Here is a 72,089-nt window from a genome sequence, read left to right as displayed (position 1 = left end):
TCCTTTTTGGGGGGAAAAGTTCATCCTTTGACCACTCTTACACATCTCTTACACACCCACCATTCTTGCACACACGGCGTGCATTAGGCAAAATTTGGACTCACAAAGGGGCCCTTTAAGGAGTTTGACTTTACCTCTCTCTACCAAAACGGGCGCATGGATAAATTTTTGCAAACAAACTCCAAAGTTGGCGGAGGTTTGACAGTTAGAATGTCCTCTTCAAGCTCTATCTACTGATATATAGCACACCATGAGATTTCTCATATTTTAGAAGGTTCTTTTTTTTATTCACCTATGATGTGACAACTCTGTCGGAATCTAAGTGAATCAAAAAAAGAATTTTCTAAAATATGAGGAATCTCATGGCGTGCTATATATCAGCAGATAGAGCTTGAAGAGGGCATTCTAACTGTCAAACCTCCGCCAACTTTGGAGTTTGTTTGCAAAAATTTATCCATGCGCCCGTTTTGGTAGAGAGAGGTAAAGTCAAACTCCTTAAAGGGCCCCTTTGTGAGTCCAAATTTTGCCTAATGCACCTATTCGTCAAATTGTTAATCGCCTCCATAAGCTCATGGCAAATAAAGAGGCCCTCCTACACCCCATCCTCTTCCTAATGGTTTTGACAACCTAACCCATGAAAGCTACACACCCAAAATTGCATGTACTACCAAGACAAGGATCCTCTCTTCGCTTTAAAGTTATGGACAAGAGGAAAGAGAAAGGAATGAAACTGAAACTTAAAAAGATGCATCCCAAGGCATCACTAGTGCAAAAGGCACCTTGACATCTATGAAAACTCCACCAGCTACATCAAAGTTGTTATCCGAGATATAGGAAGAGTCTCATGAGGACCACATTCAAGAGGAATCATTCCAAGATCTTCCTACCACTCAAGCAGAAGTGCAAGGAAGTTCACAAATCATAGATCAAACTAACTTAGCAGTAAGAAAAGGACATCCAAGAGGATACAACAAATACTGCTCATGAGAAAAGTAAAGAAGAGATAAAGATAGAGAAGTAGAAGGATTAAAAAGAAGAGCCAAAGGAAGAGACTATAGAGGGAGAAATGGGAGAGAAAGCCAGAGCTAGCACGTCTTAAATAGCTGATATGGAAGATATAGAGGAGTATTCTCCGTTTTCCCATCACGTTATTGGTAAAATGAAAACTAAGGTAAATGCACATGAAAGCAAGATCAAGATAATTGAAAGTTTCGACATCTTCCATGAGACATAGATAGTGGATTTTCAAGTGGTTCTACTTGGCTGTTAATAATAACGGGCTAGCTCTCTTTTACATCCAAGTAGGCTACTAGTCTCATACGTCAATGTCCATTGGTGAATGTTGATTAGAATCTAAGCCCTATTATCCCAAAATTGAATAATAATCTTATGATAATTACGTGCCCTTGATTTATTATGTCATAAAATATAATATCTAACTTTAACAAATGATTTTCTCATATTAAACTGACCATTTAATATGGGAACATAAAAGCGGAACAAGAGTTAGGATATAGATATGTGCTTCTAGAAATATCTCAACAGGGGACCAAAAGGAGAAATGGTTGCATCTCAATAGGGGTCCAAAAGGAGATGATCTACCAAAGAGCAATGTGCAATAAGTGCTTCTAGACTTATCTCAGTAGGGGACCAAGACGAGAGATGGTTACATTTCAATAGGGGTCCAAAAGGAGGTAGTCTATCAAAGAGCACCATGTATCTAATGGAGCTTAAAAGACCTTAGGGTTAGCTTCATTAAATACCTCCAAAGGTTAGGGTTAAAAGTCCTTATACCTTAGGCAAGCTAGGGATGTGCTTGAGGTGGGAACGCGGCCCAAGCTTGAGGTGCTTGTCATGCTTGGTGACTAAGGTGCTTGAGGTGATTTTCATGCTTGATGACTAACGTGCTTGAGGTGCTTGTCATGCTTGATGAGTAAGGTGCTTGAGGTGCTTGTGATGCTTGTTGACTAAGGTGCTTGAGGTGCTTGTCATGCTTGATGAGAAAGGTTCTTGAGAAGCTTCCCATGCATGGGGGGTAAGGTGCTTGAGTAAAACAGAGACCCTACAAAGGAGAGGGAAAGCCCCAAAGTTAGGAGAATCTTTGACTTAACCTCCCACTCACCCAAATGGCACTCCCTTGCTCAAGGGACACATGGAAACATGTCAAGCTCTCCCTCTGCTTAGCCACATGGTGTGCTTGAATCCTATTGGCTTGGCTAAAGAGGGGTCCAATGAGTTTCTAGTTCAATTCAACAAATATCTATATATTTTTAAGCCCTCTCTCTCAAAGGGGTAAGGAGGAAACTTGTCCAAAGGCTACCCATGTGCTTCAAATGCATTGTGCATGTGATTGGCTAGGAGGAGAGGAGTCCAATGAGCTTCAAGCTTGAGCAAAAATGAGGGGTCGTCCAAAGCAAGCGATGGTATGCTTGGGGTATACACCTCTCACACACTCACTGTTCACACATTATCACTTGGTGAAAGTGGAGAAACTCCATCTCCTTCTCCAAGCTTATTGAGAAGTTGAGAGCCTACACCAACACTCTTAGCTATGGAATGCAAATCCAACCAAGAGCCATGCTTCAATGCTTAAGATTTCCATCTTCTCCATCTTCATTACTATGCTATTATCCTATGATAATCAAGAAGAGTAATGATAAGTGAGGAACTATTTTTTTCTCCTATGAATGCTTCTTCTTTCTCTACCCTACCCTCATTCCCCACTAGCTCTCTCTACCTTTGAAGGTGTTTGAGGCCGTGGATGGTTAGTGCTTTTACAAAGTTTATGTTATGCTCATGATGCATGAAGCTTTCCATATTCATAACATCACCAAGGTCACAAGGAACAACAATATTGTATTATACCAAGTCTCTCTTTATGTGAGAATCTATAACACAAAAGCCTATTGGAGGGGGGACAGGCTCCATGTAAATCCGGTCCTCAAATGTTGTCAAGTTCTCTAATTCTCTCTCTCTCTCTCTCTCTCTCTCTCTCTCTCTCTCTCTCTCTCTCTCTCTCTCTCTCTCTCACAAAAGTATTTTTCATGCCAAGTTAATTAAGTATAATGGTTATGTTGTTACCTCTAATTAAGTTCACCCTCTATGTTCTCAAAGTAGTCTCACAAAAATAATCTCTTTAATTCTCTTAGTTTCGCTATTCTCAAAGTTCATGGCCATTTCCATTACATTGGTATCAGAGCTATTGGTTTCTCTTTTCTAGCTTAAAGAAGAGAGGTCCTTAAGCTCTCCATGAAAGGTTGGGTCTGTTTATTGCAATAGGGTAAGTGGATCAGGGATCTATTATCTTTCTTGAGAAGGACTTAGTTCGAGGTACACCGTTGGGAACTATAGTCTTAATAATGGAGTCTCTCGGGGCTTGCCTTTGGCTTAGCCATTATTGAGCTACTAGCAAGCTCAACATGAATTACAATCAACCAAGCAATGTTAGACCCTCTCCACTAGTCTTTACAATCAACAGTGTCTAAACCACTGGTCTTCTTGGGTGAAAGCATGTTAACTTGTCATGCTTTTTCATGTCCCGGACAATGCTAACTAGCACAATTTTGACATATGCTAACTAGTACAATAACTTGAGCTACATCTCCAAGATCTATTACATATGATATATCAATAGAAAGCACTTGAAACAAGGAATCCAAATGTACAACCTTCGAAAAATTTTGATATTATTTGTAAAAAATTTACCGGACGGCCAACTTTTGAAGATGTGCTAACTTGAAACTGCTAACTAGCACAAAAAGCGCGACAGGTTAACATGATTTCACCTTCTTGAGAACTAATTTTCAAAGGTAAAGAAGAGTAGCGACTAAGGTTTTTGAGGGTACCAAATCACAAAGTATTTTTATACATAAGTTTAATGAGCATGGTTGACAATAATCAAGAGAGTAGAATGAATATTGAAAACTTTGATCTGCACATGAAGGTGCTAATGATGATGCCCCCATGTTTGTTAACTATCTTTCTACTAGGTTGCAACAATCTATGGGCAACCCTACTTTGAAAGCCGAAGTTACTCAATGACTTCGTGCATATGGGACTTCCCTTCCTCTCCAAGAGGAGAGAGAGCTTAGGAGGCCTCTTGATGAGACTCCCAAAAGAAGACTCTCTCCCATAAGAGAGGAGGAATCCAACAAACCAGAAAGAGTCGAATCCCTAAGATTCTCTAAAGATGTGGCTCCACAAAGACGGCAGTCTAGATGATCGCCAACTTCTCCTAAGAGGAAACGGTCAACCCACAGTCCTTCTCCTCGTCACTCCAAAAGGGAAGAGAGGAAACAAAGGAAGAAAAGGGTCAGAAAGAGATCACCCTCTTATCCTTCTTCTTCACCTTTCTCCTTTTTCGATGAAAGCAATAGCTATTCTCCTAGAGAATACATGAGGGGAGGACATCATGCAAATCTTACCCTGCATGGCGAAGGTCACAAAAGCTCAAGAAGTTCAAGGAGGGAAGAAAGATTATTTCTTTTCTCACCTATGATGAAACCTTTGGTGCTACCCAAAAAGTATTGGCCTTCATCCAATAATTTGATGCGGCCTTTGGAGACGAGTTCTTCACGGAGTCCTCCAAGATACGCCATGTAGCTATGGACTTCCATAAATATGCTCGTCAATGGTGGGCTAGCCTTCGTGGAAACGACAAAGCCCCAAAGACATGGAAAACTCTATGAGTTTCCATCATGAAGCGATTCCTTGCAAGCAATGCAAAGGACAAAGCGCTTATCGATGGTAGAGTTTGCAGCTTCTCTCCCATGAGTCGATCCACATATATGTGGAAAAGTTTTGGGATTTATATCTCAAGTCTACTATCTTTCAAAAAATAGACTTTGTCGAGCAAAAGCAACAATTATGTGCGAGATTCCTTGAAGAAATGGCTAAGTATGTCAACTCCCAACGGCTTGGTTCTATCATGGAAGTAATCCACCACTCTATGGTTGCTTCGTGCATTAATTTCCAACAAGGGGCTAAAAGGAATGCCAAGCACATGGAAAACAAAGATCAAAATGAAGCAAAGAGGAAGAACAATGCTCAAAATTCTTCCCAAGGCAACTCTATCAACAACAATAAAGCTAAGGAGAAAGGAGTGTACAAAGGCAAGAATCGACTTTCTCCCAAGGGTGGGCCTATCGTGCTTGGCCCCAAAGAAATGTGCGCAATGAGCTTCCAAGAGCCTCTATGTTTGAAGCTCCAAAAGATGATGCTCATTGCCAAGTATTTCTCCTTTCTTATGCTTAGGAAAAGATTCAAGATCATGATGACTTTGAGTCTTACCATGTGGCGAGCGAGATTTCTCGAGCGAAGGAAAATCCGAGCAAATGAATAAAGAAACCAAATGGGCTTCGTTACGAAAGATGCATGAAGATCCTACTTAAAGCCCCAAGTGATAGCAATAACACTATTCAAAATGAGAATCTTTTCTTGAATCCGTAAGTAATCATAGCAATAGCATTGTTCAAAATTAGACTTTAGATTCTTTTGTGTACGTAGTTGAGGCTTGATATGTAGAGCAATGAGAAACCCAAATAGGTAGCAAAGCTATTACAAACCATGCAATGATCCACAACTACATTCACACCATAATTTTAATTTTAACTTTAAATTTAGTCAACAATGCTCATACATCTACAAAGTTTCTAAACTATATTAAGAGACAATTGTCATATCTTATACCCAAAAAAGAGAGATTTCTTCAAGATTGTAAGATAACAAGTGGAATATTTAGTGGAATATAGAGAGCAGCATGTCATGCCTCTACACTCTAATAACAACAAGAAATGCTACGGTTCTATCTCGTGACTATGAAGAGTCACACTCATCATCAATAAAGACATTGTGCCTCTGACATTTCTTGTGGGTGTCAAAATCATATCGTATATCAGCAGCCATGGTTTTTGCAATCCCCTCGGCATAAACTGGCAACACACTTCCATACAAAAAGAAAAAGGTAAGTCTCACAATCCACATATAAGCAATACATAACCTACATCATTGAAACACAAGAATCTCAAATTGTTGTTTGAATCATTATCCATAATTTCCAAATATTGAATAATGATACCAAAAACTGACAAAATAGCATAAAAGTATGATGGAAACATAAAATAGGGGGGTGAAATGAAGTGTAAGGTGGACTCTCACTAGTCATCAAAGGGGTTGACACGCGAAGGCATGTCACCCACATCATCAACATCAAGAGAGGTGGAGGCCCCCTCTCTGCTTCGCTTTTTAGGGCGAAATAATGGTTGCACATAATCTGAAATCAAAGTGTCTTCACTATCGACTGTTGCACACACCCGCCCTGTGCCTAAACATGCTACCAATACGAGTGCTGTACCACATCCCAACTCCAAACAAAGACCTCCAGGCCTACAAAGAAGCTCCACAAAACATGCAATAAAAGAATGACTTTGTTGCAAGCCACCATGCCATGGCTCTCCGGATGATGATCTTGCTAGAGAAGACTCTGGGAGATGGTGCATCATGTAAGAGTCCAAAGGTTGCATGCCAAGTCGATTGAATAGCGGAGTGCTCTCAACCACAAAGCAAGGTGGTTGCATGCCAACCCTATGCACCATAAGTAAGAGAGAACAATGGCACTACACCACCACATAGACAATTAGAACAATAAAAATAACAATAATACACCAAAATGAGAAACAAACAAGTTAATTATGTAGAAGAGCATTAACTCAATCTGACCACCAAAGCTATTACCATAACCATAAGCTCCATGATGAAGGACTACAATGCGACGATGAATAGCCATCTCTGATGCACGACAAAATCTCTCAACCCAGCCAATGGTATCTCCTGAAAAAGTTTTCTAAAGTCATAATAAAAAACACACAACAAAAATATTGACAAGTATTGCATAAAATTATGATTGAAGCACAAACCTGTCATAGAGACCATGATCAACAACCACCCAGAGTCTGACAAAGTCAAATATGCAAGTTACATGCCTGCACGAACATGATCCTCACTACAAATATCCCAAAGGGGCACAACAGGGGAGGCTTAGTGGGAACCACCAAAGGGAAGATCCAAAAAAATAAAATCAGAAGCCCATGCGACTGTTCTCCCACCATGCACGCACAAGGTCTGATCAAAGCGTGCAGATCCCATGTGCTCATGAACACGAATCCATGCCGGATGTCGAACACCGGCCCTAAAATCAACAGCAATGGCTATGTAGTCCCCAGAAATAACCATGCATCGTGAGTCAGACAATGAGGACAGAGAAGACAAGGGAATATCAATGATGTAGACAAAAGAAATGGTTTTCTTTGCAACAATCTCCCCACGAGCTACTGCGATATAAGAGGCTAATCAAAGTGAATTAACTCCAATAAATGAACATACAAACGACTGCATCGTAAGCGATAGCTCACCATGCTATTGCTCCATGTTTTCATCCACCCTAGTCTCAACAATCACCTCCTTTCCCTTGTGAGAAGTATTTGTAGCTTAGAAAAAAGCAAAAAAACACAATATCACCAGTATGTAAAACAAATAAGTTAAGGAAAAAGAGAGTTTAAATCTCTTCAACAAATTATGTTTGAGACTATTTTGAGTAACCATTTACCTGAGATCACCTCATTCACTCTAGGAGGTAGAGTCACATCGATGGATGTGCCACCAACTCTCATAGTATCGTGAAGCTCTCTCTCTCGCCAATACATGCCCAAAAGCCATGTCTATCCACCATGGACATGTCTCCATCTCCCAAGTAGTGAGCTTATGTATGGAAGGGGATTACATGCATTCTTCCCCAGTAGATAGTTGTGCCCACTGCTTAGCTAAGAATGGAATCCCTGGAAGAAAGCCTTTTCCAACCAAGGATAATAGAAATCTAAAACAATCAAGCAAAATAACATCACTATAAACTATGTAATTATGCAAAGCTTGAAATAAAAGTATGATGAGCTTGACCTATAGGCTAGCCTTTGAGATGCCATGCGTACTGTGTCCACTTTCTTCATAGCTTGCTTATCAACATATTTTGTCTTAGCTTCAAGAGAGGTTTCCAAAGGAAAAAGATAGGGTCGTGCTTCAAACTTGAGCTCCTCAAAGTAAGAGGAAAGAGAGCAATCATGAGGCAACAAAATACCACCAACAATGTTGGTTAAGTCCTCCACAAACTTTGTGGCCCTATCAAAAATCCTTTGTAGAAGGCCCTCTCTACGAATCCAACTACATAACAAGGAAGACAAGAAAAATCTAAAACAATCACAAAAAACTAGCAATCCTACATCGAAGATTCTTAAATGTCAATAGAAAATTTACTTACATGCAATACACATGATCTCCTTTCTTTAAACCATAAGATGCTCTAGTAATCTTGTCTGCTTCAAGCAAGGAAACCCATAACACTTTGCTCAAGACAGGAGCATCATGCATAGCAATCAAGTTCAGTTTCTCAAGAGTAGCCCAACTATCAGGACCCCACTTGAGTGCAAGAACTCAAACCATCCAATCCGGTCCAAGATTCGGATCAACAATATTCAGCAACTACAGTATTTGAGCAACGAATAAAAAACCAAGTTTGAACAGCTATTACACTATGTGCAAAAAATCTAAGTTCAGAAATAATTCAACCACCTTTCCAACGCGCTCTCCATATTTTAGTGCTAAATCATTCAATATCTTCTCCTCCTCTTTTATAAGTTCTTCATTTGTCATTGTCTGCCTAGCTTGCTCTATTCTTTGGCTCAATTCCTTGGACATTTGAACCTTCAACACATACTTAAAAATAAATAATTTGCAAAAAAACTAACACATACTCTTTGGCTCAATTACTTGGATATTTTATCCTTCAACACACTATTGAAAACACATAATTTTCAAAAATACCAAACACGAGATCTTTCTTGAAAAGCAAGCCAGAGACACTTACATCGTATAAGAGCTTTCCCAAGTATCGACGAGTAAGTGGATACCAAGGCTCCACACCCTTCGAGTATTTCTTACGGACTGCAGCAATCAACTTTTGATCTTTTTCTGGAAGCCCCGTTACATAAGCTTCATGATCTGCTGCACAAATGTGGGAGCAGTTGACAAGCTCATCCCTAAGATGGGTGACCACAAGAGCATGTGTGTTCATGCTATTCCAAGTTCATATACAATACATACAAATTCAAAAACATAACATAGACATTTTGTGCTAAAATATATAGAAAGTCATAAAACTTACAAATTCGTTCTTTGCAAGCTACTAAGAAGAGCTATCTCTGGCACTCGTGTAGGATCAATAACTGTACAAAGCACACTACAATGCTTTTCTCGATCAGTGGAGAATCTCTCTTTAATAGAAGCCGTCCAAGCTACCGTTATATGATTACCCTCCCAAACATAGAACATTTTACTAGAGAGAACTTGAAGATTTGGTCTTTTAGAAAGCTCAATTTCAAACTCTTTATGTATATCAACCCGTATTGGGTCCCGTGAAGTAAGAAGGTCCTCTGCAAAATAGATAAGCATAGACAGAAAAGCATACTCAACTACTATTTATGAGAACGACAAAAAACACAGTAGAAAAAGACAGTAGGAAAGATCAAAGTAGAGAAATGAAATACCTGTAACATAAGCTTCCTCCTTATTGCAATTCCAAATTGAAACAATAAAAGCTCCTTTTTCTTGCATGTAGCCCTTCTTTGCAAAAGCAGATTTCAATCCACTAACATCATCTCTTAAGCCTCTCACCATTGCAAAGGGGATCAATCGACATAAAGGAATTGGTGGACAATCAAAACAGCTAAACATGCGAGTAAATTGAAGAATACCTTGTCCTCTATGTATGTAAAGCTTGTGTTCATCCCCTGTCTCTGTATCTACTGCTACTTCATCTCTTATGACATAAGGCACTATTTGTAAACATGCCTCTTGTGGGGCAAGAGATTCATCAACTTCATTTATGGAGCCAAGCCCCAAATCTTGACTTTGCATCTCCTCTTCCTGTGTCTCCAAACCTTCTGTCATATCTGTGACAGATACTGCACTTATTTGATCACTGCTCTCTAAGATACTGGAAGCTTGAGTTGAAGAGAGTCATCTGCCTCTACGACCTCGTCCACGTATTGAAGGACTTGCAAAACACAACAAAAACCACTTTATTTACTTCATTGAAACTGCCTCTAGGAGTCCATGCCGACGCGGATGCCTAGAGGCAATTAAAAACATCAAAAAATTTATTTATTGATCATCCATCAAAGCATCCAAGTCGGCGTTGATCACAAGTGGGAGCTAACATATTTAAAAAAGGCATGCCCAACTATAAAATTTCAGCTTGAGAAATTCCTTCTAGCCATCCATGTCAGCATGGATGGCTTGAGGGAGCTTTCTAAGAATGAATCCCTGCAAAAAAAAATTGTCCCAAGAAACTCCTTCTAGCCATCCACGTCGGCGTGGATGGCTACAGACAGTTCTAATAGAAGCTAGGTAACTGTGCAAATCTCCAGAGAGAGTTTATTTATATAAAAATTCACAAACTCAAAGATTCCTTCTAGCCATCCACGCTGGCGTGGATGGCTACAGACAATTCTAACAGAAGCTATGAAACTCTTAAAATTTCTATAGAAAGCTTATCTATAGATGAAAATTCTCATATTCAAAAATTCCTTGTAGCCATCCACGCCGACGTGGATGGCTACAGACAGTTCTAATAGAGGCTACGAGACACCATAAATCACAAAAATTGTCCCAAGAAACTCCTTCTTGCCATCCACGTCGGCGTGGATGGCTACAGACAGTTCTTGGAGAAGCTATTCAACTCTGCAAATGTCCAGAGAGAGCTTATCGATAGGTAAATCCAAGAGTTTAGGCTAAGAATCTTTCTCTGCTGTAGTTTATTTTACTCTTCTGTAATCCACAGAAAGCTATACAAAAGCTTTCTGTATTCTTTAAAAGGGTCAAAATTGTAAAATTTAAACTAGTAGCCTTACAAAACTTAATCTTAAACATTGAAAAAAAAAACTACTTGTAGCCATCCACGCCGGCGTGGATGGCTACAGGTAGTTTACAAAGGTACCTGGCAGGAGGCTTTCGAGCCGAGGAAGACTCTCTTCTCCCCATGGCGATTTGTATTGGAACTCCGAGCTTGGCGTTTAGGGTTTCCTTAGCGATTACGGCATGCTGCAGAGATTGAGTCTTGAAGGCAAGATTTGAAGGAGAATGAATGCTGCACAGAAGGATTGCAGAGCAAGATTTGAAGGAGATTTACTCTTGCTGCAGAGAAGGATTTCCTCAGAGGGAAGTAGCGTAAGAGACGCAAGAGACAAGGTCTCTGAGGCTGAAGCGCAAGATGTCCATGAGATTAGCGCAAGCTGTCAATGCTAGTGGCATGGAAAATTGCAAGCGTGGATGCAACAGGTAACCGAAGACAGGCTCTAAAGTCTTTATGAATAGGTTTTTACATGTACAGCCTTTATGAATAGGCTACTGAAAAAACGCAGGCTGTACAGCCTTTCTGAATAGCCTTTAAGGTTAAAAAAAGCTTCAAGAGAGCACAATGTTATGAAAAGCCTTTGTGCGTTATAAACAGCTTCAAGGTTAAGAAAAGCTTTAAGATAGCCTTTAAGGTTAAGAAAAGCTTCAAGGTAGCTTCACAAACTAACGCATAAGCTTTTTTTATTTTATTAACTTGGTAGCTTTTCATAACTTAGCTCAATTGCCCTCTTTTCATAACGATAGCTTCACAAGCTTTTTTTATTTTATTAACTTGGTAGCTTTTCATTTTTACTTAGAGCTTTTCAATGACTGATTTAATATACACGGAAAATAGTGTTCGGGAAAAGTGTCCGCTTAATATACACGGAAAATAGTGTAATTTTATAAAAATACTAACTAGTATTGAAAAATTCATTCAGATTTGTTTGTGAAAATCATTTTTTTCGAACACTGTTTCAATGTAAGTATGTTTACACACAGGCAGTGCTAAAAAAAAACCTAGGTTTAGTGTAATCCCACCTACAAATTTTGAAATTTACTTCTTTATTTTATATTTAAAGATGAAAAACCTTACACAATTTTCAATAATTTATTGTAATTCGGTGTGAAAGCCTTCAAATTTTGTCAATTTACCTATGTTGTTTCACATATGTAGGTTTGCCAAGTTTTGGAAAAAAGTTTTTTTCGAGCACTACACACAGGGTGCTCCAGATTGGGCACCTCACGCGTGTGCTGAGGTGGGCGATGCCCGTAACAAGTCATTAGTGGTGGCGTAGTTTTCGGCATGGACATGACAATGGGCGGTCAATCTTCCCTGACCAACAACGTGCGGGTTTTAGCAGTAGATGCAACAACCAATCTGCCACCCCAAAAGGGAATGGCCATTAGGCTATGGTCACACAAGGCTTAGTTTTCGGTTATTTGTGCCAACCATATTTGAGCTCTTGTCAGAGACTGCCAGGCCTTGGTTTTGACTAAGCCTCGCATGACCATGCCCGTAGCTCAACATTGTGCAAACATTCTAAAATTTGGTTGGAGAGGGTATTTGGGGTTTGTGCATGGGATACTGACGAGGGTAGGTGAAATTCGCTTGTCATTACTATGCACGATTCACTGAAAATCTAAAACTCAAAGTGAATTATTTTTATTATAATATATTTTATAAAGCTATGATTGTTGTTCCTGGGAACACGAACATGCAATCCTCTTGGCGGCTTGCGGTTATGAATAGGATTTTAAGCACACCACTCTATTTTAAGAGGGATCCATTGTATCAATTAAAACCATGCCACTGCTTTCTAATATTGGCAACCTTCTGCTCAGCACACTATTAACACATGGGGAGATGCATTACAGTTTTTGGTCCAGGGCGTGGACAGAAGTTAGTGCTTATGTTTGATACCAGAATTTATTCTTTGACAGTTGCTTCTTTGCAAGAACATTTTGAGCTTCATGATGATAATTTTTGTCTTCGTCCATTAAAATTATCTAGACCGCAAGTCAAGGTAGAAGCTACTATATCATCAGATGGTGAACAAAATTTTATGCTTGATCATGAGCAGCACCAGTTCTACAAGGTGGATATGAGAAGTGAGTATCAGATTGATGCAGGCATTGGCAGAGTTTCTCAAGACAAGAAAGACAAGAAAGTACCTCTCTCAGAGATCAACGCAAGTGTGATGGACATGATTAAGTGCATGCCATTGCAAAGCAATTTATATATTGCCCTCCATCAAGCCAAGAAAGTGGTCTATATTGATGAGCTCCCAACTCATTATGATGGGTATATTGCTTTTGAATTACCTCCAGCTTGTAATTGTTCAGGTATGAGTGGTATGGAGCAAAGACATGATAGTCACATGTGGACGGAGTATGTCACTTGTAGCAGTGATAGTTTTAATGGCGTTGTCAGATTTAGTAGATGTTCTGGGCATTTGCGCTGCATCAACATTGATAGTCCATTTTATTTGTGCTCAAATATGTTCAATGAGTCTCAATGGAGAGGCCGGCTTGTTAAATCTAGTCCTAAAGGATTGATCTCTTCTCAGTATGGCACACTAGTATGCACTCATTGTGGACAAATTCCAGAATGTGTTTCTACATGTCCTGCAGTTATTTACTATTGTTTGCCTAGAGATAAGCATAATTGTACTAGGTGTGCTTTGTATCTTGGAGAACATAATCATCCATGTGCAGAAGGGAGGAGTCCGATGGTTGAAAGTCACATAGATTAAATGTTGCTTGATCGTGCAAGTCGGGACCCTTTGGTGACTGCGAAACAATTGGAGCGGGCCACCACTCATGACCTTATCATGGAAAAGCTTACTGGAGCAGGTTCAACTGCAAGTGCTATGATTGAAGATCTGGAATTTGCTGAATTCCTTGACAGTATGACTCCCCTGTCAAATAAAAGGAGAGTGGAACGAAGTTTGGAGTCTGCAAAAAGATCAAAGAATATCACTTCAAAGGGTCTTGAGGCAGTGCTTGACTTGAAAAGCAAGTGCAGGTATCCTTTCATCCATAGTATCCTTTTCCCAGGCCAATTGGGTGATAAGGTAAAACCTCATGTATTTAAAATGTCAATTAAGGGACCGGGCAGTGGAGTTGATTTGGTGAATCGGATGCGCCCTGGAGGTAATTTAGAGCAAATGTGGGTGCACTTTGATCATGTTCACCGTGTACAAGGATGGCCGACTATGTCAGCACATGTCTATGACACTTACGTACGAAGCTGCTCACCATTGCAACTGTTGAGTTTAGCGTGGAAAATAAACATGCTCAAATTGAATTTTGGAAGATGTTGAACAATGTGGTTAAGGAACAGGGTTTTGATAAGCCAGAGTTTAGGGGATTTATGGCAGATGAAGCAAGTGCCAATTGGATTGCTGTGCGTACTGTTTATTTTGGAGGAGCAAAGAGGTCTATTCCAAACAAAGAGAGATCATGTTTGTTTCATTGGGATCAAAGTATGGTTCGACATACTAGCAAGTGCATCCGTTCCGCATTTCAAGAGGAGCACAAGATTTTGTGCCGCAAGTGGAGAACTGCACCTACAAAGAATGATGTTGAGCATTGTAAGGGAGAGCTTAGAAGATTTTGGAAAACAGGAATGGCCATTGAAGTGGAGATTGCTTCATTGGAGACATGGCTGGCTTGGTGGGATGTACGAGTGCCTCATTGGGGAGAAAGATTTGTATCATAAGATGCTGCAGGAATATTTTCCCCTAATGCAAACTTGTCTGAGTCAAAACATGCTAGTATGCGTGCCTCTGTTGGTTATAAGGATCACATAAGTTTGTATGAGGCAGCATGTGCAGATATGGCTTTAGCGGTGCTTCAAAGTGTGAAATATAATGCCTATTTGAAAGGTGTTGGTAGCTCCACCGGTCCCGGCATTAAAGATTTGGTAGATCGCTTCATGAACCAACCTTCATCTACTTCAGTGGCAGCAGGAAAGAAACTAGTTGACCTCACACATTCTTCAATGCATGAAATGGGTGTCAATAGTCCTGAAATGAATAGAAATATACTCCAAGAAAAGAGTATTAGAAAAAAGAGGATAATTTTTGCTGATGCAAATATTGTCTTGGAGGAGGATAGCCACAGGCCAGAGTATGTTACAATGACAACTTCAATTGGTGGGCTTCAGCACAAAAAACAAACTCCAATGGATGTCCCATATCCCGAAGTAAACGTAGCAAAGTCAGTTTGGGCAATACGCAGAACAAAACCTGGGCGAAAGATGACTTGTTTTGGTGTGGTGTCAAAAGATGGAGACCGATGTGGGAGGTTCATTAATGATTGTTCAATGGATGCCAAAATAGGGGTGCCAGCTCCTTGTTTTTGGGGTCGCAGAAAATATCCTCCATCGGGTGTCACAACAATGAGGCCTTGTGGAAGGGCTCATTTGGTTTTGTAACTCCAATAACATGCACACCTGGAAGGTTCACAGCATAGTTGAAGGGCCGCCACGTCCAGCTCCCGGTGTTTGGGTGGTTACAGAGGGCACAAATTTGCAACCTCAAGAGGTAACGCAATTGCAAGCCAATGGTTTTGTTTTGCAAGCAGTAGTGACATCAGCAACAAGAATGCATGAAACAGTTCCATTGAACCAAAGAGTTGCTAGTAGCAGCCGTCCCAAATTTAGAGATGGAAAGATTGTGAAATGGAGGTCACGATTAACAAAGGAGTTTCATGGCAAGATTGAAGTGGGTAGAACCATGGCAGCAGAGTTGGTGCGAGAGGTCATTGTGGTTTGCAATGAAACACATGTTTTCTATGTTAAGACTGTGGGGTCAATTGCAAAGGGAGTGACATACTCTGTGACAATGTCAGATTTTCCTAGATGTACTTGCGAGGACTTTCAAAACCGAGAAAGAAAGCACCTTGTGTATATGCCATGTAAGCACATTTACTTCATATTTCTGCAAGTACTTGGCCTTGACCCTCATGCTCATGAGTTCATGCATCAGGCTGCTCTAACAAAATTGGAGTTAGTCCAAGCACTTGGAGGTTCACGGGTGTTGATGCAGCCTTGAAGGCTTGTGGACCTTGCAATGGTTTTGAGAAGTAGCTTTTTGGTTGATATGTGCTTATGGGTATTAACTTTAGCCTCAAATATTCTCGTGCGGCAGTATTTTAGTTATTGCGCTCTCCATTTTGATTTGTAGATGCGATACACCTTCTTGGTTATTTTCAATGTTGATGGAAGGTTTTTGGCACAAGGATATAAAAATCCATTGTAAGTTTTGCAAAGTTTATGGTTTGCTCAATTTTGTGTTTAAAAAAATATAAGTTTTGCTCGGTTTATGGTTTGCTCGATTTTATTTGCTCGGATTTTGGGATTCCCCGATGACTTTATTTTGTTTGACCCTAGTTCAACTCACAATTTCATATCCATGAAGTTCACCACCAAGCTAGGCATACAAGCCCACGAGATGGGAGATGCATTGAAAGCCTATGCAGCTATCAAGGGACAAGACGTCTCAATTACTCCCTTAATTGGAAAATTGAGGCCTCATGTCCAAAGCTATGTGGACAAAGAGGATTTCTTCATCTCCCCTCTCAACCATGAGGATGTTATTGTTGGGGCACCATGGTTCAACCGCATGACTGCTAACATGAAGTTCCCTGAAAGGAAAATCTACCTCACCTACATCGAAAAGAGCATATACATAGATGCTAATGAGTCGCGGAACACCATATACCTAGTAATTATGCTTGATTTTGATAATTCCATGAAAAGCTCTACTTCTACGTATATGATTTTTGTTGGAGAATCTGTAAATGATTCCAATGTTTTCACAAGTAGCAAAAAAGGGAATCAAAAGGAATTAGAGTTTTCTAATTTCCTAAAGGGATTCCAAGATGTTTTCATTGATAACATCCCTAGTGAGCTACCTCCAAAACGAGGGATGATGACCATGCAATAGAGCTCCTACCAGGAAGCTGACCCCCTAATAAACCTCCTTATTGAGTTTCACAAGCTCGACAAGAGGAGATCATGAGGCGAGTGCATGAATTGGTGAAAAAAGGGATGGTGAGGTCTAGCTCCTCTCCATTCTGTTCACCAGTAATTTTACTGCAAAAGAAAGATGTCACCTATCACATGTGTGTTGACTATAGAGTACTAAATAGGATCACTATTAAAAAAAGAGATTTTTCATACCGCGGGTAGAAGATCTATTTGATAAGTTAAAAGTATTGGCCTGACAAATGCTCTAGATGCATTCAAACTCATGATGGACAAAAATATTCAGGCCACTCAAATCTCTTGAGGAGTACAGGCGACACCTCCAGGTAATCTTGCAAGTTGTGAGAGAGAATAAGCTTTTCATTAATCAGAAGAAAAGTTAGTTTTTTCTACAAGAGATTCAATCTTTAGGTCACATTATCTCTAAAGATGGCACCCATATGGATCCAACAAAGTTAGAGGAAATAAAAGGATGGCCGAATGTTAAGTATTCATGGACTGTAAAAGTGCAAGAATCTTTTGAGAATGTTGTCTCTCAGCTTGTGCTCACACTACTAAATCTCTCAAAGCCATTTGAGGTCCAATGTGATGCTTGTGGTTATTGGCTTGGAGCTGTTTTGCTTCAAGAAGGGCATGCCATATCATATGAGAGGCAAAGAATCAACTCTAATAAGCGAGTATTGGGCAAATACAAAAAAGAGATACTAGTTGTTCTATATGCCCTAGACACGTGGAAACACTATCTCTTGGGGACTCCGTTCATCCTACGAATGGATCACAAAACCTCAAGAACTTCATGATGCAAACCAACCTCTTTGCCAAACAAATGAGGTGGGAAAAGTTTCTTTCACAATTTAAATTTCATATTGCTCACATTGCTAGCAAGTACAATCAAGTGGTTGATGCACTTTCACAATGGCCAAGGGTAGATATGGTGTCTATAAGACTCACGATGATCTATCTTTTATGATAGATGAGTATGCTACTGACCGAGACTTTAAGTACGTAAGTACAATCTTTGCATTACGGAAGAAAAAGGAACCATTCATGTTGAAGGATGGTTATCTTCCAAACGGAAATTATAGGCCATGTGTTACTCACCCATACAATAAGAAAGTCATGTATGAATCCCATGCTTCTCCTTATGCAAGGCAAAGAGGTATTCTATAATCTACTCTTCAAGGAGTAGAAATTTATATATGTTGGTCTACCATGAAAAGTAAACATAACATGAAGAGTATGTTGCAAAATGTGTGGTATGCCAAAAGACAAAATTTGATTGAGGGAAGCAACTTGGATTGTTTCAGACAGGCTTAGCAAGAAAACACACTCTATGTCTATCAAAAAGACCATTAAGGCACATCAAATGGCAACCCTGTTCAGATCTCATATTTTCAAGTATCAAGGCTTGTCAACATCCATAGTGTCAAAAAAATGTCCTAGAATGACCATAAATTTTTGGAAGGGTCTCTTTGAGAATTTAGGAATTAGATTAAATTTCTCTTCTGGCCTATCATCCACAAACAGATGACCATAGGGAAATAACTAATCTAAAAATTCTTGAATCTATTAAAAGCCTATGTTATGGAAGTAGATCAACATTATCAATGAGAGAAATACCTACCTCTTATAGAGTATGCGTACAATGACATTGTACATACTTTTATAGGGAAAGCACGTTTTATGCTAAACTAACAAAAGATACTATGGTACTTTTTAAATTCTTAAGCCAATCAATGAGATGGCTTATCAATTAAAGTTGCCCAACCATTGGTTCATGCAAAATGTTTTCCATGAGAGCTTACTTAAGGCTTACAAAGGAGTGCCACCGAAAGAAGCAATAGTTGCAAAACCTCCAAGAAGAAGTACTTTAATCTGAGTTCATCCTATGACATGAAGACAAGGTATTAAGAAACGGTAAGATTATCCGACGATATCTTTCTAAGTTTAAGAATTATCCTTTTAAAGATGCTAGATGGATGCATGGAACCTAGCTTAAGGATAATATGAACCTAGTAAATTCTTACAATGATGCCTTAGAGTAAGAATTTTAAATGAACAATGTTTTTGTCTTTTAAGACTCATTATCTTTCTTTTATCGTGCACAAAATTTAAGAAGTATGCATGCTTAGGATCATGTTTGTGGTGACGACGTCTCCCAAACACTAAGTAGAACTTGTCACTCTACTTTGGAAGTATGATATGGACTAAAGAGCAAACATGCTTGTGGTAGCTAAGTCTCCCAAGCACCAAATGGATTAGTCATACATTTTGTAATGATGTCGTACGATAAAAAGGGATCCTCTACCCGCTAAGAAACATGGACTAATGACTAGGATTTATCTTCTCTACCTCATAGTTAAGGATGTATGATCATTTCAAGAGAGAGGTAATGTCATAGAATATAATATCTAACTTTACCAAATTCTCATATTAAACTTATCATTTAATATGGAAAGATAAAAGGGGAACAAGAGTTCGGATATAGGTATGTGCTTCTAGACCACAGGAGACCAAAAGGATAAATGGCTGCATCTCAATAGGGGTCCAAAAGGAGACGATCTACCAAAGAGCGATGTGCAATAAGTGCTTTTAGACTTACCTCAGTAAGAGAGATGGTTACATCTCAATAGGGGTCCAAAAGGAGGTAGTCTATGAAAGAACAATGTGTATCTTATGGAGCTTAAAAGACCTTAGGGTTATATTCATTAACACTAGGTTGGTAACCTAACAAGACATAAAAGCGTCCTTTCAGGGTTTTGAAAAAAACCTCCAAAATCATAGTAGATCCACTCATTTTGTAAAATCCGTTCATGAGGTTATAGTTCAAGGCCTACTACACATGGAAAAAATAAGAAACTTGTAAAATTTCTCATCTTTTGGTCACACCAAGCCTCCAAAGTTGATGGACCAGTGCATTTTCATTAAAACAGTCATTTCTTACGTTTTGTTGCATAAAAATAAGATTAGGGAATTTTGTAGGACTTGATATAAATTCCCTAGTTAACTTCAATGGGTTGGTGATCAGAACATATGATTGCTTCTCACTCACTATTTTTTGTTTTGCCAAAATAAATAGGTACAAAAAAGTTGAATTTTTACCATTCTGCAAACCTATCATCAAAGTTTCTATAGCCACACTCAATACAAATAATATATGCACGTTTTTTTAGTTCTCTATTGTCCTTTATGTTCATAAGGAGCCATGGAGCATGTCAAAAGAATACTACATCTCTTACCAAGGGGAATCTTGGGGACAAAGATGAAGTGCTAAATACAGCAAACATGAAAAAACTGGGTTCAACATTATGAGTTGTAGAATCCCATATAAACTATTCAATATCTAGCCAAATTTGATCCTTATGACTAGATATGGTTACTACCTACAAAATGCATGTAGTTGTCACAAAGAAACTAACAATATTGAAAAAGCTATACTTGATATACTAGAATGTTTCATTTTCTTCTATAATTGAAAAAACCAACCATCCGTGTGTACTATGCAAAATAGAGTATTAGGTGCCCCAAAACTCAAGGAATATTCGCTTTATGTTACAATATGTGACATAGAAAATCAAAAATGCATTTGGATATGATGAAATCCACCAAAAAAATCATAGAAGAGCTAAAATTGGCTAAAAAACAGGATTTGACAATTTTTGTAATTTGGTCATAACTTACAATTTTAATATTTATTTCTCCCTAGAAGCATCAGGACATGTTGAGGGCTACTAAAGATAGTTCTCTAGCATTATAGACCTCACAACCATGAATTCTAGAGTGGTATAATTGCAAAAAGTTGAAAAAAGCCAAAAACAGGACCCCGTTTTTTCACACAGTTTAGGTTATGAAATGTTGTGCAAGGACAAGGTTAAAGATGGAATTGATATTCCAAAAAAATGTCGAGTTTTTTTCAGCTCATGAGACAACTTTCTAGATAGATAGCACCTCAAAATCCATTTTGAAACTCTTGACATAATTCAAGGAAAATGGTCACTTACTAGCACATAAAAGTGTCCCATTACCAACCTAGTGTTAAAGACCTCCAATGGTTAGTATTAAAAGTCCGTATACTTTAGGCAAGCTAGGGCTATGATTGAGGTGGGAACCCGGCCCAAGCTTGAGGTGCTTGTCATGCTGGGTAACTAAGGTGCTTGCGGTGCTTGTCATGCTTGTTGATTAAGGTGCTTGAGGTGCTTGTCATGCTTGATGAGGAAGGTGTTTGAGAATCTTCCCATGCATGGGGGGTAAGGATCTTGAGTCAAAGAGAGCCTAAAAAGGAGAGGGAAAGCCCCAAAGTTAGGGAAATCTTTGACTTAACCTCCCATTCACCCAAAGGGCACCCCCTTTCTCAAGGGGCAAATGGACATATGTCAAGATCTCCCTATGCTGAGCCACATGGTGTGCTTGAATCCTATTGGCTTGGCAAAAGAGGGTTCCAATGAGCTTCTAGTTCAATTCAACAAATATCTAGATATTTTCAAGTTCTCTCTCTCAAAGGGGTAAGGATGACACTTGTCCAAAGGCTACCCATGTGCTTGAAATGCATTGTGCATGTGATTGGCTAGGAGGAGAGGGATCCAATGAGCTTCAAGATTGAGCAAAAAGAATGGGTCGCCCAAAGCAAGTGAGGGGTGTGCTTCGGAGTATACAGCTCTCACAGACTCATTATTCACACATTCTCACTTGGTGAAATTGGAGAAACTCCATCTCCTTCTCCAAGCTTATTGAGAAGTTGAGAGCCTACACCAACACTCTTGGCTATGGAATGCAAATCCAACCAAGAGCCATGCTTCAATGCTTAAGATTTTCATCTTGTCCATCTTCATTACTATGCTATTATACTATGCTAAGCAAGAAGAGTAATGATAAGTGAGGAACTATTTCTTTCTCCTATGAATGTTTCTTCTTCCTCTACCCTAACCTCATTCCCTGCTAGATGGGTGTTTGAGGCTGGGGATGGTTAATGCTTTTAGAAATTTTATGTTATGCTCGCGATGCATGAATATTTTCATATTCATAGCATCACCAAGGTCACAAGGAACACAAATATTGTATTATACCAAGTCTCTCTTTATGGGAGAATATATAATACAAAAGTCTATTGGAGGGGGTATCAGCTCCACGTAAATCCCATCCTCAACTATTGTCAAGTTCTCTAATTCTCTCTCTCTCTCTCTCTCTCTCTCTCTCTCTCTCTCTCTCTCTCTCTCTCTCTCTCTCTCTCGCGCAAAAGTATTGTTCATGCCATAGGTTCACCCTCTATGTTCTCAAAGTAGTTTCACAAAAATGCTTTCTTTAATTCTATTAATTATGCTATTCTCAAAGTTCATGGGCCATTTCCATTATAGAGTACAACACTTGCATGAAAAGAAAAACTAATTGTAAGGTCCATACACATTGTAAGAAGCTTCAACAAAGCTCAAAGAAATAGTAAAGCTCCAAGAATATGGTGCGAGACAAGGAGTGGGGATATGTGCAAGAGGTTCAACGTGGCAAAACTATATCGAGGCTTAAATGATCCACTTATAGCCATGCCTTCATTGCCAATGCAACTCGCATCAAGGAGCACTTGTTTGGTGTTGGCACAAACTTGACAGATTGCACTTCACCACTTACGGATATTTGGATGCACATTGTAGCCCACATAAAGCAGTGCAAATAGAAAGGACATCTTCCTAAAAAATGTAAGGCTGGGTCAAATTCAACCAGACCCTCTAATAGAGATTTGATAGAAGTATGTGAGGACGTTGAAGGTATGCAAAGTGAATAGTGTTTGGAGTTCTCTGCGACAAGTTTCATAGGATCAACACAATTGAGTTCAAGTATAGGGACTAGGCCCACCACCCTATAAAATATGCAAGCATCTTTCTAAAACAAGGACATGTACACATTCCACCTAAAGTCGATGTAGGCTTTCATGGAAAATGGAATTCATTATACACCATTAGCAATCCACTTTTTCGAGATTCCTTGATCTCTATTGCAAAAAAGGGGTTGTGTCTTACTTGATTATAACAAAATGCGTACAGAATATGTTGGCAAAGTTAAGGGTAAGAACAAATACAAGATTTCAAAAAATAGTGATGTATCACTATATACTACGTTCAAATAATGTGGCTAAACACATTATACAACCATTGCTCACGTTCAAAATATTTTGCAAATAACGTATCAAGCAACCTAGAGAACTAACCATAAAGTAACTTCAAGTTTTGTCATATCTACAATTCACATGTGGTTCACAACATTCTCTCACATAGTTCACGTGTTTTGCACCCACCTTGTGTGGCTCACATCAAGTTTACAACATTACCACAACATCACTTTGTGATCACAACATTGCACAATCACGATTGTGATCACAATATTGCACAATCATGATCTGATGACATAATTAAATAACTTTGTGCGCTCCTTGCCGCACTGTCGAAGCAAGGGACTTGTCAATACACCGTGTGCGAGCCACAAACGGCTCCAAGCACACAACAAGCCTAAACTAGCAAGTTCAAGAGAGCAAAGGGTGTGTCACTCATCGCTCTACGCTCGCCTTCATGGTGGATTCCTCGCCGCGATGAAGAAGAAGCTGCAGTCGTGCCGCGCTCAACCGCTTCGCCGCCGTCGTGCCTTCGTAATGCTCGATCGCACACACACTCTCCCTCTCTCTCTCTCTCTCTCACACACACACACACAAGGAGGTGAAGAAGAAGAAGATGGAGATGGAGATGGAGCAAGAGCACTCTTCTATTGCACAAATGAGAGAATGAGTAAAAATTAGGTTTAGTTGGCTTTTATAGGAGCTCACCCCATTCACACTTGGGCGCCCATGCTTAACCAACTAATCCCTTGAATGTCCAAGTTAAAGTGCGTCTCTCATCGGCGATCACTCTACCTTTCCCTATTGGTCCGACAAGCCCGGTACCTGACTCTAAATAATACAATGTTTATAGATCATAGGGTGTCCGTGTGCCGTGAGGGTTAACATGCCCCCCTTCCTGATGTAGATTCCGTCCTTGGAAGCTATTGAGTTGAAGCTGGTTCGTCGAGGTGGAAGAGCGTTTGAGATGAATGTCCTTAGCCGTCTTCAGTCACTGCAAAATCCAACAACATTGGCACAGTAATTGCATTTTCTTAAAAAGCATATGCAGTTTAGGTAGACAAATTGATTGGTCAAAGAATTTCAAACAATTTGTTAGCAATGAACATTAAATTGCAATGTAATCAAATGCATAAACAGATGTAAAGGTAAAAAATTAGACAAGTTTGGGGTCGCTAATTTGACGGTCGAAAGGCACTAGAGATCGAATATTAATACCATGGGTAAGCTTCTTAATTATCTGTGGTCAATTAAGTTGTTTAATCGCGAGAGCCAAGTATTGATGTTCGAGGGCTGACTAGAGGCTATATCTAGAAAACCTTGTAGTTAAGCTACCATAAAAGGAATTCCTCATGAAATCATCGCCTGACTGATTACTTTTTCGTGACCCCCCAAGGTCTTTTCACATTGATTCAATTATGATGTGTGTGCTTATTTTGTATGCCTTGGGTTTTTTGCTTTTCAAGGAAAAGCGCCCACACTGGGAACCTCTAGGGCTCTAGTACCATAGGCGATACATGTGAGTGAAGTACCAAATCAAGCTGAGATTTCTCTTCCAGCTTAAAATTTTACATTGTGGCACTTTGATTTTTTGCTTGCTCATTTTCAGCATTTAAATTTTGTAACTTTGGGGGGTCATATAACACTGTTACCCTCCCCAGGCTCATCACATTAGTAAACTCCCTTTATAATACTTAAGCTAAAGGTCACTACGGTTAAGCCCACTAGAAAGCCCTAGTACATTTCATACAATGCTCCCTAAATCGGATTAAGAACCTAAGTAACCATTGCTTATTAGGAAGGCATTCCCCATGGTATTAAGAGAAGATTTCTAATATCTAGCTTGGTCAAACTAGCTTAGTCGGACTGCTTGATTTTTAAATCTAGACAAGTGATTATGACAAAACATTACATTGAATTAAATGTTTGATACTAAGCCAATGCGCTGAATATTATGCTACCAATCACAATCAAAGCAGACAAACATGGATGCAAAAAGATAAGGGCAATGCTAATGGACAAGAAACACCTGTTTGTGTCGATGGTCGCGCTTGATTTGAAGTGTGAACGAGAGAAAGGTTCCATGAAGGTCCAAATCCTATCAATAGCAACACGCTCCTGTACACACTATGAAACAAAAGGACTACCTCCAGGAGGCACATTAGTGGGAAAAGAGAACTCCGCTAATCTCTCAACTCTAAAACAGAAACACTCTATCGTACTAATCTTACCTACCCTCCATCACTCAAGTGATGAGGATCAAAGGTGTTTCATGGCATAGGTTTCTGTTTCACTGTACCAGGTGTGACATGTGTAGGTCTGAGTCAATGTTTTGACTTTTAATGTGCATACTCGTTTTTTAATTGCTCTTGCTCCTTTTTTTTTTGTTTTTTGTGAGTATAAAGCTTTATATGTACATTCCCTAAGATTGGTGATTAAGAGGTCAGGGAAAAAGGTTGAGAGGGAAGCAAGTGAATGATGGATGTCCACAAACACTCCCCCCTTCCTTGGGTAGATCATACCGTTTGAAATGAGCTTGTCACCCTTTGAAACCAATTGTTCCAGTTGGTAATAGGTGAGGATTTTTGCCAGTAGTTTTTTATTACCCTAGGTGCCTCGTCAAGCCGCAAGGGTGGTAAGGTACTCTCCCAGGATCGAACTTGAAGTGGTTCATCATGTGATTCTTGAACACTGGGAGGTGTGGATTCTTTTGTAGCTTCATGGAGGTCCACTACTATAGATGGAGGCGGTGTAGAAGCTTTTACCTCTATGGATGTATTACATGAGGAGCTAGAAGCTTCATGGGACTCCCCCCTTCCTGAGCTAGGTGGAACAAATCGTTCTTTCTTTGGTACCCAAACTAGCTCGGGAGCAGGTGTGTAGCATTCTGTGATTTTTTTCTTTTCACGATCATTGATTCGTTTTGGAGCTACGGGATTGGGCTCACTTGGGTCAGGTGATAGGTAAGAGCACAATCTACGTTTTGGCACCCAGATTTGATTATTTCCTTGATAGTAGCCTTGGGCTTCCAATAGTCGTTTAGGGATCCATCGCAACATTTTCTTACTTTTCTTGGAGCGAGTGGTACGTTTCTTACAAGCCTTCTGTTTTTTAGCACTAGCTATGGTCACTAAAGAAGCTTTAGGGACCCACTTGTATGTTTTCTTCGTTACATTAGGATGAGTCTTGTCGGAAGCAAAATGCATTGCTTGTAGCATATTTAAGGGTATAGGGATTTCATCCCCCTCAGGTGTTACCCAGGTCGTCCCCCTATTTCCCCAAGTGTCTATGGTTGATGCTAGGTGGACCCAATCCACATTGTCCGACTCAGTCATCCCAGGTAGGATATCCATATAAGGAGAATCTTGGCCAATGTCTGTATCCTTCTTACAAGTGTAACAATATTGTAGTGGGGCCGAGTGAACTGTGGTGTCAGAGCGATGATCAATAATGGTTTTACTCCCTAAGGGGTGTACCTTACCAGTCACCAAATCCACTCTAAGGACAGAGTCTTGGAATTGCAAATAGACATGATTTTTAGACCAATCATGAACCATTTGTGCTTCCCTCATGAATGGTCGTCCTAAAATCATCTCATATGACATAAGGTGTTTAGAGAAATCCATTACAATGAACGTATGTCGTACCTTGTGTCCTAGAACTTTGATCTTAAGATCCTTGAGCATCCCCATAGGTACCATTTGCCATTTTTACCACAATGTTAGTAACCCTGAGGCGGGGTTTTCCCATGGATTCCCAACAATCTTTTGTAACGATGCTAACTCCCGCACCACCATTAAGAATTCCCTTTATAGTTAATCCCTTGGTAGTGATGGGTAGGGTCGCATTAGACTCGTCGCCTTCAAAATACTGCCCTAATTCGTTAATGGGTACCTCGATCACAGACTCGTGTCCATCTAAGTCAAGTGATTGCACATGATTTTCCTCATCAATCCTAATCGAGTCAGGCCTATTTGGTTGCGCAAACTGCGGTAATCCCGTTCTTAGCTCTCCGTTAAGGAATGCTCGAAGTGCAAGGAATAACTCAGGATCTCCATACAGCTTTTCTATGATCGTGGTTCGGACCTCAGAAGACATGAAGTCCACTAGTTTGGCAACATTCATTGGCGTTTTGCAGGGTGTAGGTCCTTGACTAGGAACTGGTGAGGATGAAATCTCATATTCCTCAATGGGATCAGGTATTCCTTCGTTAAACATCCTTTCCAACAAGAAGGGTGTATGCTCACTTTCTGATGTCCCGTCCTCACTCCCTTCTTGGATGATACTAGATATGGCTAACGGTCTATGGTACATGTGGGGTGGATGAACTTGCGTGGGAAACACTGTGTCATGAATTTTGACATGCATGGGTTCTGGTTCTAGTTTCCTTTGAGTCTCCTCCACTAAACCTCTTAGATGTTTCACCTGCTCAATCTCGTCTACTGGGTTTGGGTACGTCCCAATCTTCTTTTTACGATTCTTCCCTTTTTGCCCCTGCGGTTTATCTTGGGGGTCTTGGATTGGATTTGGAAACACTTGTGGTGTTTTCAGAGGCTCTTTATGGTTTTCTCTTATTCGGTTTTCATTTGGTTCCATGTTACGGTTTTCTTTGTCGGTCTTTCCCTTTGTGGTATTGGTTCTAGTCTCCATTGTCTCGACTGAATCTGAATCATCCTCGAGGTCATTCATATACACGGGGTCATCTCCTGTTCCTATGTTTGTTTTGGAACTTGGCTTTGAATTTTCCGTATTCTGCGACTTCTTCCTTCGTGTCTTCTTTTTCTTTGCTTGGATAACTGGCGCGGTATCTCTCTCTTCGAGGATATGGCCTGGCCCTTGAAGCATGGACCGTGTAATCGCATAAGCGGGTGCGACGGGTGGTATTGGCGATGTCACACTAACAATTTCGACCAGATTCAGGGGTGTGATTTTAGGCACATTTGGGTTATAGGGACATTGGGCAATCAAGTGATCTATGCCACAACGATTACATGTGAGTATTGGCATTGCAGACGTGCTCCCTTGATTCATTTGCATCTGTGTAGCATTATTTTGCAGCCTAATAGGGCACTCCGCTGCCCGATGTGGTCCACCACACTCGTAGCATTGAAGAGGTGGCCTCCTAGCCTGGGTGTTGATATTTTGACCTCTGGATGCGAGAGCAGCAGCTTGATAAACCGGCTTGACTTGCCCCCAACAATCTTCCATGTAGTATATAGGACACTCTTCCAATGTATCAAGTCCGTAGGCAATACTAGTGTCTATTTCCTCCTCACAGCCATCTGCATAAGCATTAGATGGCTCGCAACCCACTTGGTTCATAGGGGCGACTCTTGGATGCGGGGGCTGTGGTCCTAGCACAGGAGGTGGTAGCGGTGTAGCTTGTACAACATTTTGAGATCTAGGGACCATGTGTTGCGGTAGTTGCTCAACAGGTGGAGTAGGCATCAATACAGGAGCTCGAGGCGCATCTGTCCAGGCTACAGGTGGTTTATTTGCCATCATACGTTTGATCATTAAAAAATCCTTAGCTTGGTGACCATACCTACCACATGCGTTGCAAGTTCCATTAAATTTTACTCTAAACGTAGGGCACTCACTAGTGCTATGTGGACCTAAGCAAATGGAACACCATTGTTGCTCCCTTCTTGGATACATGTGACTATTTTGAGGGGGTCGATTATCCTTAAGAGACTCTTGGATTTCCTTGGTGAGGTCTGTCAAGAATTTCTCAAATACCTTTGGCTCATTGGCAATGGGCTTTGCAGTCATGGGTTCATACTCAATGACTTGTGAGCTAGTGGATCTCGTGTCAGTAGACACCCTCATGCCTGCTATCATCAAGTTGTCCTCTAATTGGATTGCATTGGCAGTGACATCTTCCCAGGTTGTGATACCTCTAATCACTAGTCCATTATAGATTCCTTCATTCCTCAACCCTCGAATGAATCGATCAAGCAGTTGGTTATTGTTGAAGCGCTCATTTACAGGGCAGCGAGAGTTTAAGTGCTTTAGACGACTAATGAAGTCCCTTACTGACTCTCCTTCCTTATGTTCGGCCTTCTGTAGCTGAGATGCTACACCCCAAAGCACACCTTCTCGTATGTACTCCTTTAGAAACAACCTTCGAAGGGTAGGGTAGATTGTTTTCTCGTCCACCCTTAGGGTCCTATACCAATCTCCAGCCTTCCCACTTAATGTCAAGCTTAAGGCATTGCACTTATGTAGTTCGTTGCGTTCCCCTAAGGAATCACATACTTGTTCAAACACTTCAATGTGTTTCCTAGCATCTTCGTCCCCATTGAATTTTTGCGTGAGTTTGGCAATTTGTACTGCCTTACTTCTAGGCTCTCTATCAGATGCATGACGCATATTTTCCGCGATAGATTGACCTATGGTTTGAGCAAATGCTGCCAAGTCACCTATGTGAGGAGGCAGGGCCGGTGGAGGTACTCTTGGAATCATGTGTGGGAGAGGGACGGGTGCCGGTCTTGGCATATGTGTGGATGATGCAGGATATGGAACATAACCGGGCATAGGTCCACTCGGATAAGAGCTAGGGAGCGGCACTCGAGGAGCATAAACAAGTGGTACTATTGGAGGTGTGGGGGCCATGTGTGCATAAGGCGCTAGAGGCACATATGGTCGAGGCCCCATATTAGGTACTACGACACTAGGTAGTGGCACTGCGCTAACCGTAGATGTCATCGATACATTCTCTGTCAGGCTTATCCCTGGAGTGAGCACTGTGTTTTCCTTGATAGAGGGTTGAGCCAAGTTAGGGAAGCTAAAGTTTTCGCTCGGAGGCTCAGATTGCATAGAGACCCCAGGTGAAATGACGTAAGATGGGTCCATGGGGCTCATTAGAGGAGTCTCCATTTGTGATAGAGTAGGCTGTTGAGCCTTGCTCGTATCCAGAAATCTCATGGGGCCAGTTGAGAGTATATTTACCCCTTGGTTTTGCCTTTCTGATTGAATAATGCCATGGATAACATTACAGATCATTTTCTGTTGATCTTCGATGCTCGTGGCACTAGAGGTGGATCGTACAATCTCTATCCATCCTACATGGTAGGCGTGGCCAGAGTGTAGATCCGTCAACACCTCAGTGTGGAGGTCGTATGTCCAATGATCATTAATGAACAATCCTTCTAGAGTCGACGTGTTAATGGTTTCTTGTGAGGTAGAAGCAATGTTGCTCCCCGTGGTTTTACTTGTCACCAACGGTACTCTAGAGGGAACTTCTGAAGGAGGCACCTCAACAGGGCCTTCTTGGTAAGAAGTTGGCAGGATATCCACATGGACACTCTTTGGGGGTGTGGGGTCCACGTGCGATGTGAAAGGAGAGTCCACTTCCCCACCCCCTTCGTGTGCTTCATTTGCATCACGTTCCGAGCGAGTAGCTCTACCTAATGTTTCCATGAAACGGCTAAACATACTAGTACTAGGCTGTGGAGCTTCGGGAGGTGCATGGCCTTCTCTCTCAGTGTTTTGGGTAGGGTATGCTTCCATGATTTCTGAGTCGGAGAAGGAATCACTAGCGGCTATTTTAGGGTCTTGGGTGGTGCTACCTTGTGTCCCCGCTGAGGGTCTAGAGCCTATCGTGGATAGGTAATGGGTGTCCGTATGAACAGAGGCACTACCAATGTGATCGTGCTCTAACACTCGTCCAGAGCGTAAGTGCATGTGCTTTTGATACCCTAAGGTGTCAAAAAGCTGCTCTAGGAGGCCTTGTGACTAGTTTTTAGCGTGTTTTTTGTTTGTTTTTTTGCTAGATTTTTTAGAGCGTGTCGTGGAATGGGCCGTGTGATAGCTCAAAACGAGCGTATCGGTCAGAGGGTCGCGCCGTGCTTTACAGCCCTCCGTTTGGTCACTCTATGCCCTCGAAATCCCTAAAACTGTCAATTTCCAGTAGGGAACTAGGCCCACACTAGAAAGTATAAGGGTGCAAGTGGGAAGAGAAAGGAGGAGAGTGGAGGACTTGTCCCACATGCTCTCATTCTCTCTTGAGGGAGTAGGGCTTGGGCTTGGGCTTGGGCTTGGGCCTGGGCTTGGGCTTAGGCTTGGGGAAACGATCCCGATCTATCTTTTATACAAACCAACCCGTCCGTTTTAAGAGTCACGTTTTTTATTTTCGAAAAAAATTTCACCGCCCGCTCACTCGCGTTTTTAATTTCCGTTTTTTATTTTCGGAAAAAATTTCGCCGCCCGCTCACTCGCGTTTTTTTCCAAAACAATTTTTTTTTTTTTTTTAATAATGCAGAAAACGCAGAAATTGCAGAAAATTGAAAACGCACAGAAATTACAGAAATTGAAACGCAGAAATTGCAGAAATTGAAATGCAAGAAATGCAGAAAATTGAAAACGCACAGAAATACAGAAAATTGCAGAAATTGAAAACGCAGAAATTGAAAATGCAGAAATTGAAAAAACGCAAGAAATGCAAAAAATTGAAAAAGCACAGACAATAGCAGAAATTGAAACTTGACAGAAAATGTAAAAACGCAAAAAACAGAAATCTCCACACAACTACACACACTCATTCCCTGCCTTTCCTATGATAGAAATTACACCACAAGAAAGCGTAAAGTGCTAACCGAGCTTAGTGTAGGGCATATCCCCGGCAGCGGCGCCAAAAATGTGCGCTCCTTGTCGCACTGTCGAAGCAAGGGACTTGCCAATACACCGTGTGCGAGCCACAAACGGCTCCAAGCACACAACAAGCCTAAACTAGCAAGCTCAAGAGAGCAAAGGGTGTGTCACTCACCGCTCTACGATCGCCTTCGTGGTGGATTCCTCGCCGCGATGAAGAAGAAGCTGCAGTCGTGCCGCGCTCAACCGCTTCGCCGCCGTCGTGCCTTCGTAATGCTCGATTGCACACACACTCTCCCTCTCTCTCTCTCTCTCTCTCTCTCTCTCACACACACACACACACACACAAGGAGGTGAAGAAGAAGAAGATGGAGATGGAGATGGAGCAAGAGCACTCTTCTATTGCACAAATGAGAGAATGAGTAAAAATTAGGTTTAGTTGGCTTTTTATAGGAGCTCACCCCATTCACACTTGGGCGCCCATGCTTAACCAACTAATCCCTTGAATGTCCAAGTTAAAGTGCGCCTCTCATCGGCGATCACTCTACCTTTCCCTATTGGTCCGACAAGCCCGGTACCTGACTCTAAATAATACAACGTTTATAGATCATAGGGTGTCCGTGTGCTGTGAGGGTTAACAAACTTTCATGCCTTTTGACATGGACCATTAATCCCTTTTAGGGAGGCCCACGTCAATTACTCATCAAGATTTTAAACCCTAAACTAGTCTGGTTCAAATTCTTATCAACCCTAAACTAGGTCTACATTAGATTACCCTATAAAATTTAAAGTAACCTAAAACATCAAACTAACCTTATTTTAATAAATATTAAGCTAACCCTATATATAACTTAAACTAACCTTCAATCCTAAATCCCTCAAATGCTAAAACTTAAAAATTTACAATCAACCCTAAATAGTAAAGCTCTGATGTACTAAAACTTAAAAACTAAAAGAATATAACTTTAGCCTTGAACCTAAATTTAAATTAACCTTGAAGAGTAAAGCCCTAGTGTGCTAAACCCTAAAAACTAAAATGATTATAAATTTAGCCCTAAACCTGGATTTAAAACTAACATAAAATGCTAAACATAATTAAATTTAACTAAGCAAAAATTCTCAACCTAGATATGAAACTAATATAAAACACTAAGCTAATTCTACTTTCATTAAACTCGAGAATTTAAACCCCATAATTTAACATAACCATAAATACTAAATCCCTAGAGTGCTAAATCCTAAACCTAAACTCATGTAAAACTTAAACTATTCCTACTCTAAAGTGATCCTAAAACCTAAACAACCACTTATTGAAGCTCAATTAGCAAAATCCTAAACTTAGTTAGAAACCTAGTAAACCCAAGCTAGTTGAACTAAATGAAGATTTAAAAATATATTTAATTACAATCATAAATATCATACACATCTACAAATAATTTTACAATTCCCTTCAAAAAAAAAACATTTTTTCATATTTATGTGTTTCTTTTTTGTGCTTATGATAGTATATGTGCATGTGATTATGTGTGAAACTCCATGTGTAGATGTGTGTTTTCATTGCACTTGTTTGTGTGTTGTTTATGTGCTTGGGAAAAGGAGAGAAATAACAATAGAGTGTAGACAAGAGATGGGAAGGGGAGTCTGTAGCTCCATGGAGGAATACTCTAGACCTCTCTCTATTTCTTGCCACCACGAGCTCAAAATGAGCTTTGCCAAATTTTTCCAGTAAAAGAGTTTCCAAAATTGTGTTGGTAGCATATTTAGTACAAGCCTTGATAGAATAGTTGGTATATATATATTAGCTCTTATACCCACACTAAGCATCGGATAGCCAACATCATACCTTTTAGAGTCCTTAGTAGTTTGATGCCAATTTGATTTAACTAAATGGTAGGTAGTTGAGGAGAATAAACATTTAATCCTCCTCTGCAATTTGAGCTTGTGTATAACTAAGGCAAGGACAAACATCCTTTAGATTATGTATTGGACCAAAGATGCATTTGTTGTCGCAGAGAATTTATTTTAAAGAACTATTTCTTCAAAATAAATTTTCTATGTTCGTTTTGTTCCAAATTAAAACTCTTATAAAGTGCATAATGGGAAGGGAACAATGCAAGTTTAAAATCCGATGTAGCTATCATCAAAAGCACAACAATAGTTACTCTCAATTCTAGCCCTTTATCTTTGGCTTGTAGATTCTTTAGGTACTGCATTTTGTTTTTGTTAACACTAGTTTGGTACCAAAACAGGACACTTTAAGTGTCCTTTTTTACAAATTTAAATTAAATTCTACTTGCATTAGACAATTTATTTAACAAAAACCTCTTGATATGCTTAAATATGTTAGCTAGAGGTTCTTTTAAAAATATAACCTTGTATTTTAGAATCTATCATGATCAAGAACTATACTCATCAAGTTGACCCTCGTAAGACTCCGATTGACACTTTGAAGAAATCGTCTTTATAAGCTCAACAAAAAAAGAAGCGACCTCATAGAAAATTTTAGATGACTCTTCCACAATTTCTATAGATAATTGAAAGTTTCATGTGCAAAAAATTTGACTTTGGAGTATATAAAATAATGGAAAGTTCCACGTGTTTGATATGGTCATTTCAAGCATATCACTGTATACAAAGAAAAATATGTTTCTGATGTATTTGTGAGTTATAAAAAGTGATACATTGCTTGCCCTTTCCATTGAGCACTCAAGGTGGCAAGTAGAAGGGCTTTGGTATGCAACAATTATTGGATCATTTTAAATATTCAAAACTCCATAAGAGAAAGCTTTCATATTTTCATTCTTGAGACATAAGCATTCAAAACCTCAAATAATATCAAACTTGCCATGTAGATCAACTAAAGGTATCAAAGTACGTGGTACATACACAATTGGGGTGCCTAAAACCTTGGTTTTAATGTTATTATAGAGAACTCAATATTTTCAAGAGTTTTTGCATGATAAAGAATTCAAGATAAAGTTCAAGTAGCGAGATTTAATTGAGTTATGAAGCCCAAAAAATACACAGTTTCTTGGTTTAAACATATAAAGTCATTTGTAGTAGTCAAATTGCACTAGAATAGTACCAATTTCATGAGGGGACCTTTGGAAGACCAAATTTATGCTCTTATTCAGCACGTGCTCAAGTATGAAATTATGTCTATAGCTCTTGGCTTGTATAAACATAAAAAAGGCCATCTCTACAAAAATATATAATAATTTTATGATTTTTTTGGCAAAACAGCTTGAAATTTTACTAAAATTATGTCTTAGAACTTACTAGAATTCTCTCCATACAAATTGTATTTTGATATGGAGAAAAATCCAGTGTTTTCTTTTCCTCATAACCAATCTATGGTAGAAGCAAGGTGTAAAAAACTTATTTCTAGTTTGACAAATAAATTGCCAAAACTTGGTAGGAAAACAAAACACTTTAGTGTCTCAGGACACTTAAGTGTCCAATTACAGAACTAACATTAAAATTTCTAAATCTTCTAAACTTTGCAAGAGATTATGTGTAAATGCTTGGGAGGATTTCTTTGTTGGTGTGAAACAAGTCTTTGGTAAACATTGTGGGACTTATTTGTGTTGGAAAAATAGAAAATAAGGTGAAAATATATGTTGATATTCAAAAACACTTTAACACCAGTCTTGTAATTAGACATTCATGTGTCCTATTTTTTCACCAACTATTTAGGTTCGTTTTACATGGATCAAATTAAAGATTCATTTTTTATTCATTATATAGTTAGGTAATGACATGAAGAATATTCAAGATTTTTTCTCTATTAAGATAAATTCTATACTAAGAGAACCATGAAAAGTTTTAAATTTCACCAAATTTTTAAAGCTAGTTTGTCAAAACTTTAGTAAAAGTTCTATAACTTCTTGATAAAATTTCTTTCTTATGTTAACAGGTCATTTTCAATTTCTAATAGGTAATAACACTTGAAATGATAAATTATCCTCAAAGCTATGCCTACTACAAATACAAGTAAAAAGTTACAATTTTCAAAATACTCACTAAGAGATATTTTATGGTCTTTCAAAGTCATATCAAAGAATCAATGTGGTTTCAATACAAATCTATAACCTAAAGTGATTTGCATTGAGATGCACCTCAAAAGCAAGACACACAGCTTAAGTGTCCTATTTTGGTACAACTCTAGTGTTAATGAAATGGACCCATATGAGTGTTTTAAATAAAAGGACTCTTTTAAAAACTAAAATATAAAAGAAAACTCGATGCCTAAGTCCCTTCTTCACTAAGCCATATCTTAGAAAGTCAAAAACCCTTTCTTCTATATTACAAAGGTTGGAGATTATGATTATTCTCTTAAATTCCATCTAAGGGCCATGGTACTACAAGAAAGTTACATTAAAGATTCTCTTTCTGCCCCCAATCGTACCTAGCTAGGTATGCAGTGCCTCCCTCACAGAAGCTCATGATGTTGAGGTAAGTCACAATGTGTGAATTATTGTGAGAATTTGTCCAAAACTTCTTGTGGAAAATCTTCCCACCATTTTGACAAGCACCTTGTTGTGTAATATTTGCAACAATTTAGACTCAAGTGGTCAAGATTATGAAGTACAAAAACTCAATTTTATGTGGTTATTTTCTTTTGCTTCGACGATAGAAGCAAAGTAGCTTGTCTGAAAATAGAAGACATCCAAGAAAGAAATCTTGTGAAAGGATATGTACATGAGATTTAGCAAGATTCCCCTTAATTATGGACAATTTCAAATTGAAACTCCCTACTAAAAAGTACGTAGCATTCTCTAGTAATTTTCACAACCAAAACATTCACTAAAATAGTCTTAAACCTTACACAATGGCTCCCTTATCTTGGATGAACTAGATTCCATAAAAGGCTTGAGATTCTCTTTAGAATTGTGAGATTTGAGGATCTTGCTCATCCTTGCTAGTGCCATGGTCAATCACCCACATTGCAATATGAAGCTCACTGTCGGAAAATAACTTTGATTGTGGACAATCTATTATGGTCATTGTCAAAAAACTTTACTACAGAATAAAGATCATGTTCAAAAATACTCACCCATCTTCTTGTTTTCTGGCTCCTTTCCATGGCTTTGAATAGTTTCCCACACTACTTCCGTCCATACCTTTTCTTCCAATAGTGAAAAGCTTCTAGACCTTGTTTCATCGTGCACCAAAATGTCTTGTATATCTCTCACATTTTCAAAAGTATGGTGAGGCAATTTGCAATCTTATTTGTCAAAAAACAGACTAGGGAATGGTCATTCAATGACCATTGTTTATAAAATATGGGCGAGCACATAATGGTGACTAGTAGAGGCCAGGAGCCATGGTGGGAGCGTGTTTTACAGGAATGGTCATTGGACGACCATTCCCTACTATCATGATTGAGGGGGAGGGGGCCCATGTCCTTGCCTATTAGACATGCTGACATTCTAGTTGCACGTCGTATGAGAGTTGTTTTATTTATCATGTTGACTTGTTGGAAAGAGAAATGAACTTTTGGAAGCTCATATCGTAGCCTGCTAGTGGCCAGCTATTGTTGGGTGCCATGTATTTTCACGACAACTAAGTTGTCCTCCATATGTCGCCTGCAACTCCTTTTTCCACCCAGAATTGAATTAGACCTCAAATCTCTGTCCAATGAGTGTTAAACTCAAGACCTGCTAACTCAAGAGGAAAATGGGATACAAGTCTACCACATTTGGGTTGGATGAAGTGGTTTTGTTTCTTACTCACATCCGAGACTCTAGCCCTTGTTGGATAAGAACACTCCGTCGTAGGCCCATCAATGTGGAGGGTCGTTGTAGGGGGTATCAACACCAAGCAACCATGATTTTGAAGCCCTGGTAGTAGCTGCGGGAAGTGCGATAGGTCATCCCTAGGTTTCAACTAGTGACACCCCATCAAAAGGCGCTTCTTTTGTCTGGGGGTGGTTGAGGCATCCCCCAATGAAATTGTCGCAATAGATTATGGATGATGCATTTGGAACTTACGCAGGTATATGGGGTTGCTTTTGCTTTCTTCGAGGGCCCTCCAATGGCTCCTCTAGAGGGCATATGGGGGATCCCTCTAAGTGCAAGAGGAGCACCTCCCCTAACTTTCCAAGGGGGCATGTGGGGCGTCCCTAGGGAACTTGTCGTGAGTGTAAACAAGAGGACTTTTATGCGTTGGGTCAACTTTTAAAAGTTTTGTATTCACGCTCAATGTCAAAGCCAAGCTCGTGAGCAAATACACAAGTGACACGTGTGGGTGTCTGTTTGGCCAGACAAAACTGATGGGAGATGGGATGAAGAGCTTTCATGCATATAAAACCCAAGGGGAGAGGCGCAGGTCCCTACTCGCAACTTAACCCAGGAAGGGTTGGGATTGACTCCAATTTGTAGAGCTATCAGCTGGTATTGGTGAAGGCAAGGAGCCTGTGATTAAGCGCTAATTAGTTCCAGAGCAGCTAAGGAAGCGCGATAACCGCCCACTGAGCACCCATAATCGCCCACTAAGCGCACTATCACGAGCTCTTAAGCTTGTTTAAGCAGCTATTGCAGAGCACAGAAAGCGCATTAAGATAGTTAATTGGGCTAAGCAAAGAAGGAAGCGCTCAAACGCTGATTAGAAGACCCTCTTTTGGCTACGAATCATGCAGCTGCTTCCTCACTACCCACTTGAAGGCCTCATCCTAGTCTCTTGTAGCTTGCTTGCTGCGAATGGACCTGCTCATGGTAATTAGTGTTTTGCTACTCCTAATTACACAAGAAGTTTTGAACTAATTCTCGCATTGCGACTTATCTCAACATCATGAGCTTCTGTGAGGGAGGCACCGCATACCTAGCTAGGTACGATTGGGGGGGCCAGTGGGGGGGCCCGAGGGTCCCCTGCCCCCAATCGTACCTAGCTAGGTATGCGGTGCCTCTCGAGTAGAAGCTCGTGATGTTATGCACTGTATGAAAACCACTGAAAAAGACTCTGTTTTCCTACATGAGAAAATTTACAAATCTTCTTGTGTAATTATTACAAACTCAAACTCTTTATATATATGTTTCTTCTCAAACTCAAACTTAAACTTTTGCACATATAAATCTCACAGATACTCGTACCATGCACGCAGAGGCTGTCTCAATTCCTCACATCAAACTGATCAAGGTACTTCACAATCAACATTGTAGTGTTTTCTTCCTGTAGTAGGAATGCTAGTGTTTAAGCTCATCAGTGATGTAGGCCTCAATACAAAAAAAATGGTCACATTTTGCTATATTAGAAATTTTCTCATGTAGGAAAAGGGAGCCTTTTTCAATCTTTTTCATACAATGCATAACATCATGAGCTTCTCCCCGGGAGGCAGCGCATACCTAGCTAGGTACGATTGGGGGTAGGGAACCGCCGGCCCTGTGGGGACCTAGCTAGGTACAATTGGGGGTAGGGGACCACGGGCCCATCCACCGGGCTGGCGGTCCCCTATCCCCAATCGTACCTAGCTAGGTATATCGTGCCTCCCTCACAGAAGCTCATGATGTTAAGGTAAGTCAGAATTTGTCCAAAACTTCTTATGAGGGCACCAATTAGGAACACTTCTAGTTGCATCACCTACTCTTTAAACATTAGGAGCTCCTATAGAGCTCATTTCCCCCCAAGATCTGAGTTCTTTATGCGTGCTTTGGGTGCACATAAGCTAAAATTCTCTCAATCAACAGAATGCAACTAAATTAAAATGAATCAGTAGGCTCAATACAATGAGGGCTACGTACCTACTCCGAGTGTTCTCCCTAACTTTTTGGATGATAATGAAATTTAATCACACTCTCATCAGTGAGCTATTTATTATAGCTTTATTTTAGAGTTTCCATAATTTTAGAGTTTTCATAATTTCACAAGCTTATGATGTCTCCCCCCTTAAACAACCTCTCTCCCTTACATTCAAGTGATATCATGCTTAAATTATAAAATTCCCCTAACACTAACTTAGTTATGATGAGCACACAACACTTCCTTTGGACATTATCATAATAGATATACATATTCTAATTATATGACTGTGTATGGTTTGTATGAAAGAATCAAACAAGGGTTTTCTTCATACTTTGAGAAGACTATTGCTAGCTGAGTACTAGTTTGTTCTCCAGCAAACAAAAGCTTTCCTAGAATATCATCCAATTCACATGCATTGATGGATACCTTTAATAAGCTCAACGTAGAAGAAAAAGTAAGGGTGAATTTTTATAATCCAAAAAATCTTTGGAAAAGATATAATTTCTAGGTAGGTTTTTCCCTTTTCAACTAGTTATGTGCCTTTCTTTTTGGTTGTAGGACTCCATTCCCATTCATGCAACTCAATGCAAGGATATATTGGACGATTTTGGTAGAAAAGATAGTGTTTTTTTGCAACACCCTTGCATCATATATCGTATATCGCTCCTCTAGGACTATAGCCCTTTGCCAAACCAAAGGTCACCCAAAGGAGGTCAGAGAAGAAGGCTCCTTCAAGATTACAGCCCTATTGCCAACCAAAGGACAAGTTCTTCAAAAGTTGTTCATAAAAGGGGACTTCTTCAAGGCCAATAGACTAGTTGTTGGTGATTGAACCTCCTCTTCCCTTAGCTCCACATATTATTACCATCTCAAGCTGAAATAGAAAAATTTAAGCATTCCTTATTTTAATTACTTGTATTTAGGTTGTTCCAAATAGCATGACAAATCTCTTGTAGCAATGCTCATGCTCTTCATGGTTGAGTGTATGCACATTCGTGTGCCCCTATGTCCATGTATCATATGTAGGCTTATAGATCAATATTACTTATCTCTAATTGACAATGCTAACTTTAAATTGCAAGATAAGGAGGTATCATGTGACAAAATTAAGCTAGTTTCTTTGACCGTAGTGGAATTATATTAACAAAAGAGAGTGTTTCATTGAGGAAATTTCCCATGAGAAAAAAAAAGTGCTTGGTTGGAGTCTATAATAGAAACAACATAACTAGTTAGCTTGACATGCAAAATAGCTTGAAATACAGAGAGATCAAGACCGACAACAATTGAGGGCCGGATTTAGTCCCTCCTCCCAAGGAACTTTGTATTATAACTTCTCCTATTGAGAGAGACTTGTTTACGATACATTTTTTGTGATATTCAATACCCAATTGATGCCATGAGTACGGAAAGCTTTAAGCACCAAATTACACTTGGTAGGGCCTCAATCCCAAGACCTCAAACACCTTCAAAGGTGGAGATATCTAAAGAGGAGTGAGGAAAGATAAGAAACAGAAGAAGTATTCTTACAAGGAAGAAGCATTCTTCTTACATTAGTTCACTCAAAAATCATAGCATAGCATAGTAATGGAGATGCAGAAGAAGGTGAGCATGATTGTAAGCTTGACACGTACTTGCTTGGATTTGCATTTCATGGTCAAGTATTGTTGGTGTAGGCTTCTCCACTTCTCTTAGTCTTGAGAAGGATTCTTCACATTGTGTGAATGAACTTCATTGAGATGCAATAGAGAAAGAAACCCATCAAGCCCCCCTTCTTGAGCATGCTTGAAGCCTATTGGTCCTTGATGTGTGCTAGCCAATGAATTGACCACTTCATATCAAGCAAGAGGGTTAGCATTGTGACAAGTGTCCGTCATTCCTTCTTTGAGAGAGATTAATTCTTTGATTAAATAAAGCTAAATTCTTATTGTCTCTCAAGGTGGACTACCCAATGAGAATTAAGCATTCTTACGGGATTCTCAACTCTCATTGGTTCCCCTAGTAGGCTACGCAATAGGACCAAAGCTTGCTCATGGGGATCTCTATTCTTATTCTCCTCTTTCTAGAAAAAGGGATCGCCCCATGCAAGTGGGAGCACCACTTGGCCCATTTGGGACTCAGAGTAACCTTAGTACCCAATATCAAATGCTTTTAAATACCAAGAGTTGGTGTTATTCTTTCCCATTGATTTCAGGCCCAATGGACTCTAGCACCATCCTTTGGAGGATTAATGAAGCTTACCCGAAGGCTATTTAAATCTTCATTGGACTTTACCACCATACTTTGGAGGCTTAATGAAGCTTACCCTAAGGACATTTAAAGCTTCATTGGATTCACATTTCTCTTTGATAGACTATCTCTCCTCTTGGTCCCCTATTGAGATAAGTTGGGTAGCACATACTAATATTCTAACTCTTGCTCCCTTTATCTTCCCATTTTAAATACCCAATTTAATATGAGAAGATCATTTGCAAAAGTTAGGTATGATAGTTTTTATGACACTACCTTGCCCTTGAAATCATAGTCATCCTCAAGTATAAGTTAGGAAAGATAAAGAATAGTCATTAGTCCATGATTTCGTAGTGGGTAGATGATCCGTTTCTACCCCAGCAACATATTTCCAAAATGGATGACTAGTCTATTTGGTGATTGGGAGACTTAGCTGTCGCAAGCATGCCTACTCTATAGTCCATACCGAAGTAGATTTACAAGTTCTATAAGGTGCTTGGGAGACGTATTAACCACAAACATGATCATAAGCATGCATAATTTACAATTATTTTCCAAAAAAATTAGTGGAGTCATATTAGACGAAAACTTTGTACATTATATACATTTACATGTGCTTACTCAAGTGAGTCATTGTAATCCTTGACAAGCTTCATATTATCCTTAAATTGGATTCCTTGCATCCATATACCATCTTCAAAAGAATAATTCTTGAATTTAATAAGATTTTGTCGAATAATGTAACCATCTTGCAAGACCTTATCTTCATGCCGTAGGATGGACTCTGCTTGGAGTACCTCTTCCTGACCTCAAAATCTAGAGAATCTTCAGTGACGGCTTCTTGATGTGACTCTCCTTCGTAAGTCTTAAATTTAAGCTCACATGGAAGGTGTTGTGTATGAGCCAATGATTGGGCCAATTCAATTGATAAGACATCTCATTGATTGGCTTAAGAGTTTGAAAGAGGCCATAGTATCATTTTGTTATTTTAGCGTAATACTTTTGGTGTCACGTAGGATTCTTGCATGAGGTGTGCATTAAACGATATTGGGAAATTTTAGCAAGCTCCAATCATCTTGCTTGAAGGTCAAGTCTCTTCTATGCTTATTAGCAACAGCCTTCTATTTTTTCTACACTACAAGAGGTTGTGTGCTCTTGTGACGCTATTAGCGACGGAAATACACTGGGTTTTTATAACCCCCGGCGTCGCTAAAACCGTCGCTACGAGCGTCGCTACGAGCGTCGCTATATAGAGACGCTCATAGCGACGGTTATAGCGACGTTTACACTGAAGACTATAGCGACGCTCATAGGGACGCTACAGAGCCATAAATAGCGACGCCCGAGAGAATTTTTTTTTGGTGGCAGGGCATTGAATGCCCTACCACCCATCAACCATATTGTACTTGATTCACTTTTAAAAAAAAGTGCAAGGGTAGATAATAGACCCAAAATAGTCACCCACAAGACGCATTGTTTGCAAAATTGACAATTGTACACATCATAGGCAAAATGAATTGATTGGCAAATGTAATAATGACAATTGTACAACATCATAGGCATAAAGAATTGATTGGCAAAAGGAACTGCGGTGACAAATGTAATAATATACATGGTTCAAAAAGACGTATAAAATCCGTCTCATGATACATAAGCTATGAGAAACCCTAAACTAATGCTATCTAGCTACGGCTAAACTGACGTCGTCTAGTCAGACGTCTCATCGCGTCCAAGCGGCGTATCTGTCGGATTCTGCAAAAAAAGACAATAAAACAGCTTTCAGTAAGTATAAACATATAATGACATTTATAAAACAATACAAAAAATAAAAAAGAGTAAACCCTAATACTAACCATGCCGCCGCGAGAACTGAGAATGTCCATCAGGGCGTTTAAGCCCTTCCTGCCTGCGTACTCGCGCTCGTACGGTGTGGGATCACGTCCTGTCATCGACCACTGTCAAAACATACAAAGATTTCATTATGTTAGAATTAAAAAACTCATAAATCCTAAACTATCGAACATAAAGAGCAATGTGAAAACACTTACAAAATCGGCCTCAAATGATGCCCATCCACCGCTCCCCAAGTGGTGCGAGCTCCCTGCCTCTACTCGCGCTCTGGCTGCATCCTTTTGTTGCTTCCACTTGTCGGGATTCTCGTGCGCTGCTTTCTTCGCATTCTTTCAATCTTCTGTGGCCAGCCAATTTGGCCTGTTCCACCCATTCTTGATTGCTTTTTGCACTTCGGAACGCTTGTGTTTGCAGTATTCGCGCATTCGAATCTTCATCAGGTCTTCATTGAAGCGCTGATCCCGTGTTGGAACGGGAAACTCATCATGAAGTATGCTGATGACTCTGTTTTTTAAATCACTTGGTACTTCACTCCATTTGTTTAGTATGTAGTATCTAAACAGCTGAGAGCAAAGACCATGCATGCGCGAGATCACCTTCTTGCCGTCATCATCCATGATGGTGCCGCCGCTGAAGTTGATGGAGTAAGACAAGCCCTCTGGCCGGTGACGCGTGAACCTGGGTGTCCCGGCAGGGGTCTCTAGCGGCGTGTCGATGGGGGTACAGACGTCAGGTGTCTCCACCAGTGTCTGGGCCCCGAAGCGAGGAGTGTCGAGTGGAGTGGCTCCTGGCGGAGTAGGTAGAGGTGTGTAGCTTCTAGGAACAGTCAGCCGTGCAAAACCTAACGTAGATGGCGATGCTGTGGCTGGTGTCGGGGCGGGCAAAGAAGGGGAGGGTAAAGAGCCTCGTCGAACACAACAACCGCCACCGCCACCACTAGAGCGCCGGTGTCTAGACGAGTGTGAAGCTCGTCTCGTCGACGCCGAAGCTTCGGAGCTCGCCGAATGCTCCAAAAGAGAGGGAGATGCGGATGGAGTAGGAACGCGCGATGATGCGCCAGAGCGATGACGCTCCACGTACCACTATCTCTGCTGCGGTGACAAAGAAGAAAGAAACTCCTCATCATCCATACCTGCATTAAACACACGAATATTTAAACTTAATATTGAATGAATAGAGTAGACAATGACGCAAAGACCATTAAATACAATGACGTAATGACGCATATAAATACAATGATGCAATGAATTGAGTGATAGAAGAGGCAAGTCCAAAACTCAGAATTTTCAATCAAAAGATGTGAGCGCGAGTAGAAAAGAGCGTTATACACCATGGAAGGTACTTAGAGAGCCAGAGCTTTTACAACACGGAGCAAAATTGTTCAATACAATATTTGTGGCTTTAAGAGATCTCTCTCTCATCCTCGCATAACTCAGCATAACTTCCTATATCTATATAGAGCTCTCCGTTTAAACACATATCCTCTGTTTCATTTTGTAGCTCCTCTGCATGCACCCCATATAGAGTAGTAGCATCTTGATGCTCGTCTGGCACCACCGTAGCGGCTTCTGATTGAGCATCTTCTCTGATCTCCTCCATTGATGCCGTTGTGATTGGCACATGGTAGCCTTCATACGTCCTTGCACTACGAGGGGCTACCTCTATGACGTACCACCAGTTTGATGTAGACTTTGTAGGATGAAATATTACCTGCCAGAGCCACATAACTTACATGAGAGCTTTCAAGCACATAACTTGTAAAAGGGGGATGTTAACTATTTACATACTTACTTGTTCACAATGCTCGGGTAGTACGAAAGTGTCTCTTAGTTCAGTCCATTTTTTAGTAGAATCCACCTCAAGAAAACCAGACTCTCCTCTACGCACAGTAGCGTTGCGACCCTCAATGATTATCTTGAACCATTGCACGTCGAACAAGTCGACAAAAAATACTCTGTAATCGATCCTCAAAATCTCTTGCAGCGTGCTGAAGTAAGTGAGTTCCGCCACCACAGGATCTGCATCAGAGGAACGTCATCGACTAGACTGTTCAAATTTTGCCATGATTCCACAATCTTGAGTAAAACGCTTTTTGTCGATTCGTTCCACCCTAAAATGTTGACCTTTACACCATGCTGCTGTGTATGACTTATACTACAACGAACAAAGATTATGAGTGGCCGTTCAAACATTTATAAATAAAGTCACATGCTAGTCATACATTGCAAACTTACCTTGGTTGCGCAACCCCGAGAGTACTCCCACTCTTCCTCAGTCACTTCGTCATCGCATTGTTGTGCGCTTTTCAATTGGTTGTGCAACCATCTTAAGCTCATGAAGGTTGGTAGGCTCTCCAGAACCGTTGGATAGTGCATCGATGGTCGTCTTCCCCGTCTCCACTCGATTCGTGCCCTTTGTCGCTCTTGCTTTGCATCCTCATATTGTGAAATCCACTTTTGCATCACTGGATTGTGAAGCATGCAAAATCGGTTGATTTTAGCCTCTAGATCTTCCATCATCTTCTTCTCAACACCGAGATTGCACATGACAATCCCAGATATGCGCTCATCATCTATGGTTCGCCATAGCGTGTCCCGGGCTTTATCAAATCCGTCTAGCCACTCTCCAATGTACACTAAGGACTCTGATACCAACCAACCTTCTGCCATGCTACCCTCCGGACGTGCCTTTTGACGCACATATCCCTTAAGCGTTTTCATGAAACGTTCTAAGAAGAACATCCATCTGGAATGAACTGTGCCAGCTATTTCCACCTCATCAACTATGTGAACAAGAAGATGCACCTGAATGGTTAGCATTGTAGTAGGAAAATGTTTCTCAAACATGCACACAAGCTCCGCAGCATTTAGTTTGGCGAATGGTATGGAGTCTACGTTGATCTCCTTTTGTGAGATCCATTGCACCAGCTTTGCAAGTTTGTAGATTGTGTTACGAATGTCGAGAGACAAACATCCCTCAACCGGTAAAATAAACTGTAAAGTATGTGCAGCAATGATATTAAAGTCCACATTTTATGCAATGATATTAAAGTCCACTATGAACGTACCTGACACATTTTATGCCAATCGTGTGACTTCAAACCGGTAAGCTTTCCTTCTTTAGTAAAACACGTTCGGAGCGAGTGCATTACGCCCGTGGGGGTCCGCAAAGATCGAATGGTCTCTTTTACTTTGCGTTCTTGGGCTCCTGTGAAAATCCATGGTGCTTTAGGGAGTTTTATCGATCCATCAGACGCTGTTTGCGGCCAATATTGCTCCATACGATCCACATTTCTAAGGTCAACTCTGGCTCCCAAAGTATCTTTCTTGCCGGTCAGATGGTCCCATAGTAGATTACCCACATTCTTGAATATGTGCATTGGATCGAGCAAGTGATTGATCATGAGTCGGGGCTAGTATGGTAACTCGTACCATAGAGATAGTCTCTTCATCCCTGGAGGCAATCCGTCATCGCACATCTCCTTCTTCTCTAACCATGCTTGTGCAGACATCCTTGGTGGCTCTCTTCCCAAAAAGCTGTCGCGTAACACATAATTCTCTGGAAGATATGCTTGATGACCTTCGTAGATTTGCTTCTTCAGTGAGGGTGCCCTATGTGCATTCAGTCTAGGTCCACATGTGACACATGCTCTGTATCCGCTTGTTTGAAGCCCTACATGTATACACATGATAATAGATCAACTATGGGAAAAAACAAGATTTACAGTGTCTGAGTGAGGAGTGTCAATAGATCACCTGATCATTCTGTTAGCCCGGGATAGTCATGCATGGTCCACATTAGAATGCCTCTGATCAAAGCATTCCGCCGTCCTGTGTGTCGGCTTATATCCACCACCTCTATGCCAATCCACAATTTTTGTAGCTCTTCCAATAGTGGACGAAGATACACATCCATATTCCCCACTTTATATCGCCCTGGCACAATCAAGCTTAGCCATAGGTGCCCCTTCTTCGTAGTCAACCACGGGGGAATGTTGTAGTTGACGATGACAACGGGCCATACACTGTAAGATGTTGATCTTTGACCAAATGGATTTACGCCATCCATAGCTAGGCCTAAGCGCAAATTTTGAGCTTCCCTGGCAAAATCCGACCATGTTCCATCTATATGTTTCCAGGCTGCGCAATCTGCAGGAATTCGTAGCACACCATCCGAAGATTTATTCTCCTCATGCCATGATGCTAGGGCGGCCATGGACTTACATTTGGAGAAATGCTTGATGCGAGGAAGCAGAGGAAAATGTCGCAAAACCTTTTGTGGAATTTTTGTCCCGTGGAGATCTACTCGATATCTTTCGGAATCACATTTCAGACACTTCTCCATGTCTATGTATTCCCCTCTGAAAAGAATGCAGTCATTAGGACAAGCGTGGATAGAATTGTAATCCATCCCCAAGTTTCGCAAAATCTTTCTTGCTTCATCTCGGGAATCTGGCATCACATTGTCAGCTGGTAGTATGTGCTCTTTCAGCAATCTACACAACATAAAAATATGATACAGTCGTGTAAAAATCTATCAGATCATTATACATTTAGAGTTTTATTAAAGTAAACTAATTGTAATAGATCACCTGAAAAGCGTTGTGACACTAGTGTCACTCCATCCAAACTTTGCCTGCATGTTGAGAAGAACCAGGAGTGCTTTCAATCTAGACATACGTGCTCCATTATACAATGGCGTATCGGCTTCACTTTTCATATCATCATAGATAAGCCTTTCTAAATCCATGATCGTCTCGATCATTTCATCAATCTCGGGCTCAAACATTGCCTCGTTGGGAATGTGCTCTGCATGATCATCCCTTGAGCTGTCAGAGGCTACATCTTGTGGCCTCACATATGCTGCTTGACCAAAGCGCCTGCAAACACGTCTATTGGGTTGCAAGATTGTTGCTTGTTGGCCAGCGTCAGAGTCCGACGAGTTATAATTGGCAACAACTCAATCTATAATAGATGGATCGAACTCGCCAAATTTGCGAACATGCTGCAAAGAAACACGTCTTGTCCGTCGCACAGCATGCTTGCATTGATTACAAGGACATAAGACCCTCGTTGAGAGATAGGTGTTTCGGTTGGACGGTCCCACATCCTCGTCACTACTCATAATGAGGATAAAAAACTTATAACCTGGACAACAAATTTAATATTCTATTGGCATTCTTCATCTTATCTCTCTCTCTCTCTCTCTCTCTCTCTCTCTCTCTCTCTCTCTCTCTCTCTCTCTCTCTCTCTCTTTACCTCACATTCTCTAGTCATGTCCAATCCCCGCACACCTCGGTCTAGAGGTGCATGGAGATCAGAACCACCGGGTTATAATCTCGTCTTTATTGGTCAATACCTATATTTGTGGGTACAAGAAATCTACACACCCACGTCTACATGATACTGCATGTAGTGGACAAAACCCCTTTGCCTCTTCTCTAGCTGTAGCACTTCACAGCATCTTAACATCTTTTCACAGTAGATCTTTTCACTGTTCGTCTAACTCTAAACCCTAAACCGTAAGTAATTCTTGCGTGTACTCGATCTAACGTAAATAAGCGTAAATCTAAATAAACGTAAATCTAACTAAAAATAAACCTAAATCTAATTTAACGTAAGTCTACATCTAACCTAATCTTTAACGTCTTTTGGGATAGTTTCCTACGACGTTAAAACTCTCTTCTTCTTGTGTGTGTGTGTGTGTGTGTGTGGGTAAACCTAAATAAACCTAAGTCTAATCTAATATAACATAAATCTAAATCTAACGTAAATTATGTTATATTAAAAACAAAGAACTAAACTAACAGGGATTATAAGAACCTTAAAACTGATTTAACACATAATTTTTCACATAACTCGGCAAGAGTTGGCATTCTCATCACTAAAGATGTGAGAGTTAACTTCCGGCGGTGACGATGCCTCATCTCCATCCACATCTGACGACAGCAATTGGCCCTTTAGACCGTTCTTGCTCTTGTTACTAACTTTGAAGCTGCTGTTGAATGACTAGAGGTTTTCTAGATGGTCATTGTGTCGGGGATGTAGTGACTCTTGCCGCCCTGAAGATCCACCTTCTTCCCTATCTTCTGAAGACATTTCACCAGTACTTTTGGATCGACGGAGCCCACCATGAGTGAAGGCAGCAATACCCTATATTCCATTGAGGGCCCTCTTCACCCGCTTCATGCAGGCATCGCAGTCTATGGAGACCTAAATCTAATCTAATATAACGTAAATCTAAATCTAGCGTAAATAAACGTAAATCTAGTTAAAAATAAACCTAAATCTAATTTAATGTAAGTTTACATATAACCTAATCTTTAACGTCTTTTAAGATAGTTTCCTACGACGTTATAACTCTCTTCTTCTTGTGTGTGTGCGCGTGTGTGGATGTGTGTGCCAATAAAAAGAGATAAATGGTATAACCTTTCTATCACCCATGCCAAGTATGATAGATTGATTATGCCATTTCCCTCTTGAATAATAGGTCTTGAGTTCAACTCCTGGTCGGCTAGATCTTTAGGTCTTTTAATTTTAATTAGTTTCCTACGACGTTAAATTAGTTTCTCTCTCTTTCTCTCTCAATGCGTGTGCGTTTTTTTTGGATCGTATGCATGTTTTCTCTCTCTTTTCCTCTCTCAATGTGTGCGTTTTTTGTTTATGCATGTTCTCTCTCTCTTTTCCTCTCTCAATGCATGCGTTTTTTGTTTATGCATGCTCTCTCTCTCTTTTCCTCTCTCAATGTGTGTGTGCATTCTTTGTTTATGTATGTGTGTGTGCGTTTTTGTTTTTGTTTGTACTCTCTCTCTCTCTCTCTCTCTCTCTCTCTCTCTCTCTCTCAAAAACACTATGTGTGTGTGTGTATGTGTGTGTGTCAGAGAGAGAGAGAGGGAGAGAGAAAGAGGGGAAGGGAACATGAGAATGAGGAGAGGGAAGGAGCTCTCCTTCCTCTCCTCGTGTGTGTGTGGAGAAGAAAAAGAGAGAGAGAGAGAGAGAGAGAGAGAGAGAGAGGGAGAGAGTTACCTGCTCCTTGCTTGAGGGCGCCGAAAAACTCAGATCTGAGATCTGAGTTTTTGGGCGCGCTCGGTTATTTTTTTAGCCCAGCCGGCGTCGCTATGAGCGTCGCAAATTTCTTTGTAAATTTGCGACGCTCATAGCGACGTCGGGAATTTTTTTTTTGAGCGTCGCTGTGTGAGCGTCGCTAATATGAATAGCCTCTTGTAGTGCTAAGAGATAAATTTAGCTTCCCATGTACTTTGCGTAGAAAGGGGGCTTTTGGATCTTCGCTCAATGACCTCAAATTGTGCTTCTCCCATAGAAATATGTACAGTGTTATTGTATGCATACTCTACAAGAGGTAGGTACTTCTCCCATTGAGAACATTGATCTACTTCTATAACATAGGCTTTAGTAGATCACGGATTGTGGAGTTGGATATTTTACTTTGTCAATCCGTTTGTGCATAATAGATGGAAGAGGAATTTTTATCTTGTACCTGAATTTTCAAAGCGCACCTTCCAAAAATTACTCGCCATTCAAGGATCTCTATCTAGCACAATGGATGTAGGCAATCCATGGCACTTAAAAATTTGTGATATGAAGAGGGTTTCCATTTGATGGTCCTTAATAGTCTTTTGGACAGGTATGAAATGAGCTTGCTTTCTATGCTTGTCAACTATAGTCCATATTCCCATATTCCCATATTCCCATGGATAGACTTGGACAATCTAAAGATAAAATCCGTGGATACTCCCATGGTTAATCAGGGATTGGCAATGGATAAAGTAATATAGGTTACTTCCCTCGATCATATTTGGTCTTTTGGCATATCATGCACTTTGAATATCATGCACTTTCATGGTAAGACAATAGAAGTATGTTTCTACTCCTTGTAGAGTAGATTGAATATCTCTATGTCCCGCATAAGGAGGAGCATGATATTCATAATTAAATTTCCCACGAAGTGAATGAGTAACACATAGCCTATTTACATAGAGAAGATAACCATCTTTCAAGGTAAATGGTTTTTCTTTCTTCCCTAACACAAGGGAAAAGATTACATCTTTAAAATTTGGATCAGTAGCATACTCATTTATCATAGAAGATAGATCATTGTGAGTTGCTATTATCACAACATTTACCTTTAGCCGTTGTGAAATCGGCTACTCGGTTGTGCTTGCCTGCAATGTGAGAAACATGAAAATTGAATTACAAAAGAAAATTTTCCCACCTCATTGCTTTATCGGAAAGATTGGTTTGGATCATGAAGTATTTGAGGCTTTGGTGATCTATATGTAGAATAAATGGAGTCCTAGGAGATAATAATTCCATGTTTCTAGGGCATGTACGAGAGCTAATAGCTCTTTCTCATAAATTCCCAATGTTCGCTCATTGAAATTCAATCTCCTACTCTCATATGCTATGGCATACCCTTCTTGAAGCAAAATTGTCACCACATGCATGCATCGCATTGGACCTCAAAGGGCTTTGTGAGTTTGATAAAATAAGCACATATTGAGAGATAAGCTTTCGTGTAAGCGCCTCAAAAGCTTCTTGCCCCTTGCCAATCCATGCATACTTAACGTTTTTTTTTTGGTTACGGCTATTAATGAGACTTTTTCTATAAAGCGCCTATAGTATACACACATACCAATAAAGCTTCGTATTACTCATGTACATTCCTTGGTTTATGCCATTCTTTAATTACTTCCAACTTTGGATCCATACGGATACCAAATTGTGAGATAATATGACCCACATATTGAATTTCTTGCAAGAAAAAATCACTTTTCTTTTGATTAATGAAAATCTTATTATCTCTAAAAGCCTGGAATATTATCTAGAGGTGCTTCTTGGGCTTCTCAAGAGATTGGGAGTAGATGTTTATATTGTCAAAAAATTACCTAGAGGTGTTTCTTGTGCTTCTCAACAGATTTGGAGTAGATGATTATATTGTCAAAAAATACTCCATTAAATTTTTGATATGGCCAAAGGATTTTCTCCCTCATGCAATTAAAAGTGGCTAGAGAGTTTTCAAGACATGAAGATGTTTATAAAGACCAAATGTAGCGGAAAGTGGTCTTTAAAATATCTGCATTGACTATCCTTATTTGATGATAGTCACTTTTAAGGGCAATCCTACTGAAGCAGGTAGACCCTTGCTTCTTATCGAATAGATTTTCTACCCGAGACAAGAGAAATCTGTTCTTAATTGTGATTCCATTTAGGGCACTATAGTCTATGGGTGAAAGCATGTTAACCTGTCATGCTTTTTCATGTCCCGGACAATGCTAACTAGCACAATTTTGACATATGCTAGCTAGTACAATAACTTGAGCTACATCTCAAAGATCTATGACATATGATATATCAATAGAAAGCACTTGAAACAAGGAATCCAAACAACCTCCGACAAATTTTGATATTATTTGTAAGAAATTTACCGGACGCCCAACTTTTTGAAGATGTGCTAACTTGAAACTGCTAACTAGCACAAAAAGCACGATAGGTTAACATGCTTTCACCCCTATGCACATGTGATAAGTACCACCATTTTTTGCACTTATAGAACTGGCAAGAAAAATGGGGATAAACTAGGCCTTACCATCCCTTTTTCTACCAATTCATTCACTTGTCCCTCCTCTTGTTGAGCTTGAGAGACTCTATGAGGACGCTTATTGGTTGGGAGGTGAAAATTCCTGGTAGAATCCCTATGGCATGGTCGTCATCCACTTGTTTTTGAGGTGATTCTCTAGGGATGTCATCAAAGAAAAAATCTTGGAATTAATTAATGAAATTAGATAGCTCTAAATCATCTTGATTTCCATCATTGTTATTTGGTAAAACAATAGTGTCATTCATTGACTCTCCCTAACAAAAAAATCATGTACGTAGAACTCAAACTTTTCATTGACTTGCCAAAAGAATGTGTATGTACAAGGGGTTTGGTGTTACTTATCTCACTTTCATCTATCTATCTATCTATATATATATATATATATATATAACCCTCTATACTTAAAGTAGATTTTTCTCTCAGGTAACCTCATAGGGACAGTCATGCAATTAAACCATGGTGCCCCTAGAATTACATCTTCATGTTTGAGAGGAAAGAAGTCTTCTTTGTCCACATAGCTTTGGACATGGAGTCTCAATCCCCGTCACTTGAAATCCCCATATGCTTTCAAAGTATCCCCCATTTCATAATCTTGTTTCCCTAACTTGGTGGCTAGTGCAATTGATATGAGATTATGAGTTGAGCCAGGATCAATGAGGATAAAAGAATCATGTTCTCTCCTTTCCCTAAGCATAGGAAAGTGATGACCCTTTGCAATGGCCTCCTCTTTTGGAGCTTCAATCATAGATGCTCTACGTGGCTCATTGTGTACATTTCTTTGTGGGCAAGACTGGTATACATGTCCTTGCTACCCACACTAAAAACATTTGTTATACTTACCATAACGCTTTATCTTTTTGGGTGAAAGTTTATTTGGACCTTTCTAAACACCTTTGTCCTTTTCTTAGTTGTTGTTATGGTTGTTAGGGTTGCCTTTGGAATAATTTTATGTATTATTCTTCCCCTTTGGCTCGTTTTTTTCCCTCAATTTCTGTGGGCTTCAAGTTCTTCTTAGACCCTTGTTGGAAATTAATTCTTGAAGAAACCATGATTTTTGAGAATCGACATATTCATTCATGTCTTTGGTTAGTCCGGCACAAAACTATTGCTTTTGCTCTCCAAAGCCTATCTTTATGTCGACAGTTTCTTTGAGATGTAGGTTCCAAAACTTGTTTTTATATTTGTGTATAGACTCATATGGAGACACCTTCAATCTTTTCCATTTGGTGAGAACTTTATCTTTGGTGTCACATGAAAGAAACCGCTTTATAATGGAAGCTCTTAAGAATCTCCATGTCTTTGAAATTCCTAGCACATAGACTAGCCCACCATTACCTGGCGGACTTCTGAAAGTCCATGACATCATGTCATAGATTAGAAGATTCCGTAAAGCCCTCATTTCCAAAGGCCGCATCAAATTGAAAGCTCTTGTGCATGTAAACCCCTTAGCCTGGGTATAGAAGGCAGCTTTGTACATGAGTTTTACATGTACAAGGGTTCTACATGGGTTTAGCCCTTGTACATATAAAACCCTTAGCCTAGGTATAGAAGGCAACTTTGTAAGGTTTTGAAACAAGTTCTACTATCGATAATAGGAGATAAGAATTCTTTGTACGTTGTGATCTCCCTCTTTCTGTCAATATTTCATCTCTTTTCACCATACCACACGGTTACCATATCAACAAGCCAAGAGCATTATCACGTTAGCCTGAAGGATCTCTATGCATCGATAGAATTTTGTGAGATCGAAGCATCGACTCGTGATGTTCCAAGTAACAAATATCATCATTCGAGTTTTGTTTTGAGATTCCGTCAGTTGTATGTGAATACTAGCGCTTAGGACCATCTAGTAGGTGTACCCGGCACCAGATTCGATGACTTGTAATTTCACTGCTAGAGAAAATTGTGATTTTTGTAAGTGTGCAGATTTTAGGTTTTTTGGTTCAAAAGTGTTTCAAACCTAGTAAAGAATGTGCTTGCAGTTTGGTATTGATCGGAGTTGATTTGCTATTGGTTTTACATGTGGATGTGTGATTGGATCAGAGAGGTAGAGACCAAATTTTTCACAGTTAGAGAGTTCATAGATCGTTTCCACATAGTGTATTGTGTTCAAGCAAGAGATTGACAACCTCTTGGAATGCAATCCATTGCCTAGTCTAGTCTTGGTACCGTCTCTTTGAGAGATGTGACAGAGTTGTAAAAGTCCCCGCTAAGACATTGGCATCATTTCTAGGGATTAAGTACCTAGACTAGTGTGAACACAGTCAAGTCCAATAGAATTACCTTAGATAGACTGGTTAGATAGAGTAGAGTAGAAGTGGAGATCGAGGCATCCTTGGTCTTTCTGTTCTTAGTGTGGTGAGTTTCTCGCCATAAGAGTAGTTCGAAGATAGAGTAAAGTGTCGAGAATAGTTTTAGAGCTTGGTGTGTGGCTTTGTTTGCTTTTGGAGCAATAAAGTTTGCACTATGCTGAAAAAATGCAAGAAAAGAGTAGCCTTCAGAGCTTTTGTAGTAAGTTTTTGGTTTGAGCGTCCTTTTCTCTTGTTTTCGGAGTAGGGTAAGTAGATGCATCTTTGGGATGAGGTTTTATCCGCATTTTGACTAATTTTTTGTGTTAGCATGTGATTCAAATAAAAAATAGTAAAAGGAGTGAGGGAAATTGATTTGTTGTGACACATTAGACCTAAAGTGATAGCAAGAACATGTGAAAAAGTGAAATTTAGAAAAAATTGTGATTCTGCTAGCTAACTCACAAGAGAAAATCGTGATTTTTTCTTAACTACTTGTGTTAAACAATTTTTTTTTTCCAAATACTTAGATCAATGGTAGGTATTGATGCAAGAATAATCCCTATCAAGTCAAAACTGAAAAAAATTGTTAGGAGTAGAGGAAAAAAATCATAATTTTTTCCTTGCTAACTAAAAGAAAAATAATTTTTTTCCAAGTTTTGGACCATAGAGTGATCTTGATATAAGGATCACACTCATCAATAAAAAAAAAATGAAATTGGGCACATAAGGTTAGATCAACCCTAGTTAGAATGTGCTAAAAAATGCTAAAATTGGCTTGGAACACTCAAAAGAGGTCAAAATTGAACCAAAATTTGTAGGGGCGATCTACAGAGAGTGGGAAACCTAACCAAACAAAAAATTCTTTATTTTGACAACTCTAGGTCATTTGAAGACAATTAATATAACATTCTTATTCCATTTGATTTCATTTCTCTTTGAGATTGAAGGGACTCAAGTGGCAGTGTGACAGGAAGCAGAGAGGGAAGGGGAGAGTGAGGAGGCGTGTGTGTGTGTGTGTGTGTGTGTGTGTGTGAGAGAGAGAGAGAGAGAGAGAGAGAGAGAGAGAGAGATATCAATAGCGTGTGTGTGTATGCGTGTGTGTGTGTGTGTGTGAGAGAGAGAGAGAGAGAGAGAGAGAGAGAGAGAGATCAATAGTGTGTGTGTGTGTGTGTGTGTGTGTGTGTGTGAGAGAGAGAGAGAGAGAGAGTAAAGGGAGAGGCCAACGGGAGGGAGAGAGAAAATGGGGGAGCAAAAATTGTGAGAGGGAGAGACAGAGAGTGTCTATTTTCTTTTAAAACAAACCAGAGGGAAAGAGAGCTAGTGGAGAGGATATTTTTTTATTAAAAAAAAACTATCAAAATTACTAGTGGAAGGGCATGGTGGCAAGGGTAAAGAGCAAGAGATAGAAAGAGAGAGAGAGAGAGAGAGAGAGAGAGAGAGAGAGAGAGGGAAGACAATAAGAGAGAGGGGTGGTGGGGGAGAGAGATAGGAGGAAGAGGGGAGGGGGGGGGGGGAGGGGGGGAGGAATAGGGATAGGGGTTATAGAATGACAAGAAAAGAGAGAGGAAGAAGGGAATAGGAGAAGAGGACTTTGAGGAAGGGATGGCGGCTGCTAGAGAAGGAGATGGAGAAAGGGAGGGCGGTTAGAGGAGTAGATGGAGAGAGGGGGTGGAGGAGAAGGAGGAAGCACATGGGCGGCGAGAGGAGGAAGGAAGGTAGTGAGGACGGCCCTCCAAAAAAAAAAAATCTCGCTCCAAAGCTCTCTCCGTTGAACTCCCTGGAAAATCGAATTCATGCAAATGGTGCACCAGCTAATGTGTGTGTGTGTGTGTGTGTGTGTATATATATATATATACACCAGCTAATGTGTGTGTGTGTGTGTGTATATATATATATATATGTATGTATATATATATATATATATGTATATATATGTATATGTATATATATATATATATATATATATATATATATATATATATATATATGTATATGTATATGTATATATATATATATATATATATACATATATATATCTCATTGTTGCGAGTGACGAGGCTGGAAGGCAAGGCATGGTGGAGGCAGCGGGGTCAGTGGAGCAGACGACTTTGAAGGACGAGCGTATGGTGTGAGGCAATGGGGGGACCTAACTGAAGTAGTAGGAGGGCAGGTACATAATGGTGCAGGTGTAGAGGGCTTGGGGGATCTCACATAATTTCTTGAGATATTCTCTAATCAAGGATTTTGCTATAGTAAGACCTTATTTTACTTAAAATCCACTAAACCTAGAATAAATCTATAAAAATCGGTGAAACGCAAAAAAAAATCAACAAAACCTAGAATACATTTGTAAAGATGGGAGAAATGCAGAAGAGTCTCTCTCTCTCTCTCAACTGTTTAGTAGCATACCGTTTCTCTCTATGCCTAGGCATTGATTAACGCCACCATCATCAGGCTCTTGCAGCCAAGGACGATGCAAATTTGCACTCTTGTAGTGACTCCTAGATACGCAAAACCCAAGTGGGCAGTGTGGGCGGCACAAATGTGATTGGAAAAGTAGAGGCAAGCATGCAAGGAGGGACAACTTTTTTGGGAGGGGTCCCTGGGAGTAGTTGCTGTGGAGATCCAGCTCAAAGAATCTTGTACATTTCCTTAGCTCAGCTGGGATACTCCCCTGAAGTCAGTTTCCATGAAGCTCCAACAATTGAAGGCTAGATAACATTCCAAAGATACTTGGCATGGTCCTTGTAGATGATTCTAAGCAATGAAAATACTGACCAATGCTATGTCATTCATGAATAATATAGGCAAATGTCCGCTCAATTGGTTAGCAGATAAATTCAAGTTGTTGATATGGGAAAGTTAGCTATGAAGGGCGGTAATAGGCCAAAGAATGTATTGTAGTTGAGATGAAGCTTCTAAAGCTAAGTGCAATTGCTCAAGGACGTGGTTAGTGTACCGGAGAGCTTGTTATGTATGAGCACAAGATGCCTCATGGAGAACAAGAATTTGGGGAACCACAAACGTCCGAGGTCAAGTGATGGTTGCTCTCATATGGAAAAATGATGGTGTTTTCCATTTTGAGAAAGCAGAGAGTTGAGGATCCATGAGATATATTTCGGGCTAGCTTGTGCAAATAGCTGGCTTTTGAACAAACTACAAAACACTTAATGAAAATTATTATCTACTCTAATGATTGAATTAAAGTATGTTGAAGCTAGTAAAAGCATCTTACTTTAGGCACATATAGAAAATTGAATCAGTTATTGAGCATTTGAATCCTTCAATATATTTATGCCAAGAATCTAATGCAAGTGTCTCTCTCTCTCTCTCTCTCTCTCTCTGTGGCAAGATTAAAAAGCAGAGGCGTATTTTAGAGTTTCTCTTTTAAAAACTCCCCGAGTGCCATTCAAACAATTGGAATTAATGCAATTATACTTCTCTCTCTCTCTCTCTCTCTCTCTCTCTCTCTCTCTCTCTCTCTCTCAATGTTGTCTCCCTCTCTTTTTCTCTATGTTGTGGTGCACTAAGCACCCTACTCGAATGTAGTACATTCATTAGAGTAAAAATTTGATTTATCTATTAAACCGTACAACATATACAATGCCTCGTATACATAATTATGGCAGAAATGGTTAATAGTTTAGATTGGCCGTACTACCTCCGAGGAAGATATGAAAATACCATGCTAGAAGCGTTCTCCATGTACATTTGAAGTATTCATCTTTGCAAGATATTCATGTCAAGCCCAAGAATATTTAACAAAAATGTTTTATTCTGTCGCAGAATTATGGATGAGGATTATTTCTTATGTAATCTTATGTGGCACCATAAGTTAAAAAATTTTACCTCACGACACACGTCAATGCGATAACAAACCTTCAATTATATTGCACATGCCATAGAGGATATATAAATATTATATGTATGTGTGTGTGTGTATATATATATATATATAGAGAGAGAGAGAGAGAGGGAGTGATTAACTTTGAGATCTCACACTAGAGATAAAGAGAAGATCCAAAGACTATGTTTGGTCCAGCAAGAAGCACAAGAGAGACCTCCTTAATTGCTGAGAGGTTCCTGAAATAAAATGTTGATCAATGCTACCACAAATTGTAGAAAAAATTTATCCTCGTCATTAAAAAATATGTATTGGATGTTGTTCTGGATACACAAGTGCTCATGTGGCTTATTATTACATGTACCCAACAACAACACCCTCTTTAGAAAAAACAAACTCTTGGAAGATGACAAACATTTAATGCTCAATGTTAGGTTTCACGCCTTTCATCAATGCCGGTGGAGGGTCTGCTCACTTACCATTCAATTGTTCATAATCGGAATAAAGAAGAGGGTTAAATCTACCTAGTGTTTCACCAAATACTGTGTCAAGAGCAGAAGCAAGTGAAGCAATCAAATAAAGGTGATAGAAGATACAAGGAGCTTACTACAAGAGTATCAAATTGAGAAAGCAAACAAAGTCTTATTGCAAGCTTTGACATAGAACTTGATTTCAATAGCAATAGACCAGGAATCGAAGGCTTGGTGCAATGTTGACATAATCGAGCCATGAAGTGCAAAGGAAAAGTCGCACTGAGCAAGAGATAGGCAATGGAAAGGAAATCAATTTAACTTGTGTGCAGACTTTCCTCCAACAAAAAGGCTAATAACTCAAACTCACAGTGACATCGACTTTTCCCTATTGAACTCCACATTAACACAATATATTTGTTCTATCAACATTAGGGAATTTTAAATTATCTTTAATTCATGAACATTATTCAAACTCTCACTAGCTTCTTCTCATTCAGAATCTCACAATTATCTAACTTCAAAACAACATGCAGAAAGTCTAGTCTACTAAATAATAAATTAAAACTCAACCATTCTAGTTTCCAAAAGAGATATTCATAATCTCATACCTAGTTCCAAAAGTTTCTAAACACCTCTGGATACCATTAATATGAAGTGAGGTTGCTAACATTGGTAACAATTTCATCTACATTATTTTTCTTAACAAACGTGGAAGAGATATAATCCTAATTAAATGGCTTCTCTTTCTCAAATCAAGAAAGTCATGTGTGCTATTTACTTATGAGTAAATTCATATTAAATATGTTTTAGAATTTACATGGTCAATCATACTTTAAACCTTAGAGGTTTTCAATCGATGCATTTACATTGACATCCATACTCTTTGTTTGATTACAATGCATATTTAAAAACAAATGATCTACACATCAATTATTGGACACTTTTATTTAGCTCTGTCAAAATAACATAGTTTCTTCTCTTGCACATCAGTAATAGAATATGCAAGAAAAACCCAATAAGTTGAAAGACAAATCATAAATTCCTATTATATACATCATTTAAAGAAAAACGATGTACATTATGGTCAGTGCATATCAAACGATTCGACCATGAAGTATACTTCTTGATGATTAAGAACACTCGGAATCATTTATAAAAAAACCAGAAGGAAACGAAATTTGTGCCGTATCGGAGGTAAGATAATAGGCAAAACATGCGTGACAAGCAATAAGTATGAAAAAGATGTGAAGGTGTTGGATATGAAACAAATGTGAAAAAGGTGTCAAGGGAGAAAAATAAACCAGTTCTGAACAAAGAAACAACTTTAAACAATATGCTGAGAAGAACATCGAGGATTACATTATCATGCATTTCAAGGGAGAATTATAGACCAGTTCTGGAAATAAATAACAACTTTAAACTTCTTTACAGTATATAAACTAGTAAACTACCTGAGATAACTTGAAGTTGTTCATCCAAACTTAAAAGTCTGAAATTCGAAACAGGGAAAGAGATCGTAATATTGATTGCACAACCGGTAGTGCTTTCAAGTATTCATCACCAGCCCTCCAAGTAAGAGCTTGGGCAGATCGAAATTCCACAAGGTCAATATTATTTTCCTGCAATAAGATACCTCGTTAGTTTTCTAAAACAGATTCAAAAGACAATTTAAGAAAGTAGCTTACATCATAAACATCAAGGCCTGGAGTGAGAATATTTGCTGACAACGACCCCAAGGTGAAACGATAAGACAAGCAACACTACCAAACAATCAATAGTAAGATATATTATGTAACATTTAATGGCCTTAGAACTTGTGTGTAGCGGAAATTAGCATGAACATAGTAGGCATTTCATTAGAATAGATTCCTAATGAGAATTACAAGAGTGCTTGGGTGGAGAGAGCAACAAAAAGCATAACACCTAGTTAGATAGCATCAACAATACTTTAAAAGAGAGAGAAATTAAGCTATTGACAACAGTTGAGGACCGGATTTGCATGGAGCCGGTCCCCCCTCCAAAAGGCTTTGTATTATGGTTTGTCCCATCAAGAGAGACATTGTACAATACAATTCTTTGTCTTCCTTCAAGACTAGCTAGTGCAATGAAGATGAAATCTTCATGCACTAAGCAAAACACTTAGTAAACACAAATTTAATTATCCTCATTCTCAGACCATGGCCTCACATACCTTCGAAGATGGTGAGAGCTAGTAGGGTATGAGAGTAGATTGAGAGGAAGAAGGAGTATCTTACGAGAAAGATGTACATCTCCTCACATAATCACTCATATTAGCATAGCTTTAGCTTAGTAATTAGCTTGATAGAGGAGATGAGCATGCATTGAAGCTTGGCTCTTGGTTGGATTTGCATCCACAAGCCAAGAGTGTGTCGATGTATGCCTCTATCTCACAGGCTTGGAGTAGGTGATGAGCTCTCCATTAAAGCTTGGGAAGAGATAGTCTTCTCTTTCTTCACACATGAGATTGTGTGAGTGTGTGTGTGATAATGCCTTGCAAAAATCAGCCCCCTCTCTCTCTTGTGCGAGCCCTCTTGCTAATTGCTCCTGCAGGGTCCCCATTGGCCCTCCCCAAGTCAAGCCAATGGCTATTAAGCAACATAAGTGATAGCCTTCTGACATGTGTCCCCCTTTCCCCTTTTGTGAGAGCTTTAGGTAATTTAGTAATTAAACTAAACTCTCATTGAACCCCATTGCCTCCTGGCCAATAGGAATCAGGCAAGCCATTGGGCTCCTGAATGCTCATTGGACCACTTGGGAGACTATCCAATAGTCTTCTAGGAGACTTAATTCTCATTGGTTCTTTTATTAAGTGTTTTTAAATTAATTAAACTAGATTTACTCTAGCCTAATTCTCATTGGTCCACCTCCAAGGCCATCCAATAGGAATTGGGCACACCTTGTGGGCATTTGGGCTAGGGAGCTGACATGTGTCACTAATTCCCTTTGTGTAAAGGGAGCCTGTGTGTGTGTGTGTGACTTTCTCTCTCATCCCCTAGAAGAACGGCTCGCCCCCTCCCATGTAGGGATATACAAAGACTATTTAGTTACACACAAAGCATCCAATTTCCCCAAGGGTTGACCTTTGGACACAACCTTTGAATTTTGGAACCTTAGCATTTTGGAAGTCTTAATGGGCTGAACCTTTGGGTCTTTTTAGCCCATTGTTGCACATTGTTCTTTTGCAGATGGCCCCCCCTTTGGATCCCTATTGTGGCCGGTATGCTAGCTTAACCAATATTCTAGCTTTTTCTCCCCTAGCACTTCCCCACATTAAATGATCATTTTAATATGAGAAAATCATTTAGGAGAATTAGATATTGATTATTATGACATTACCTCTCTCTTGAAATCATAGTCGTCCTCGACTATGGTGTAGAGAAGATAAAGCATATTCATGAGTCCTTTTCTTAGCGGGTAGAGGATCCCTATGTTACCCTACGACATCATTCCAGAATGGATGACTAGTCCATTTGGCGCTTGAGAGCCTGAGGCTGCCGCAAGCATGTCTGCACATTAGTCCTATCAGTCTTCCATAGTAGAGTGACAAGCTCTACTTGGTGTTTGGGAGGCGTCATCTCCGCAAACTTGATCTAAGCATGCATACTACTTCATATTTGTGCACAATAAAGAAAAACAGAGTCTTATAAGACAAAAAACTTTGTTCATTTATAACATTTTGTACATTTGCTTACTCTTGGGAAGCATTGTAAGCATTGACAAGGTTTAGGTTATCCTTTAATTGTATGCCTTGCATCCATCTAGCATCTTCAAAAGGATAATTCTTAAACTTAATAAGATATCGTCGGATAGTCTTACCGCCTCTTAATACGTTGTCTTCATGTCGGAGAATGGACTCGGGATGCAGCACCTCCTCTTGGTCCTCGATCTCCGGTGGGTCTTCAATAGTTGGTTCTTGAGGTGGCTCTCCTTTGTAAGGCTTTAATAGGCTCACATGGAAAGCATTGTGTATGAGCCAATGATTGGGCAACTTGAGTTGATAGGCTATCTCATTGATTGGCCTAAGAATCTGGAAGGGACCATATTACCTTTTTGCTAGTTTAGCATACTACTTTTGGTGGCCTGTAGGATTCTTGCCCGTCGTGTGCCTTAATCGAGCCTTGCAAAACTTTAATAAGACCCAATCGTTTTCTTTAAAGGCTTGGGCTCTTCTATGCTTGTCAGCAGCAGCCTTTTGCCTTTGCTATGAGATAGAGATAGCATCCTTAATCTTTTGAAAATATTCTTGTAGGTCTCGGCTATACTCATCTGCAGCTAAGATCTTCCCATGTACCTTAAGTAGTAAGGGACTTTTTGATCTTCCCTCAATTACCTCGAAAGGTGCTTTTCCCGTGGAAGTATGTACAGTGTTATTGTAAGCATAATCCACTAAGGGTAAGTACTTCTCCCATTGGGCTCTTTGATCTACTTCCATTACATAGGCTTTTAGTAGATTGAGAATTGTTACGCTAGCTATTTCACTTTGGCCATCTGTTTGTGGATGATAGGCCAAAGAGAAGTTTAGTTTTGTTCCTAAATTCTCAAAGAGACCCTTCCAGAAATTACTGGTCATTCTAGGATCTCTATCCGACACTATATACATTGGCAAGCCATGGTACTTGAAAATTTGTGAAATGAAGAGGGTTGCCATTTGATGGGCTTTGATAGTCTTTTTGATAGATACAAAATGAGCTTGTTTACTGAACCTGTCTACTATCGTCCATATTCCCGTATTCCCATGGATAGACTTAGGCAATCCAAAGATAAAATCCATGGATATGCTCTCCCATGGTGAATTAGGGATTGGCAAGGGTTGAAGCAATCCAAGTTTCTTCCCTCTATCAAATTTTGTCTTTTGGCAAACCACACATTTAGAAACATACTCTTGTATGTTCACTTTCATGGTAGGCCAATAGAAATATGTTTCAATTCCCTTTAAGGTAGACTGAATCCCTCTATGCCCCGCATACGGTGGAGCATGAGATTCATATATTTCTTTCTCACGTAGTGAGTTAGTAACGCATAGTCTATTGCCATAGAGAAGATAACCATCTTGTAAAGTAAATGGTTCTTCTTTCTTCCCTAATGCAAGGGCTGAAATCACATCTCTAAAATCGGGATCAATAGCATACTCATCTATCATTGAAGATAGATAATTGTGAGTTTCTATGGAAACCGCATTCACTCTCGGCCATCTTGAGAGTGCATTAGCTACTTGATTATGCTTGCCAGCAATGTGAGCAATATGAAAATGAAATTGCGAAAGGAAATTTTCCCACCTCATTTGTTTGTCGGAGAGTTTGGTCTGCATCATGAAGTACTTAAGACTTTGGTGATCCGTTCGCAGAATGAAAGGAGTCCCCAATAAATAGTGCTTCCATGAGTCTAAGGCATGTAGAACTGCAAGGAGTTCCTTTTCGTATATGCCTAGAGCTTGCTCAACAGGGTCGAGCCTTCGACTCTCATAGCCTATGGCGTGCCCTTCCTGGAGAAAAACAGCTCCAAGGCAATCACCACAAGCATCACATTGGAACTCAAATGGTTTTGAGAGGTCCGGTAGTGTAAGCACATGTTGAGAGATAAGCTTTTCTTTAAGCTTTTCGAAAGCATTGTTCTCCTTAGCAGACCATGTATACCTAACGATTTTCTTTGTTAGGTCATGTAATGGTCCCGCAATTTGTGAGAACTTTTCTATGAAGCATCTATAGTATGCACACATACCTATAAAGCTTCTTAGTTCATGAAGATTCCTTGGTTTAGGCCATCCTTTTATTACCTCTAACTTTGATGGATCCATTTGGATGCCATCTTGAGAGATAATATGACCTAAATACTGAATCTCTTGCAAGAAAAATTCACTTTTCTTTCGATTAACATAAAGTTTATTCTCTCTTAAAACTTGAAATATTACCTGGAGGTGTTGCTTGTGTTCGTCTAATGAATTAGAGTAGATGATAATATCATCAAAGAACACTCTAGTGAAGGTTCGATGAGGCCAGAATAGCTTCTCCATCAAGCGGTTGAATGTGGCTGGTGCATTGGTCAAGTCAAAAGGCGTGACAATGTATTCATAAAGACCAAATGTGGTGCAAAATGCGGTCTTTACAATGTCTAGCCACTTTTTAGGTCAATCCTACTGAAGTAGGTCGATCCTAGTAGCTTATCAAATAGGTCTTCTACCCGTGGAACGGGAAACCTATTCTTGATAGTGATCCTATTTAGTGCTCTATAGTCGACACACATACGATATGTGCCGTCTTTCTTTTGCACTAATAGCACCGGTGAGCAAAATGGAGATGAGCTAGGCCTAACCATGCCCTTCTCAACTAACGCATGCACTTGCTGCATAATCTCCTCTTGTTGAGCTTGAGAAACTCTATAAGGAGGTTTGTTAGGTGGTGAACTTCCTGGAAGAAGTTCAATTGCATGGTCATCATTACCTCGTTTAGGAGGCAGCTCACAAGGGATGTCATCAATAAAAACATCTTGAAACCCCTTGAGAAAATTGGATAACTCTAATTCCTTTTGGTTGCTTTTATTTTCTTTTGCTAAAGCATTAGGTTCATTTTGAGAATCTTTAACAAAAATCATGTACACGGAAATAGAGCTCTTTATTGACTTGTTGAAAGCTGGTGTATGTACAATGGGTATAGTGTTACCCATTTCTTTAGCATCTAAATACATGTCTTTTTCCTTGAACTTAAAGGAGATTCTCCTTTCAGGAAATTTACATCGGCAGCCACGCGGTCAAACCATGGTGCCCCTAGGATTACATCCTCATGCTTGAGAGGAGAGATAAAGAAGTCCTCTTTGTCCACATAGCCTTGGACATGAAGCCTCAATTTCACGATTAAGGGAGTGACTGAAGCTTCTTGCCCCTTGAAGGCACTGTCTACGGGTAGGACATCTCCCATCTCGTAGGATTGTATGCCTAGCTTGGTGGCCAACTCTATAGATATAAAATTGTGAGTAGAACCAGGGTCAAAGAGAATAAAAGCATCATGTTCTCTTACCTTTCCCCAAGCATGGCATAGAGGAGATCCTTTGTGATGAGTTTGGTGAGTCTCCTCCTCTTGGATTTCAACCAAGGAAGATCTAGGAGGATCTTGGCGGTTGTTCTTTTGGGGACAAGCGCGGTATGCATGCCCTTGTTCGCCGCACTTGAAACACCGGTTATCCTTGTGATAACGCTCAAGATCTTCAGGAGAGAGTTTGTTCTTACCTTTGTAAACTCCCTTCTCTTTAGCTTTGTTGGAGTTTCCCTTAGGAGACTTTTGGACATTGTCCTTCCCCTTAGGCTCATTGGAACCCTTGTTTTCCGGGGGCTTATTATTTTCAAGCCATCTCCATCTCCAAGTCTTTCTCTACCATCGTCGTGTTGCCCTTGGAATTCTTGAGGTCTCTTTCTCTCTTTCCCTCTTCTCTACATCGATATGATGGCCTCGAAGTGAGTGACTCGAAGCTTAAAGGATGCTCATGTCGCTCCACCTCCAAGGAATGTGCAAAGGAAAGCATCAAGTACTCCAAACATTGCTCAAGCGGAGGTATTGGTTGCGGAAGAAGTTGAAGTCGTCCAGCCTCAAACTTGGGAGGTAATCAAACAAATCGCTAATCCAGTAAGATAAATTTATAATTCTGCATTGTTATTCATGTTGACTTGGGAAGCTAAGCATAGGGAATCCCTTAAACCGTCCAAGAAACGAGATTCTATCACAAGAGACAAGCATATGTTTTCATAGATTAGTGAAAGAACTATTTGATAAAATTTTCACTATTTGTTGAATGGTTATTGCTTTATTGTTTGATAAATTGTTACTGATTGATATGAGGAATTGGTTGACCATGTTTGAAGAATCATTTAAAGAGAAGAATTTTTGAAAGAATATCTTTTGTTCCTCGCGGGTAGCGAGATGATTTCGTGGTTATCAGGATGCCTGGCGGTTAGCAAGATGCCTCACGGATAGCGGAATGCCTCACGGTTAGCGAGATGGGAAGGTTGCGTAATTCGTGGTTAGCGAATAAATCCTTTGCAAAGGCTCTATTGGTTAGACAGAGGAAGTCCGTGGGTAGCGGCAACTCATGAGAAATTGGAAAATCTATTGAATTATAGGGCTGTCTTCATTAGTCCTTGTTTGAATTGTTTTGGTATTGTTTGAAGGGCTATATAAAAGAATCTGTGTTTGAAATTAACTAAGGAACAATGTTTGTATATGTAAAACAGTGTGGTAGTAATTAGAAAACAAGATAAAAAATGTGAGTGTGGGATGGAAAGTGGGTGCTGGCTCAAGTTGCTAGTCAAGGATGGGTGGTCTCAATTAATTGAGACCACTCGAGAAACTCTCCACTCCCTCTTACTAAGAAAAGTGAAATTAGAGACTCATTGTGCCAAGAGTCGAGATGTCCCAAATCTACGTGACACAAGATCACTATTTAGTTTAAACTAAGTTTCATATCATATATTATGGTTTATGGATGGTGGCTGTGTCTCTTAAACATGGGAAAAAAGACATTTATGGATTCTAAATATGTCAATGAGATTTCATCTTTATGTTAGGAAACAACTTCATTAGAATCTTAGATTTATTGACTTGGCTTGTGGCGTATGACCCCCCCTTATAACCACGTAAACGATGGATAGAGGACTTTCTCTCTTTTGTTGCTCATATCTCTACTTTGTGGAAACAGAGTAGGGTGTCGTCAATGGAAAAGGAGAATAAAGGAAGGCCATCTATCAAGTCGTCCCAATCTTCTCGGAGTTGGGGACCTCACAAAAAGCAACCTTTGTGCTAAGCACTACAAAACAAGTAGAGGCAACACCTTAGACTTCAAAGTCTATGATAAGAAGAACTACAACTGCAAGTAATAAGTATATTGTTACCTTGCACCAAGGAGTGTTTCTTTCAAATGTGTGATGGTATTGGCAAGCTTTATAATGTATATATCCTTTTCTTGCAATTGTTGTTGGAGAGTTTAAACCTCCCTCTTCTAAGAGGCAATACTTTGTTGTAATGCCACTGGCTTGAGCTGCAGAGCTTGACATTTGTGCATCCACAAATGCAAAGATGCACCTGCACCCATACACAACCAATTGCAATAGTCTAACAAGCGTACTTCTCCTCTCCCAAGATAATGAAGAACCATCAACGTTCGTCTCACCGACGGTACGACGTTCTTGGGATGACTTTAGCTCACCCTCATGTCCAGACTTCAGTGCAAACGCCGTCAACAAGCAAATATGTACGCTTTTTTTGTGCGGAGTACATGGTGGTGTAGGCATACGATTTGTGATATCCATGAGAACCATGGCATTTTTTGCGTGAGGAAGCAAAGGATGAAAAAAGAGAGGGGGGAGGGAGAGGGAGGAACATGGGAGGAGAGAAGGGGGCAAGGGGGAGAGGGAGAGAGAGGGGAGGAGGGAGGGAGAGGAAAGGGATAGAGGAGAGAACAAAGGTTTTATTTTTTTGGGAGGGGGGGGGGATTTTTTTTTGAAAAAGTGGACTTTCAGTATTTGTAGGTTTAAAAAAAAGTCAAAAAATAATTTTTTCATATATATATATATGTTAGGGAGATTTTTAAGTAGAAAATTAGTAAAATTAACTTTTTTTTTAAAAAGTCAAATTTCGGCTCTTAGTGACCCACGTTTTTGCTGATGTGGCCACACTGCTTTACTCCCTTCAATTTCAAAAGACTAGAGAGAGAAAGTTTAGGCCACATCTTGCATGTGTCTAAAAAAAAGGCTAGAGAAGCCTGCTCAAAACTGTCTTCTTGAATGCCCTTGTCCCCTTAACCCTACACAACATTAGCCTTAATCCCTAAAAATTAGGATCTCTTATAGGACCATGCAAAGTCCATATTTCTCCTAATGTAAAGCGAGAAGAAGGCATCCTAGAAAGGGTAATTGAAGATACAAATTACATCCCAGAACCTTTCCTGAGGAAGATTTAGAGCCACTTGAATGGGATCACATCTTGGCTACTCTCGATGCGTGCACTATTCTCAAGACGATTCAACAACAATGTTTTGTGATGAAGATTATGATGCCGCTCCTTACTTTGCACAGTGAGTGTGATCCAAAAAACCGAAGACGAAGAAGAAGACAAGTTTTACAACTCTGTAGAACACTTGGAGCTTCAAGAAGATGCAAACAATGGAAATCCGGATGACACAATAAGTGTCATAAACAAAACTTTAACAACTGCATGGTTTTATGCTTGTCCATATCAAAAACCCAAGAACCAATGTAACCGCGACGATAATAAAGTGCAGCAAAAGTGGATTCCAAAATCCTAGGTGGAAACGTAATTGCAACAAGCATCCTCATACGTGGCTCCTATGAAGAAAAGACTCAACCAAGAAGACAACCATGTCAATGAGGTACCAACGCTATAATCAATTGGATACCAAACTTATCCCAAAAACAACAATCCAAGAGCAAACAAATAGAAAATTTCCATAACGAGTCAAACCACAAAGAGAAAGTGCTAGAATGCAACCTTGCTTAGGATAGCAGTGATAGTGATGATTCTTTTGACATCCCCTACCAGGTAGTCATGTCATCACCCTCACTAGAAGCTTCTATGATAACTAAAGAAGGCCAAAAGCAAAGAACAACAAGTCAAAACCAAAAATTTCGACAAATCTGGATACCAAAGAGCCAGATTGGCCAAAGTAGGTATGGATAAAAAGGACCAAGATCTTCAATGAAAAATCACAAAATCCAACACCAAAAGGAAAACAGTTGGAGCCTGCAAGAACATCTACAAAAGTCACAAAGTTGCAAGCTTTCGCAACTCAGATGTGGGTTCCAAAATATTTGAATCAAGCACACAAAGGTCAAGAGTTCATTTGGATTCCAAAACGGTTAAATTGTCAACTCTCAAAGTATCAGTCCCAAAGTCAGAATATCATCGCCAACCATGAGTACAAGGATTGAAGCAAAGACCGCCACTGACTCACACAAAGACTAGGTGGATCCCAAAGAAGTCTCTTCAAACAAAAACGAAGCACAGACAAGTATGGGTTCCTAAACGAGTATCGTCAAACCATTCATCACAAAGAAGTGGATCCCAAAGGAAATCAATAACACTGCTGTTATTGCATCGTCGCTTGAATCCTTTTAATTCCTCCTACGATTACAATACAATTAGAAGAGAACCCACTCTGAAGAACAATGCCAAATACGACAACCAACCACAAGGCTAAACTGGATTTTAAAGAAGCATCAATTAGATAAGTAAGCCTTCAAAAAAGCTCTACAACCTTCACTCAAGAAAATGACATAAGAGCTTCAAATAAAATCACATTGATTAGAATAGGAAGCCTCATCTCAGCAAATGTCAATAAGCAAATTTCTTATACCCACATCTTGCACAACATAAAATTTTTCCATGCATTGATTGTGCATGCATACTAGGGCTACATTACAAGGCCTTCATAGGCACAATTTTTGATTGCCCAAGCACAACACATACCCTTGGTGATACCCTATCATCAAGGAGGACTCCAAATAGGAGGGGGGAGGCATTCTAAATGCGGACCTAATATTATGAATATTAGAGGGCAATGTTTTGTGAGTTGTATTGATTTTTTGTGTTTGATTGTAATAATTTTTTGACAAAATTTACAGTATATGCCCTCATAATAGCATTATAGGAGAAGTATGGGGACAAAATCCATATTTGAGCCCCTAGGGACATGTGTACAATGTACATAGTGTTTAGATTTCTATTAACTAGATTTTTCTTTTTGAGTTGAGTTGATTTTTGGTTCTCTTCCTTTATTTGTGTGATCTTTCCAAAATAAAAAATAAAAAAAATCCATAATTCAGATGACGAAAAGACTGAAGAGGTGTTGAGCAGTACAAAGAGAAGAAGGTACATGAAAATGATGACACTTCACAAAGCATGTCTCAAACGCCATACACACAATGGGTAATGTAAGAGGTAAGAAAAGCATGCTGATCAATCCTCAACAACAACATGAAGCCCAAAATGACTAAGAATGGGCATCGCGGATGGACTACAAGGACAAAGAAAGTTGGTGATGCGACTAAACAAAAGCAGCCATCAAGTGTAAAGTTGCCTATCAGACACTTCTTGCGACTACAAGGCCGTATACAAGTAGTAGATCTTTATACTGTAATCTTATATCTTGTATGTGACTTAATGAAGCCTAGCAAACAAAAGGAACTAACAATACTGACAAAAACCAAAGGGGCATAGATGAGACGTCTGTCATCTATTATGATAGATGTCTGCAAGAGAAACCAATGGTCAAGCCAAATTCAAGTCATCATTATAAGTTATACATGTGATAATCAACAAGAAGGTGCCAAAGACATTGTCATTTTTGAGACTGAAGTCCAAAAAGTGCCAAATACAAGTCAAAATCAAGCTAAACCTTA

General features: G+C 39.8%; 2 protein-coding genes across 2 annotated transcripts; one reads left to right on the top strand and one right to left on the bottom strand.

The window, feature by feature from the left end:
* Positions 1–7,817: 7,817 nt before the first annotated feature.
* Positions 7,818–9,121, bottom strand: LOC147424940 (uncharacterized). Its single transcript, XM_086500129.1, has 7 exons — positions 8,915–9,121; positions 8,620–8,751; positions 8,488–8,529; positions 8,309–8,327; positions 8,204–8,211; positions 7,951–7,957; positions 7,818–7,870 (listed from the first exon to the last, which is right to left on the bottom strand). Exons 1-7 carry the CDS (start codon positions 9,119–9,121, stop codon positions 7,818–7,820), a joined length of 468 nt encoding a protein of 155 aa, XP_086356255.1.
* Positions 9,122–37,992: 28,871 nt separating this feature from the next.
* LOC147424939 (uncharacterized) lies at positions 37,993–40,436 on the top strand. Its single transcript, XM_086500386.1, has 3 exons — positions 37,993–38,341; positions 38,707–38,762; positions 39,924–40,436. The coding sequence occupies exons 1-3, from the start codon at positions 38,260–38,262 to the stop codon at positions 40,035–40,037; spliced, it is 252 nt and encodes an 83-aa protein (XP_086356512.1). The 5' UTR covers positions 37,993–38,259; the 3' UTR covers positions 40,038–40,436.
* Positions 40,437–72,089: the final 31,653 nt, after the last annotated feature.

Source organism: Adiantum capillus-veneris, chromosome 25, assembly GCF_014529385.1.
Source record: "Adiantum capillus-veneris isolate H3 chromosome 25, ASM1452938v2, whole genome shotgun sequence".
Classification (NCBI taxonomy): Eukaryota; Viridiplantae; Streptophyta; class Polypodiopsida; order Polypodiales; family Pteridaceae; genus Adiantum; species Adiantum capillus-veneris.
Note: the sequence above shows the minus strand (reverse complement) of the source record. Positions and strands in the feature narration are given on the sequence as shown.

Bases quoted from the DNA above. Each gene is read 5' to 3' on its own strand.
- LOC147424939 (XM_086500386.1), top strand. From the start codon at position 38,260: ATGCAGCTGCTTCCTCACTACCCACTTGAAGGCCTCATCCTAGTCTCT. The intron at 38,342-38,706 runs GTAATTAGTGTT...TAAATCTCACAG, and splicing joins TGCGAATGGACCTGCTCATG to ATACTCGTACCATGCACGCA. The intron at 38,763-39,923 runs GTACTTCACAAT...TTTTGGTTGTAG, and splicing joins CTCACATCAAACTGATCAAG to GACTCCATTCCCATTCATGC.
- LOC147424940 (XM_086500129.1), bottom strand. From the start codon at position 9,121: ATGAACACACATGCTCTTGTGGTCACCCATCTTAGGGATGAGCTTGTC. The intron at 8,752-8,914 runs GTAAGTGTCTCT...TATGTGTTGAAG, and splicing joins TGGGAAAGCTCTTATACGAT to GTTCAAATGTCCAAGGAATT. The intron at 8,530-8,619 runs GTGGTTGAATTA...CAAATACTGTAG, and splicing joins ATGGAGAGCGCGTTGGAAAG to TTGCTGAATATTGTTGATCC.